The sequence below is a fragment of the Mytilus californianus genome, unplaced genomic scaffold, assembly GCF_021869535.1.
Source record: "Mytilus californianus isolate M0D057914Y unplaced genomic scaffold, xbMytCali1.0.p SCAF_4, whole genome shotgun sequence".
NCBI classification, from domain to species: domain Eukaryota; kingdom Metazoa; phylum Mollusca; class Bivalvia; order Mytilida; family Mytilidae; genus Mytilus; species Mytilus californianus.
In genome coordinates, this window is record NW_026262690.1 from 64345023 (window position 1) to 64417111 (window position 72089).

At 33.6% G+C, this 72089-nt stretch overlaps 1 protein-coding gene and 2 long non-coding RNA genes across 15 annotated transcripts; 1 reads left to right on the forward strand and 2 right to left on the reverse strand.

Annotated features, from left to right (window-relative positions):
- Nucleotides 1-2873: 2873 nt before the first annotated feature.
- Nucleotides 2874-5436, reverse strand: LOC127738325 (rho-related GTP-binding protein RhoJ-like). The gene is made up of 3 exons (XM_052249528.1): nt 5241-5436; nt 4465-4523; nt 2874-3506 (listed from the first exon to the last, which is right to left on the reverse strand). Exons 1-3 carry the CDS (start codon nt 5374-5376, stop codon nt 3135-3137), a joined length of 567 nt encoding a protein of 188 aa, XP_052105488.1. The 5' UTR covers nt 5377-5436; the 3' UTR covers nt 2874-3134.
- Nucleotides 5437-16259: 10823 nt separating this feature from the next.
- Nucleotides 16260-24144, forward strand: LOC127738335 (uncharacterized). Of its 2 annotated transcripts, none has more exons than XR_008000001.1 (3): nt 16260-16351; nt 16631-16871; nt 23725-24144. It is a non-coding gene; the product is annotated as an uncharacterized LOC127738335 (long non-coding RNA). The 2 variants fall into 2 exon arrangements; XR_008000002.1 differs by having other exon boundaries at nt 16266-16367.
- LOC127738333 (uncharacterized) lies at nt 23990-25388 on the reverse strand. 12 transcript variants are annotated; one of them, XR_008000000.1, is made up of 5 exons: nt 25251-25388; nt 24931-25058; nt 24610-24865; nt 24356-24418; nt 23990-24228 (listed from the first exon to the last, which is right to left on the reverse strand). It is a non-coding gene; the product is annotated as an uncharacterized LOC127738333 (long non-coding RNA). The 12 variants fall into 12 exon arrangements; XR_007999997.1 differs by having other exon boundaries at nt 24356-24481; XR_007999998.1 differs by having other exon boundaries at nt 24292-24481.
- Nucleotides 25389-72089: the final 46701 nt, after the last annotated feature.

The window sequence follows — 72089 nt, forward strand, 5'->3', positions numbered from 1 at the left end:
GCGGGTTTTGCTCATTTCAGAAGGCCATAGTGTTACCTGTAATTGTTTACATCCTTGTCATTTGGTCTTTTGGTAGACAGTAAATTGTCTGATTGGCAACCATACCACATCTCATAATTTGTATATACCAATTTTGCATGGTCTTTAGAACACTTTTCTACAATAAATTTTCAAGGAATAATAAACTTATGTCGCTATATTCAAAATTGAAGTCGTCTTTAACATTCCAAAGATCCGAACAAAAGTGTATGCCTTATTCCTTCCAAACTAACAGTTAACGCTTGTGTGTATAAGGTATCTGTGATTGTTCTAACCCCATCGCGCCATCGTTACCTCGAAAACATATTAAAAAGAAAAGCGTTTGCAATGGATTTTAAAGTGTAAGATATTATTACGATTAAACAAATATTCACCAAGTAAGCCTATGAATTGGTTGTTCTTCGGATTTTGTGTCAGATAAATAAGACTGGATGAGCTAGTTTCTTTACTTTCATTCTTTTCCGCATTGCCAATTTTATTCGTTTATACTATTTATTAATGTAGAAAATCAGTAAATTAAAATTGAGAATGGAAATGGGGAATATGTCAAAGAGGCAACAACCCGACCAAAGAGCAGACAACAGCCGAAGGCCATCAATAGGTCTTCAACGCAACGAGAAAATCCCGCACCCAGAGGTGGTCCTCAGCTGGCCCCTAAACGAAATTGTGCACTAGTTCAGTGAAAATGGACGTCACACTAAAATCCAAAACATGTAAATGAACTAAAATTAAAAAAACATACAAGATTAACAAAGGCCAGAGGCTCCTGACTTGGGACAGGCGCAAAAAAGCGGCGGGGTTAAACATGTTTTGTGAAATCTCAACCCTCCCCTTATACCTCTAGCCAATGTAGAATAAACAAACATATAGCAATACGCACAGTAAAAATTCAGTTCAAAAGAAGTCCGAGTCCGATGTCAGAATAGGTAACAAAAGAAACTAAGCAAAATGACAATGATACATAAATGAACAAAGGACTACTAGCAGTTACTGACATGCCAGCTCCAGACCTCAATTAAACTTATTGAAAGATTATGTCTTCATCATATGAAAATCAAGTACAATCCCTCCCGTTAGGGGTTTAGTATCATATATATGCATATATTTAAATATAACAGATTTGATCAAAAGGAGCAATTTATAGAAAGCAAAACCCAATACATTAAAATTTTATATTTGAATTCTTAGGCGAGCATGGCAAATTAATTTGGAGTGTCTTCACTACCATTTTTATCCGTTCTTGTCGTTTTTGTTAAAACAATTTCTGAAAACTACTCTCAAAGATCGAGTGGCGCGCATTTAAAATTTTCATAAACTGCGAACATTTCTTGATGACAAGAATGTTACATGTATGCTGCTGCTCTATTCTTATTCAGCTTTGAGATTAAATAGAATTTCTTCCTCGAATTTCTTTGATGTCGCCAATCCTACGACTAATGGTTGTATGTCACCCCTCTTTTTGGTATCATTCCCACAAATTATGATAAGATCACCGGTTCATTGTGATTATTTTTGTATGCGTTTGTTGTTCGTATCTCTCTTATTGACGTGACATGTGTTTTTGTTGCAGCCTTATACGTTACTATCTAAAGCGAAAGAGCGGCCTTTGGTTCTATAAAGAGAGTACAACACCAAAATTATGTGGCTGAAATTATTCGGATGACACTGTTGAGAGAAGTTATATTGGGTGTCTATTTCGAGAAGATATTGGTTTTAATTAAAGATAAACAAAAATTGTGCACTAGAGGTTTAGGCAAATATTTGTCTGTTCACGTTTTTACTCCAATCAGAAAAGAGGAATTTAGAATTAGATTCCCTGTATAACGTGATAGGCCAAATCATTAGTCGTGATAAGTCTAAAAATCGTAGAATTGGTAAGGGCTATGGAAATCTTACAAGAGAGTATTGATAGTTGCTAGGGAATCCAAATTCTTCCCAAAACACACCTTTTATTAATTATTTGCTGATGCAAGTATCAATGAAATTTGAGTACCTGCTCATAGCAACCGCTACAATTGATGTAATAGTGGCAATTTCATTTCGCAACCTTTAATTGGAGGAAATTAATATGAAAATTACACGCGATGTTATCATATCAGATCAATAGGCACTTGCTATGAATCCTTTCCTACGTCAAACATAGAAATACACTATGGCTAACTTCAAGTTTATTGATATCTTTAATGTATTGCAAGTAAAATAGTATCTCCAATAATTGAACAAACTTGTAAGATGAATACGTGGCTTGGCGAAATCTACTCGAATGACAAAACTCAATTCTCGTTTGGTTTCATTTACAAAAAATGCGTTGCTTTCAACAAAGCGTGCTCCATATTTAGAAATTCAATAAACTCCGGACACGTTAAAGGAAACGTGATGTAGGTCAGATTCTGTCTGAACGTAATTAACAATCATTGCTTGCATCTGCCTTTGTTAAATCTATATTAAAACTAAATTTAGAAACATTTGATATTCCATTTATGGAAAATCAATGGCCTAGATATCATAGATACATGGAAAATACTGCAGTTAATCATCAGCAACATATTCAATGTTGCATTTTTCAAAACTTCATCATTAAAAATTTGTAAACAATGACTTTTTTAAACTAGACAATTCGGATGTACTTAAATCTTATCCTCATTCAATGGCAAAAAAGGAATGAACCTCTATGGAATAAAATGACATTAGCCTGATACAACACAAATGTTCGTCATTCTTTTAATTTCGCTTCGAATTACCTAAAATACAGAAGGAAGTACCGTGGAATTTTCATTAAAGTAGGTACCAAGAGAGGTTATAAAAGGTTATTGATATAAAGAGAAACGATTAAACAGATGTATTAAGTCATTTTTATTGACAATAAATATATAACATATATGCTGACCAGCAGCTTTGTAAAACAATAAAAACAAAACAAATTGGAATGGACTCGTATCACAGTATTTGGCACAAATTATTGCACACTCCCGAAAAAAGGCCTTTTCGAGTTTGTGTAAAACTACTCGGATATGTATTGCATGAGGTACTTTCGTTGGTCTGTTTTTCTATTAATTTATATAAAAATTAACAGAAAGTCAATGATGTCAACCATTTTACTTCTTAAAAAGTCTCTGGAATATTTTGTACTTTTTCTTTTTATGTTTTAACGCTGACATGACTACCCTTTCGAAGGTTTCCGTTGTACCCTCTTTTGTAATGGCTGATGTTTCTATCAAACATTCTGCTCCTATGTCTTTGGCTAATTCAACACCTTCATCAGATGTCACAGAGTCTTCGTAAATATCCCGAGTGTCACTTTGAGTAGCCACTAATATAATAGGCCTTTTCTTCACATTGTACTGTTTAATTTCTGGTATCCAAAAAGATTTAATGTTTTTAAAAGATTCTCTATCAGCTATGTTGTAGCACAGTATGAACACATCGCTGTCTCTGTAGCTAAAGGCTCGAAGATTTGTATAATCTTGCTGAAAAAGAAAACAAGGAGATGCATATAATAATAAAGACATTGTGACAAAAAAAAAAGAATCAATACATACAATTAAATATATTTAATTTTATGTCAATCAATAAAGTGAGAAATACTGATTACGTAATTTAGGCAGTGTGTCCCGTATTGGTTTACCCAGACGATAAGTAAAAGAATTTGACCTTGTATGTGTGTATATATATTATAAAGTGATATCAGTTCGGCTTTCTATTTGTCCTTACTATCAAGTGGACTCCCATACCGGGAAAGCCCAAATTATCTAAACCGGACTGTAGATAATAATCAGTTGACAGTCATAGGGTTAAATTGAACTTTAACCTTTTATTAATTTTTCTGAAAATTACATCACATACTTAACTAGGTTATACTATTGTGTTACGTGGCTCAGGAAATATGAATAAGGAAACACTTGTAAAATTCACATTAATGAGATTGTTTATTCATCCACATTAAAAATACGCATATGGGAAATACATAATGATTTTTTTTTTCGGAGAAATAAGTATTTATAGTATATCTAAAATCTCACTTTGGGTTAAACTATCTGAAACATCTGACAGCCGTTACAATTAATGTTTGTATATTGGTTTGTCTTTGTGATATTGTTTTGTAAAAATAGCTGTTTTGTTTGTCCAACAGTATTTTTACTTACATTTTTTTCTAAATTTATTGCAAAATTTTGTCTTTTCTCTGTGTTTTCTTTGTATTTAACCATATTTTAAGGCACACATACAATTGAATTATAAACGAGATGTTTTCATCTCGGAAATTTCATTCCCATAATTTCATGATGCAGTAGTCTCGAGTTAATTTACGAGTTGTCCCATATTTTTTCTATCTCTATACGTTAAGTTATATAGCATATATCAGATATAGCATATATAAGATAGAAAATTTTGATATTTTGCTTCTTCAGAGTAAATATATATACTTACTTGTCCTGCTGAATCAAAAATACCAATCGTATATTTACTACCGGCAACTGCTATTGTTCCTGAAATATTCAACAAAACATTAAGTATAATAAACAAATAATTAAGTATAAACAAATAACAAATAACAAATCATTTCAAAAGTACGTAAGTTATGACAAGGAAAACTAGTATTATATTTATGTCTTCAATGTAGTTTTCATTGGTTTAAAGATACACAATGTAATTGCTTGTTTTAAGTGTGACTGAATGTTTTTGTGTCTTCGTCGAAAACACATTTTGGTTTTGTTGTAGAATTATGTTGCTTGTAGTGCATTTAAAACAAAAGAAATAGAAGTTTGCTTTTCACTGCATTATAAATATCAATTTATAGCACTGAGTGGATACAGACTGCTAGTCCCCGAAAGTACCATCAGCTAAGTTAGTTCGTGCTTCGGTACTGTCATGATTTATAAGTTAAATTTGCAGTTTAGAAATTCAGAAATTTAGAAACTTTAAAATAAGTAAAGTTCCAACTCCCTCAATCAAAGTTGACCTTAGATGTTTTTTTTTATTTTTTAAGGTCCTTTTTGGTCATAAGCTCTCATAAACTCCCCACGAATTCAATTAGTTATACACCCTTGGCTTTCACTATTTTTGGTTTGAGTGTTAAAGTGTAGTTTTCGTTTTATAGTTCATATTCACGTAACAATGTATTGAACTTACAGCATGCATAGTGGTAAATTCAAGTCATGTTTCCAAATGCTATTCATGCTAAGCAATAATAAAACAATTCCTACCTGCATAATTTTCAAAAACTGTAGCAATATAATCTTCCTGCAAAGATTGTCCCACAAAACATTTTGCTAAGTGTGATTTCCCAACCATTCCATCTCCAACTATTACACATTGTATACAATTTTGTTCCATTTTCATTTTCACAGGTAAAATATACTTCTTCACTTAACATATGTATCAGGTAAAACTAATGGAAATCATATTTTCGATTGCATTTTATATCAAATCTATAATTAGATCAATGGGTGGGTACGTTTATCCAATCAAATCACAGAATAGTTAATGTCATTTACTGATAGAAAGTCTTTCCGTGAATTTATTGTAGTAGGTCGTATCAACTGTTATTTATGGAATTCAATTTATAACGGATGTTCAATGAATTAATTACTTTAAAGGTAAACCGCAGGTAAACAAACAATAAAAATTATACATTCCGGCATTAGATGCATTGATATCGCACGTTTTTACATTCATTGTTGTAATGTAACTATGACTTTTTAAATGTCTGTTTATATTTGTTAAAGTCATTAATTGAATCATTTTTTCGATCACTGGTATTTAACGGCTAGTTTTAGCTATAATTCTTATCATTATGTGTTGGTCTTAAACTTTTCAAGAGTTTCTCCTTAGAAACAAATTGGTCAATTGGAACTACATTTGACCACAATTGTCATACATAGCTGATTCCTTGTACGTTTTGCGTCCTTTTCGGTTATATCAGCTGTTTAAATGTTGAATAAGTTTTTAATTTATAAATACTTTGGCCTTGAGCACCACTGACCAGACATTAATAATCTTTATGTGCATCCGCTGCAGTAATTTATTACCGTTAATGTTATTGACACTGGTTGCTTGTTTAAAAAATTATGTGATGTACCATTCCCTTCCCCCTTTAAGTTCTTAAAAAAGAACATAGTAGTAAAATCTATGAAAATTCCACTCAATAAAATCTTTCCATTCAGACTAGTTTGCTTTTTGTCTCGCCTGTGATACCGGAAAGATGGATTTACATTTTTTTTAACAGTAAGAGTATAGATATAGTCTAAAGGTTAAGTTTTTAGACACCAATAACTTTGTCAAACCTTCATAGAGTATTATTAATCTTGAAAGAGAGCTTTTTTATGATAAAGAAATAATAATCGAAGTAAAGTTTTGATGCATAATCTTCTTTTCAGTTTACTAATAAATTTACTTGTTTTTTAGCGGTTTTTTTGTTGTTCGTTTTTTTTTTTTTTTTGGGGGGGGGGGGGGGTTAAAAAGGGTAACATTTCGGTTTACAGTTTATGGTTGAAGTTTTTTTATACATCAATAATTTTTTCACACATCATAGAATTGTATGAAACTGAAACAGAAGATGCGTCATGATCCAGAGATAACATCTGGAGCAAATTTTTTTTTCATTCTTCCATATTTGACTGATATATTTGTACGCAAGTGTCTCTCCCCCGTGGTCGGACATTGAGAAAATGATATACTGGCGAAGACTGTACGATTTATCGATGGTGAAACATGGAGATTATCTTTTTTAAGCAAATAAAGAAATAAGATAAAAAAATGAAAATGAAAAAAATAATTTGAAAAATACGGTGAAGGCCATGTTACCAAGCTTAACCAGGAAGATGACACATAAATGATAATCTTTCCTAATCATTATTGATGACGCCCACAAATTTGTTTCATCGTTACTACAGATATAAAATTTGAAGAAAAAAAAAATAAACATTTTGGGGTAAACAATACATCTGGTTATCTCTTCATCTCTACTTTCTATCAAAGTTGAACATTGATAGTAAGCATTGACAAATCTGTATACCGTACATATTTGACCATTTTTGAGCCCCTGAGTTAGCCATAGACGCCATATGATCGATGCAGTTCCTTTGCGGTTTCTATTTTTGAATCTTTGCTGAGTATAAGAACACGATTACTCATTTGAAAGACTAGTCTTGTTTTGTTCGTTTAGGTTGTTATAGAAACAGACTGCAGACTTCTCGGAAAACTGTTTTGGATTAGTTATAGGAAGACATAAAATATGCATTGAGTATTATGTTACATTTTCATCGGAAATTTCGCATACAATGTTAAAGTTTTGAATTCTCAAAGGGAACAGAGTAATTCCAACAGCTGTTTCTGTTAGTCTAACCAAAATAAAGAATGCTAGTATTTCTAAATTTTCACACGTATCCTTATTCCAATTGAATTGAAATAAGGTGTTGTTGTTCTGAGAAAGAGAATTTGCTGCTTCAACGAATAGAAAGGCGATTAGTTTCCATAAATATGTTATTGTTTTGAATTAATACTTTAAAGCGCCAATTGTGCATATTGCCTGAACTGGTGAATTGGATGTCATCATGAAACGAAGATGAATAATAATAACAGTAGAAACTTCCAGGTATACGAAAAGGGACAGACTAGTACTCAATGACTAAACGAAAAAAGAGGGACAACAGTCACACAGAAAACATCAGTTTGAGAAATACGAACTCCAACAAAGCGAGATGTGAACTCGAATTGGAACAAATCGACGAAAACAGGAGCAGAATTGGTTTCCAAAGGAATAACAAAAAACTAGAATTCAACTCGCTTATTCCTGACTAAGTACGATCAGATAAAGGAGAAGGAAGCTAGTGTCGACACCACTTGATTGTTAAGGCTTCTGTTCCAAGGTTATTTTTTTTTCATTTTTCTCACCGAAAATTTCAGAAAAAAATTCCAATTGAAATAAAAAGTTAGAATATCAAGATTTAGGTTTTTGGACACAACCATATTAGTTGTGCATTTATATTGTTAGATTAACGATACATCATTACTATACTTTCTTATTCATGTTATTTGTAATTGATAAATAAAAACAAATGTAAATATTCATTAAAGTGATTCTGGAAGTTTCGCAATCCTTACAATAAAATAGTAATGCGTTTGGCGGAATAGAAACACAAGCATTATGAAAACCGATTCGGAATTTAAAACTGACAGCGAAAAATATTAGCAGAAATTTTGTTGTTATGGTTATCTATTTAAATCAATTTTCCTTGAAATGACTAGCAGTGTTATCTGTTACAAGAGTTCATGAAATTCTTAGAACCCTATAATTAAAGGCAGTTTATTGCAGAAAAGAGATGTGATTTAAGTTTTCTTGATATAGAAGTGATATGAATCGTTTCATCTCCGATTTAGACAGAGTTTTATGTTCTCTATCCCATATATAGTTTTCTTTATTTTGTATTTTGAACTAATTAATGTATATTGGTTTTGTTTCTTTTGTCCATGGTGATGTTGATCCTTCAAAAAATGACCTTTACAACTTGGTAAATCTGATTTCTAATAAAAACAATTCCGATCGTTATTCACAATAAGCTAATTTAAAAAAAAATACAAGTAATTTCAAAACATTAATAGATGTATCCAGAACACAGACAATGGTGGGGATACATCTAACATCTGTATACGATATTCCACTGGTTTTATACATTGTTTTCCAACGAAATGGTCACTGGTAGTCTTTTTGTAGAAGATTAAGGATTTTTTTTAGAAATGGGAAGCCCCAGTGAACATTACATATTTTACTCTTCTTTTCCTAAAATGATGAGTTAAGATTAATTTTAAGAATTATGTACATTGCTGATGACTTCTTTTCATTATAGTTTAAGTATTATTTCTACATAATCAAATCGCTTTTCATGGAAAACAATTTGAGATAAGTTACGTAGAAGTTTAATGTTGCATCGGAAATTACTAGCAAAAACATAGATGTAGAGGGAATTTATCGGATGCTAGTTCTTTAAAATGTGTTTTACGCAGATTAGAATATAGATAATTCGGAATATGAGCGTTCTTACTCATGGTAAACAAATGTAATCAATTTGTTTTGATAGCAATAATGAACCAAATGAAATTGTTATTGTTTTGGTTGTGATGTAAGTCATACCCTCCCCCCTTGAAATCAAACCCGAAACTGATTTCCCAAACTGTAACACTCAATATAGCTTTCATCAAAATATGCAGGTCGGACTGATATCTTATTACCCCAGCCTCAAATTATATTTAAAAAAAATATATTATCATGTCTTTGTATGATATATGATATGTGAAATTATACATATTATGTTATGTACCTATTATAAGACAATTTAAAGTAAAAGATTGCAAATATCAAATACGAGTAGCACATGTTTGAGTGATGTAAATACAATAAGTATGCGAACTATTATGGCTAGTTGACAGATAATTTGACGATACTCGGTCGAATTTACAATTCATAAAGTATTTACAACTCATGGTACGTCACAAACATATCCGTATAGGAATGATTGTAAAAGGGGAACAGTAGATTTTAGACAGTTACAATCTGTTTGTAATAAATACATTACAGATTAATAACTTATAGGAATGATAGTAAAAGGGGACCAGTAGATTTTAGACAGTTACAATCTGTTCATAATAAATACATTACAGATTAGTAACGTTTGACGTATTTGTAATGCTACATTGTAGACGTAAATTAAAAGCTTATTTAATAGTTGTCAATCTTTTCTGTGGTATTCTGGAAGCGTGCTCGTCTGGAGTTGCATTTAAAAGGATCAAACCAGACATTAAAACTGGTATTTGCTACTTTCTCCCCATTCAAGCTGCATTTTGAAATAAGAACCAAAACATAAATGGTTCTGTTAGATTAATATCACTGACATAAGTCCTGCTATGTTAATATCACTGACGTATCCGGCTATGTTGATTTCACTAACATGTGTTCTGCTAGGTTGATATCTCCGATATGTGTCCTGCTAGGTTGATATCATTAACATGTGTCCAGCTAGGTTCATATCACTGACAATCGTCCTGCTAGGTTGATATCTCTGACATGTGTCCTGCTGGGTTGATATCACTGACATGTGTCCTGCTAGGTTGATATCACTGGCATGTGGCCTGTTAGGTTGATATAACTGACATGTGTCCTGCTAGGTTGATATCACTGACATGTGGTCTGCTAGGTTGATCTCGCTGACACTGACACGTGGCCTGCTAGGTTGATATAACTGTGGTAAGTGTTGCTAGGTTGATAGCTCTGACATGTGTCCTGATAGGTTGATATCACTGACATGTGTCCTACTAGGTTGATATCACATGCATGTGTCCTGCTAGATTGATATTACTTACATGTGTCCTGCTAGGTTGATATCTCACACATGTATTTTTCTAGGTTGATATCACTGACGTGTTCTGCTATGTTGGTATCACTGGCATGTGTACTGCTAGGTTGATATCTCTGACATGTGTTTTGCTAGGTTGATACCACTGACATGTGGCCTGCTAGGTTGATATAACTGACATGTGTCCTACTAGGTTGATATCACATGCATGTGTCCTGCTAGATTGATATTACTTACATGTGTCCTGCTAGGTTGATATCTCACACATGTATTTTTCTAGGTTGATATCACTGACGTGTTCTGCTATGTTGGTATCACTGGCATGTGTACTGCTAGGTTGATATCTCTGACATGTGTTTTGCTAGGTTGATACCACTGACATGTGGCCTGCTAGGTTGATATAACTGTGGTAAGTGTTGCTAGGTTGATAGCTCTGACATGTGTCCTGATAGGTTGATATCACTGACATGTGTCCTACTAGGTTGACATCACATGCATGTGTCCTGCTAGATTGATATTACTTACATGTGTCCTGCTAGGTTGATATCTCACACATGTATTTTTCTAGGTTGATATCACTGACGTGTTCTGCTATGTTGGTATCACTGGCATGTGTACTGCTAGGTTGATATCTCTGACATGTGTTTTGCTAGGTTGATACCACTGACATGTGGCCTGCTAGGTTGATATAACTGACATGTGTCCTACTAGGTTGATATCACATGCATGTGTCCTGCTAGATTGATATTACTTACATGTGTCCTGCTAGGTTGATATCTCACACATGTATTTTTCTAGGTTGATATCACTGACGTGTTCTGCTATGTTGGTATCACTGGCATGTGTACTGCTAGGTTGATATCTCTGACATGTGTTTTGCTAGGTTGATACCACTGACATGTGTCCTGCTAGGTTCATATTACTGTGGTAAGTGTTGCTAGGTTGATAGCTCTGACATGTGTCCTGATAGGTTGATATCACTGACATGTGTCCTGCTAGGTTGATATCACATGCATGTGTCCTGCTAGATTGATATTACTTACATGTGTCCTGCTAGGTTGATATCTTACACATGTATTTTTCTAGGTTGATATCACTGACGTGTTCTGCTATGTTGGTATCACTGGCATGTGCACTGCTAGGTTGATATCTCTGACATGTGTCCTGCTAGTTTGATTTCATTGACATGTGTCTTGCTAGGTTGATATCCCTGGCTGGGGCCTGCTTGGTTGATATCTCTGACATGTGTTTTGCTAGGTTGATATCATTGACAAGTAGCTTGCTTACATGTGTCCTGCTAGATTGACATTACTGATATGTTTCTTCTAGCTAGGTTGATAGAAATATGGTAAGTGTTGCTAGGTTGATATTACTGACATGTAGCCTGTTTTATCTTGCGACCTAGCATGTTAAAATTCCAACATGGCATACCGGACATTAAACGACTGCAACCCAATAGTAAAAACATCTTGAGGTCAGCATACTAGTATTGCATTCTTCAACAATCGGCACGAGCATATACTTAGCATTACGTCTTAAATCAGCAGGAACTATCTGCGTGATGTGAATAAATTTTATGAAGACTACTAAAAGTCTGATATCGTTAATGGACACAAACGCTAGGACATAAACAGTTTAGATAACGACTGACGAGTTTCCCGATTTGGGTCATGCAGGCACATTTAAATTTGTCGAAGTTAAAAAAAAGTTTTATTGCTTTTTATCTCAATAATATTAACATCAAAACGACCTGTAATTGCATGCAACATATGCTTTTGCACTAGCAGGAGTCATCTATCAAGGAAAGAAACACATAAAAAAAGGTCTGAAGATATGAAAATTGGAGTATAATATTTTTTAGGTGTCCTTATTTGCACCCGAAGTATGTTTTTTACTTGTATAAATTGAATTTGTTACAATTTTGTGTACTTGCATGCAGACATTCCGATAAATGAATTGTAAATAGTTTATGAACTTGTCAACAATCTTTATTCATTTTCAGTTTACTTGTTTTCTGAAAACTGGTTATCTGCATATTATTTTATCATTTCTACATCTATATAATTGTCCTTTAAACTTGCATATAAAGTGCATTTAACTTTTCGTAAATGTATTTCAACAGCTCTTCCTAAAAATGAATTTCTTGCATAGACCATTAACTTTGAGAATATATTTGCTTTAACTTTTTTATTTCTATTCATAGTGTCTTGGGCTGTTTTCGTCGTTTGTCTTACCAACAAAACACAAGCATTACATCCAGTTTGGAAATAAGCTCTTTACACTATGAATTAAAAAGAGATGTGAAGTATAGGACAATGAAACAGCATTTCAATAAAGAAAAAAACACATATGCATGCATACACACACTACCAGAAAAAACTTCGCTGATGCATGATTATTCTTGACTTGCAAGACAAGAATTAGACCTCATTTAAATCCTTATGCATTCAACCTACGATGTGACCTCAGTTAGAGATTGCTGCAGATGTGCTCAGCAATTTCAGTAATTCGAAAGAATGTCAGCCAAAAATTGAAACTAGAAACCTCACCGAAAGTACGATTTCGTTGACTGATTCAAACAGGAGGGGGATGGGGGTACTAGGTTCGACTTGTATTTCTCAGTAAAAGAAAAGTAAAAACATAAGTAATATCATATCAGCAAAAGCTCTAAAAGTCCTAAATATTTTGTGAATTTGTTTATGGTTTTATTGATGTTAAACCACGTTCCTTTCATACATGGTGAATGTTTATTTATTAGTAAAGTACCAATATTTTAACGGACAGTAACCCGTAACAAATAATAAATCCTATAGTTTTTATTCAAGAAACAATTTAGAAAGACTTTAATGGGCAACCAAGAGATAATTTGATTACTTAAATTGCTCGAAGGTTTATCAAATAAATATGTTAAAGATTTATTGAGTTGTTCTATTGTTGACAATGTCTCTTTAACATTTAAGAGTGCATTCTACTCTGAAGCATTACTGTTCATAGGTAATTTTTCAATTCATTTAGTTATTCTTATCTTCTTTCACCTTAGTTTCTTATAAACTATTTTGATATTCGTTGTTATTTACATTCCTGCTTTGGCTTTGTCCTTATCCACAAACAATAAGCTCAATGGTCTCGTGTTAACGTGGTTGCTTCGGGTGAGAGAAATCATGGATTAGGCCCCTGAAAGTAAATATTGAACCCTTTCAAATTATGTAAAGTTCGTAATACGGAAGCGTATTAGCGCCACACAACTTTATTTTTTAATATTTCTTCCAATGTTTGCAAACCTTTGCGAAATAACCTTTGCGTTATAATGCAAACATATGCGAAATAACGCAAACCTTTTGCGTTATAACGCAAACATTTTGCGTTATAACGCAAACATTTGCGATATAACGCAAACCTTTGCGAAATAACGCAAACATTTGCTTTATTATATTTCTTATTTAAGATTCAAAGGAAGCAGCAGTTATAAATGGAGGAGGCTGCATATATTAAAATTTATCCCCCTTTGTACTCATTGCAAAGTAAAATGCTTGAATATTTAGAACATATCATTGACTAATAATGAGTAGGATAATAGATATAAGAAGATGTGGCATGAATGTCAACATTTAAGAGTTCATTTTACTCTGAAGCATTACTGTTCATAGGTAATTTTTTAATTCATTTAGTTATTCTTATCTTCTTTCACCTTAGTTTCTTATAAACTATTTTGATATTCGTTGTTATTTACATTCCTGCTTTGGCTTTGTCCTTATCCACAAACAATAAGCTCAATGGTCTCGTGTTAATGTGCTTGCTTCGGGTGAGAGAAGTCATTGATTAGGCCCCTGAAATTGCAATAATAGTAAAATATTGAACCCTTCCAAATTTATGTAAAGTTCGTAATACGGAAGCGTATTAGCGCCACACAACTTTATTTTTTAATATTTCTTCCAATGTTTGCGTTATAACGCAAACCTTTGCGATATAACGCAAACCTTTGCGAAATAACGCAAACATTTGCTTTATCTTATTTCTTTTTTAAGATTCAAAGGTAGCAGCAGTTATAAATGGAGGAGGCTGCATATATTAAAATTTATCTCCCTTTGTACTCATTGAAAAGTAAAATGCTTGAATATTTAGAAAATATCATTGACTAATAATGAGTAGGATAATAGATATAAGAAGGTGTGGCATGAATGTCAATGAGACAACTCTCCATTCAAGTAACAATTTCTAAAAGTAAACCATTATAGGTCAAAGTACGGTCTTCAACACGGAGCCTTGGCCCATACCTAACAGCAAGCTATAAAGGGTTCCAAAAATTATATACATTATAATACATGTATGTATATTTTACAAAGAAAATTGAGTAAATTGAAGTTATATCGAAGAATATAAAAAATCAACTCTGCTAATACAGCTATAGCCAAATATAAATATACTTCCACAGTAAGCTCTCGTTTGAGGATTGTGTAAGGTTGGTTAGATCCAAACAAGCTATCTTTTTGCAATAAAATGAAGATGTTTCGTTATTAAAATTATGTTCTTTCCATTCAAATTTCTACCCAAGCATCTTAAAAGTCACTTCACTAGATTGAAATGAAAATTCTATGACTTTCTATTTCTATTGAGATTTAGAAAAACGATTTCTTGCATCAAAATTTAAAAAAAAAATATTTCTTTATTAACAATTCATTTTAAAGCAGAAAGATCAGTGTGTGTATTTGACTTGCACAAATGTATGACATTATTTTTGCTCTTTCAATTAAAATATGCCTATACCATATCTATTTTCTTGTTAAATTATATACTTTTCTGATGCACACATCATTCTTAATTTATGTATAATGGCACTTCAAGTATTCCCTTATTCCTATGCATAATTTTTATAATGATTTGGCCTTGTATTTATGGTTCTTTTCTTATCTAAAATCACAACCGAAATTAATGGCAGACGAACATATATACAAAACTTAATGAATAATTGAAATCAAGATGTTTGCGTTATTTCGCAAAGGTTTGCGTTATATCGCAAAGGTTTGCGTTATTTCGCAAATGTTTGCGTTATTTCGCAAATGTTTGCGTTATAACGCAAAGGTTTGCGTTATTTCGCAAAGGTTTGCGTTATAAGGCAAACATAGGAAGAAATATTAAAAAAAAAGTTGTGTGGCGCTAATACGCTTCCGTAAAGTTGAGTGATGCATGAATAAGTTCATATAATCTGGACACTTTAATGCAGAAAGGTCACTTGTGATGTCACTATGATGGCATATACATGTCAAAATTGACAAATTTGACTTAAAATGGCTATTTTACACATATTGTTTTGAATACAATAGATGTGAGCCAAGACTTTACCCAAAAAGGTATTTCCTAAGCAAAAAACTATCTTGTAGCAAAATATAATTTTCGGGTAAAGCCTTGCCTATGTAGGGGAAATTAAGGACAAGATCTCAGAATGAGGCAATCAGTTTTGACAGGTTTTTTTTCTCAGTTTTGACCTAAATTCAATAAGTTTGAATGGCTACTGCAAATATACAAGGACAAAATTCAATATATAAACAATGATGTCTGACAGATGTCTGACTGATGGCTTCTTTTATTTTTTTTTTTTATTCAAGGAGCCAAAAAAGTTGCAACAATATTCCTTCTCCTTTGCAAACTATTAAAGCCAGAGTTAAATGAACAAAATCCGATTACTCTAAATAATGGTAAATATAGATATCGGATTAGAAATCACCAATAAAACACAGACTAATCTTAAACCTTTCGGAATTTTGGGTCCTTCTTGTTCTTCAACTTCGTACTTTACACTGAGAAAGCCACGGATCAGTTCTGCGCCTCCTTCCATATGACGTAATGGACATGAATTCAAGGGCGACAATCGCGAATTTTACATAGACGGCGACAGTATCGCGCCATCTCGGTCGTAACTGACACGTTACCAAATTTCTGTTTTATTATCACAGAAACATTATTTACAGGTATAGTTGATTAATAGTGAGTCGATTTGATTACACTTTTGCACAGAATGATCTACATTAGGAATGAAGAAAATGTCAACTTATCATTCAGCTTTTTGTTAAATTAAAAGTTTGCCGACGTGGACTACTTGGCTGCGGTTTTCGTTATTTTCACCCGGGTATTTTTTTTCTGTATAATGCATTACGAAAGCGTTTTTTTGTGGATAGTATTAAATTAGTTGTAAGATCAAGCAGTGATTGCAGAATTGATTTAAATATTGCTGTATATTTTTGTTACAGAGAGAGACGTGGTAAACTTGGTAAAAAGTATCCCATCTAGAAATTTTCAGGATGGATCCTCATGTTATCATTATAGGTATTGTTGCCTTTGTTGTCTCTGCTATGATGATATATCTAATATCTGCATTTGGATTCAAAGAGAAGTCGTATGAGGAGGCTGTAGCTGAACAGAAGGAGAGACTAGAAGCTGAGCAAGATAAGGTTAAAAAAGAGAAGAAAGCCAAGAAAGAAAAGTTGGCAGGTATGTTTTAGTCCCGGTGCGTCATGCTTCGGAGGATATGATAATGTTCTCTGTCTGTCCATAACACATCAATACTTAGAGACCATTCGCCATAAAGCTTTCATACTTGGTAGGAATATTTGTCGTCATATTATCTTGAACATGCATCAGTTGCTTTTACCATTTTTATACGACCGCAAAAAATTTTGCGGTCGTATATTGGTATCACTTCGTCGTCGTCGGCGGCGGCGGCGGCGTCAGCGTTGTCCGAAGACATTTGGTTTCCGGACAATAACTTTAGTATAAAGCCACACCAAATTAATTTCTAGTTCTTCGGACTCTTTCCTTTCAAAAAGGGTAGCGAGAGAGCGAAATTTTTTTATTTGTTCTTTTTTTTTTTTTTACCAAAATTTTATTTTTGGCAGGCGAAACAATTTTCTACTAGCGAGGGATATTATTTTTTAAATAATTTAAAAAAAAAAATTCTGAAAAGAATTTTAAGCGAGCGAGCGATTAGAAATTTACATCGTTTCGATGCTTGATATTTTATATATCTCATATCCTAGTTCTTATATTACCCTACTTTGCTTCTCAATTTGTTCTCTGACACCCAGTTTAATCTTGTCTCAACATTTCCAAGTATAAAATGGTAAACTTTTAGCAAAACCTACAACTTCTTGTAGTCCGATCAAATAAATATGATCCTACTAAACAAAGTCAAAGTCAAAGAGTCAAAGATTTTATTGATATAAAATCCAAAATATGGATTGTCATCAACACACAAAGAACAAACATTAATCATTACAATCAATTATATAACAATACAGAACATAAAAAGAAAAGTGCAACAGCTTTGAACAGCATTGTATGCGCTTTCAAATAACAATAATCAAAGCATTAATGCATGTATAAAGCTTGTATATGCAACCATAAATATTTCATATACAACAAGCTGAAAATAAGTAAAGGGCTGTCATTCAAAAACCGCTCGAATGTATGCCATTCAAATGATCCCGTCAGATGCAATATGCTAACTTAACAAATGGAACATTTCAATAAATTCCACTTAGTCATTACATTCTCTTTTAATAGTTTTATTCTTATGCATGTTATATTGCATAATTTAAATCTTTCAATTCGGTGGCGTCGTCGCTTTGTTTGAACTTGATCTTGATTTTGAAAATTACACGGTGAAACATTCAAGGATATTACTACACCACGCGTGAGTCAAGTAATTTACTTAAGTGGAACCCCTTACAATATCACTGAAATTTTTAGCTGGTTTTTCTGCTGTTTGAATCTTGATGAAAATGTTCGGTAGTAGTAGGTCCCAATCTTTAATTGTGTTTAGTATGAAGCTGAATTTTAATGTGTCCGCTTTTGTTTGCAGTCTCTGGAAATGTTGCCCGTAACGCATGTCAATTGTCATGCATGTTCTTGCCAATCTTCGTTGTCACCTAGATGTTTTTTTTTTTCAGTTGTAAGATGGCTTGACCGTGTATACCTTTGCAGAACAGAATAAGTCTGCTTTGGGTTCGACGATCTTTTAGGGATGGTAGTTGAACTTGCAGCTGGTCTAAAAATTGCTGTCATACTTCCTGGGTCGTAATTGTAGATTAATCATAACGTTTGTGGTCTTCCTTGCACGGAGCACAGCTGAACTACCAACAACAGAAAAATTTTACCGTTTTATTTAATTTTTAGATGTCAATGTCTTTGTCTGTATGAAGTAACTTTCAAACGCACAACTGATTAAAATTTTTGTTTCATAGATTTAGAGACGGACGCGCGCGGTTTTTTTAAAAAAAAGTACTTTTTTCTGTTCGACCTTTCATAACACGCGGGGAATCCGACGTACGAGGTATTAATTCGGCGTGGCCTGTGTAAATAGAAATCTATAGATTTTAACACAAGGTTTGAAACCACAAAAGGGAGGTTGGGATTGATTTTGGGGGTTATGGTCCCAACCGTTTAGGAATTAGGGGCAAAAAAGGGGCCAAAATAAGCATTTTTCTAGTTTCCAGACAATAACTTGTGGAACAGTGTACGGATCTCTGTTCAGGGTTGGACCTCTGCGGTCGTATCCAGCTGCGCTTGGCAAAGCAATTTATTACGGGAGTTTTGGGACTTTGACATTTTTTTTAGTATTGTAAGGACACCTTGTGAAAACATATCCTCTGAGTCAATTCTAGAGAAAGCTCTCATATGTGGTTGGGTCCTGAAATTGGTTTTCGTTCTCTAACTTTGTTTGCCTCAACCAAATGTTATGAAACTTATACACAATGCTTATCACCAAAAAACGCAGATCAAGTTTGAATTTGGTTGGCATCACTTTTACCTTTCAAGAGTTATGCTCCTTTACAAATGGAAAAATTGCTGAATTTTTCGTTTCCTCTCTCTAACTTAAGTTTGCCTCAACCAAATGTTATGAATCTTATACACAATGCTTATTACCACAAAAAAACTGTTCAAGTTTGAATTTTGGTGGCGTCACTTTTATGGTTCTAGAGTTATGCCCCTTTAAAAATGGAAAAATTGCTGAATTTTTCGTTTCCGTTCTCTAACTTAAGTTTGCCTCTTTCAAATGTTATGAAACTTATTCACATGCTTATTACTAGCAAACTCCGATCAAGTACGAATTTGGGTAGCCTCACTGCTACTGTTCTTGAGTTATATCCCTTTATAACGTTGTATGCAAGCGGGGTATCATTTGTGTCCCATGGACACATTCCCCATTTATTTAAATTTTGTTACAATAACACCTTGTGAATGCAACTTGTTTGCTATCATGTGTATTTGACCACATTATACTGTCATTTTGATTTGACAATTTTTATAGGAGTTATGGGGTTTTTACCATATTTTCACTGTCGCAACCACAATGACACACAATTATACATCTTGCTATGGTGTTGCAATCTTATTTTATACATTTTCAGGATAAAGTCTTCAAGATCCAAAAGTATTTGCACCTACAATAATCTACTGTTTTGCAAAAAAAAAATCTTTAATGAAAAAAGATTTCAAATATCTCCTACATGTACATGAACATTGTAATTCCGTACTGTAAGATACAATGAATCATAAACTATACACTTACATTAAACTTTAAATCTATCTTTAGTTTCTGTACATACTTTCATATTTTCAGCTTTCAGGTCATATATATATCTGTGTCCACATGTGGACACAATCCACATTTTTTTCTCTCAGATCGTTGGGACAAGTTGTGCTAGAGACTGCGTCCAAATCCAAATATATTTTTGCACAAATGTATTACACAACATATTACTATGTCCTTTAAGCACCTGCCCTTGGTGACTCTTGCATTTATATAACTACATACTAATCTTATTTATGTGCATTAGCCACGAGGAGGACTATAATATAGTAAAAAAAATTTAGTATTAGTTTATTCTTGTGTTGTAAAGTGTTTAAGTATTCATATTTTTGTGTATTGGCTTGAGTGTCCTTTAAGCACCTGCCCTTGGTGACTCCTGCATATTAACAACAATACTATTTGTTCATATGCATCAGCCACGAGGAAGGACTTAACTCAAAAAGCAATTTTTTTTTTTTTTTAATTTTTTTTTTATAATGGATGTGATGCAGCTTCTGGTATATGGTCAATAAACACTAAGCATACTGTTTTAACTGACTATATATATTATTAACTCAAATTATATTTCATGTTTTTCAATTGTTTTTTCTTATTATTAATCTATTACCAAACAGAAAACAATAAACTTGTGGGAAAGATGGTATATCGCAAACATGAGGTGCAAAAATTTGTACACCATATCCGGATTTCGACAATTAATATCTCTTCAGTGATGTTAGAAATCGAAACAGTATTTGGAAGGCCATACAATTTACCTCAATTTAGGATAGACTCTTGAATTTTGAAAGAGTCAAAATAGGATGAACGGATCGTAAAAACCCGAAGGCAAATATAATACAAGCCCAAACAAAAAAATATAAACAAGTCTAAATTAAAAACAACGTTCAAACCTATGATTGCGTTGGATAAAAACTGCAATTTTTATACGTGTGCATGCAAAACAAATTTCTTTTAGAGGGGTCTAAATACAGCACAAACAACATTTTTCAAAAGACCAAATAAGTGAAAAGGTATATTTTAACAAGAAATGATTGTAACAGGATTCTGTTACGAAGTCTCCCAAACGAAACTCCCATAATTCGTAATTCCCCGGGTCGCCTGACATTGAACAAAGTCCAGTGAAAATTGGTTTGGTCCAGTAAAGTTATATGCATTAGTGATGCCTGGGGACTAACCCTGTATATCATTCAAATCATCTTGGCATGACAAACCAGAATATATATGGTTTAGGGGTGGGGATCTCGACCATTTACAAGATACTAGAACATTGGGGATTGGGGAACCCCTGGGACTGACCGTATACGTCATTCAAATGTTCGAGACATGATGAACAGGAATATATATGGTTTAGGGGTGGGGATCTCGACCATTTACAAGATATTAGAACTTTCTCAAATGGCAGGGGGTCGGGATGACCCCTGGGGACTAACCCTGTATATCATTCAAACCATCTTGGTATGACAAACCAGAATATATATGGTTTAGGGGATGGGATCTTGACCACTTACAAAGATATTAGAACTTTCTTAAATAGCAGAGGTGGGGGGTGACCCCTGGGGACTAACCCTGTATATCATTCAAACCATCTTCGCATGACAAACCAGAATATATATGGTTTAGGGGTGGGGATCTTGACCACTTACAAGATATTAGAACTTTCTTAAATGGCAGGGGGTGGGGGTGACCCCTGGGGACTAACCCTGTTTTTCATTTGATGTGCTTTATCATGAGAAACCAGAATATATATGGTTTAGGGGTGGAGATCTCCACCATTTACAAGATATTAGAACTTTCTCAAATGGCAGGGGGTCGGGATGACCCCTGGGGACTAACCCTGTATATCATTCAAACCATCTAAGCATGACAAACCATAATATATATGGTTTAGGGGTGGGGATCTTGACCACTTACAAGATATCAGAACTTTCTTAAATGGCAGGAGGTGGGGGTGACCCTGGGGACTAACCCTGTATTTCATTTGATGTGCTTTATCATGACAAACCAGAATATATATGGTTTAGGGGTGGGGATCTCGACCATTTACAAGATATTAGAACTTTCTCAAATGGCAGGGGGTCGGGATGACCCCTGGGGACTAACTCTGTATATCATTCAAACCATATTAGCATGACAAACCAGAATATATATGGTTTAGGGGTGGGGATCTCGACCATTTACAAGATATTAGAACTTTCTTAAATGGCAGGGGGTGGGGGTGACCCCTGGGGACAAACCCTGTATTTCATTTAATATGCTTTATCATTTAGAACATTTTCAAATAAAAAGATTGTGTCTATCACAAACGGTTTTCAATTTATACTCATTTGAAAATTAAAAAAAATAAAATCCCATAGGGTTCTATAGAAAAACCCTCCTTTCTTTTTGCCCATCAAAGTACCCCTTTATAAACCCCATTGCACAAACAAAACCCTATCTGATGAGTTAAGCCTTTTTCAACTGATTTTTATGGTTTGTTCTTATGTTGTACTGTTACACTACTGTCCCAGGTTAGGGGAGGGTTGGCGCCTTCAAGCGAGTTTAACCCCGCCACATTCTGCATGTGCCTGTCCCAAGTCAGGAGCCTGTTATTCACTGGTTGACAATGTGGATTGGGCTATGTTCATTGTTGAAGGCTGTGCGGTGACCTAAATTTGTTAATTTCTGTGTCATTTGGTCGTCTCATTTGCAATCATACCACATCATCTTATTTTTATATTCAAACAATAAAAACAAGGTAACAGAATGATTAACTTACGCCAGTCTAGTATGGAGATGATGCTTCTCTTCTCCTGCACATTGATTAAAACTTTGTATTCTCTTGTTTGTTTAATTTAGTGCAATGATTTACTGTGTTAGTGCTCTGTTTTAATGTCAATTTAGTGTACTTTTTGGTGCTTTGTTTCAATGAATATGTAGTGTAATTGAAAATTTAGTGCTTTGTTTCAAAGAATAATTACTTCAATTGTAATATATCTATATTACAATTGATATTATTTACTTGTATATATTAATGTTTTTACCTAAATAATTTCAATTACTTGTGAATAACATTGTGCCTATAAATTTATTTTGTGCTTTTAAAAAATATTATTTTACAAAATGTGCTATGAAATTATTAAATAAAATATTGTAAAAGGAACTTTTTTTTTAATTTTCCACAAGATTTACCTGGATTTACCTTGGTTCATTAGTTTAGTGTTGTTACAACATAATCCTACATAATCCCATTGTTAACATAAAAATTCTGGGAACTCCAACATAAAATTTTACTATTTTACCTATAAAATTTTACTATTTTACCTATAAAATTCAAATGTAGGAATAGCCAGAATAAACCATTAATAAATACATAGAATAATGTCTTTGAGCATATATTTGTAGTTGTATCATGATTATGCCCCTTTTCTCCTTAAGACATATCATATAAAGTCATTAACATAGATGATTTATTTACATCCTTAGTCTTAAGTCTTTTTGTTTATTCTATTAAAGCTTATTTACTTTTGTTTATTTACTATTACAATAACATTTATTTCAGTTTAATACAAATGATGATAACAAATATATTTTAAAAAGTCTAAGTGAAATTAGAAATATTCAAATTGAAATGTGAAACTTGTCGTTATTGTTGGAATGCATTATAAAAAATCAGTAGACAATTAAAATATGACTATAATTTCATACAGGGTTACTAATACTGGCTTAATTAGATGTTGAAAATAATTCTTAATTATGTATCTCTTATATTTACAGATAACAATAGGAACGAAGAAGAGCTTGGAACATTTCAGTTTGGGAATTAATGAAACAGAGGACTTTTTAATATTAATGCCTCTTATATTTTAAGATATATTATTATTGCAGTTTTTATTTACATCCAAAGTCTTAAGTATTTTTGTTTATTTTCTAGAAGCTTATTTATTTTTACTTATTTAAATTTTTATTTACATATGTTTCATTTTTACATTAATTTTATATTTTTCATCCTTTAATTAACCTTTTTTTCCCTTAACATATATTTGTTTTTAAATATACACTCAGCTACATTTATCATTTTCAGCAGATCCTATTTGATGAAACAAGACCAAAAGGTACTCCTTCAAGGATATAAATTCTTGACTAACTTTTTCTTGTTGACAATCAGTTGAAAAAAAAATTTGACAAATGAGGATGTGCACGTCAACGATAAAAATGTAAAATATTCTGAATGTCACTGTTGGCGATTTTTTTCCTGCAAGGAAAGACTACTGTTTAATTCTGTAATTGTAAATGCTAGTCATTTGGTGTTGTTGGGGAAAGACGGTATTGCACCCTAAGTACCTATAATTGTGAATGCTAGTCATTCTGTGTTGTTGGGGGAAAGACGGTATTGCACCCTAAGTACCTATAATTGTGAATGCTAGTCGTTCTGTGTTGTTGGGGAAAGACGGTATTGCACCCTAAGTACCTATAATTGTGAATGCTAGTCGTTCTGTGTTGTTGGGGAAAGACGGTATTGCACCCTAAGTACCTATAATTGTGAATGCTAGTCGTTCTGTTTTGTTTGGGGAAAGACGGTATTGCATCCTAAGTACCTATAATTGTGAATGCTAGTCGTTCTGTTTTGTTTGGGGAAAGACGGTATTGCATCCTAAGTACCTATAATTGTGAATGCTAGTCGTTCTGTTTTGTTTGGGGAAAGACGGTATTGCACCCTAAGTACCTATAATTGTGAATGCTAGTCGTTCTGTTTTGTTTGGGGAAAGACGGTATTGCACACTAAGTACCTATAATTGTGAATGCTAGTCGTTCTGTTTTGTTTGGGGAAAGACGGTATTGCACCCTAAGTACCTATAATTGTGAATGCTAGTCGTTCTGTTTTGTTTGGGGAAAGACGGTATTGCACACTAAGTACCTATAATCGTGAATGCTAGTCGTTCTGTTTTGTTTGGGGGAAAGACGGTATTGCATCCTAAGTACCTATAATTGTGAATGCTAGTCGTTCTGTTTTGTTTGGGGAAAGACGGTATTGCACCCTAAGTACCTATAATTGTGAATGCTAGTCGTTCTGTTTTGTTTGGGGAAAGACGGTATTGCATCCTAAGTACCTATAATTGTGAATGCTAGTCGTTCTGTTTTGTTTGGGGAAAGACGGTATTGCACACTAAGTACCTATAATTGTGAATGCTAGTCGTTCTGTTTTGTTTGGGGAAAGACGGTATTGCATCCTAAGTACCTATAATTGTGAATGCTAGTCATTCTGTGTTGTTTGGGGAAAGACGGTATTGCACCCTAAGTACCTATAATTGTGAATGCTAGTCATTCTGTGTTGTTTGGGGAAAGACGGTATTGCACCCTAAGTACCTAGAATTGTGAATGCTGGTCATTCCATATCTGTATGATACAAAAGGACATTGTCTCATCGGCAATCATACCACATTCTTTATTTTTATATAGAATATTGAAAAGGACTTTTGTTACTTTCTTATTTTAAATAATAAATATGTTAAAGGTTGATAATGTAGCTGGTGTCTTTTTTTCTTTCATTTTTTTTTTCAATTTGTTTTCCTCTTTTGTTTATTAGTTTAATAAAAATTGAATCTTATGTATGCTTTAGTGTTCTATTTGGATAAACTAAGTATTAACAAGTAATTTCAATCGTCAATATCCAAACCATCCACCGAGACCATTGTATAAATGGTGAAATAATCAGTGCAAAATAGTTGTATCCAATGTTCAGCCTGATTGATTTTCCAATTTGTTTTTCATTGATAATCTATCAAAATTAATGGTCATTTCATTACCTTAATACATCCTGTTGGAAAGATGCGTGGTTCCGTCTTCAGGTGAGTCCTCCTTCCACGGCTGTTTCGGCGCTGTCCACTACAACCTCCAGAGGTGCGCCGACTGGGGTGATCAAGTCCCAGCCCGAAACCACATGGCTATCCATCCCTGCCTCTACACTTTACTGCTTCCACTGCTCAGACCTTTTCCTCCACAGCCACATTGATGATGTCTCTGCCTCTTTGCACAAGTTAACAATCAGCTTACTTCTTTCCCCTCCAACAATTCAAAGTGCTCTTAATGCCCTCCACATAGACTGTCCAACAAACCCTCTGCTTCCCACTTCCACTGGAAATAACCAAACCCTCCATCCATTATCTCTACATTCTGCAAGTAGGTCTTGATACTTCAATCTCTTTCTTTCGTTGGCATCATCTATTCTTTCTTCCCATGGCACGGTTAGTTCCGCAGGATTGCCTGTTTTGTTGAGGCTGACCAAATGACGATGTCAGGTCTCTGGTTTGTTACTGCAATCTGTGGCGGGAATTGTAACTTCTGCTTCAGATCCACCAACATTTGCCAATCAGTTGCTGTTCCCAGTAAGCCACTTCCTTCCACACTCATCTTCTGTCCTTTCTCTCCTTCCTTAACAAAATTGACAAAAGTCAGGCCTTCCTTGTTTTTTCTTGGCTTCCTGATGTTTCTCTCTAGGGTGTCTGCTAGTGTCCCTAATACCTTGTCATGTCGCCATGTATACCTCCCGTCTTTCAAAGCACTCGAGCATGAAGATAACATATGCTCAAAGTTTGCTGGCTTACTGCAAAGAACACACTTTGGGTCATCTATCAATCCCCATATTGCTAGATTTGTTGGGCTTGGCAATACATCATATACTGACTTCAGCTTGAATTGCAACCTATGTTGCTCCATCTCCAGATCTCATTCCATCCTAACTTCTGCTGCCTTGCTCCTTCCCAGTTTAACCAGCTTCCTTGTTTCTTCATACTCACTGCCTTTACCATTCTACTTTCTTCTTCCATTGATCGTACCTCTTTCTGTACCAGGTGTCTTTTTTCCTCCACTGTTGCTGTTCTCCATTTTGCTGTAGGTGTAACATCCAGCCCCTGTCTTCTAACTGCAACTCTGCCAACTATCTCACTGTGTTTCAATCGAAAATTCAGCATCTTCTTTTGTCTTCTTTGTCGACCACTTCCTTCCAGTTCTTATTTCTACTTTTGTTGACCGTACTTTCTCATCCCTGCTGTTTTTTAACATCAGATGTTGTCTAACCTTGGTCACCTTGAATTCCTCAGTGATTGACTTGAGTGGTAGCTGTAACTTGCTTCCTAAACTGTATAGGCCCACACTGCTAAAACTGCGTGGTACTCCAAGCCACCTACGTAAGTAACTGTTTGATATTCTTTCCATTCCCTCTACCGTTGTCATTGGTACATCATACACAAGAAGTGGCCACAGCAGCCTAGGCAATATCCCATGCTGGTAAATCATGCCTTGTATTTTCCTGGTAATCCGCTCTTATCTACTGCCTTTAACCAGTCGTCCAACTGCTTATATGTATTTTCCACATTCAACTTATCTGACAAGGTGTTGTTGAACCATTTTCCGAGGCACTTAACTGGCTTCTCTGAGACTTGGTATTATCTCGTCTCCTATTTTAAACCTTTCCTCCTTAACTTTACCATTCTTCACCACCAAACTTCTGGATTTGCTCGGCTTCACTTTCATTCTTGCCCAGGTGATCATCTTATCAAGCTCTTGTAATGTCCATCTGGCTTCAATCACTGTCTTTTTGCTTATTGTCATATCATCCATGAATGCCCTTCCTGGTGGTTGCCGTACTCCTGACTTCATCCATGGCCCTCTGCTCTTCTTCTCTACTAACTTCACAATCATATTCATTGCTGCTGAGAAAAGGATGACAGATATCGTGCATCATGTCACTATTCCCACTTCTAAACGTTGCCATGATGTTGTATAATCTCCAACGGTAAATCTCAGCTGTAGATGGTTGAAGTACTCTTTTATCAGCTGTCTTCTTCCGTCAGGTACATGGTATATTTCCAGCAACTCAACTAACTTGTGTGGTACTGTCCCATATGCATTCGCTAAATCCAACCAGACGACTGCGAGCTCTCCCTTTGAATCTTTCGCTTCTCGGATTATCTGTGATAATACGCTCGTGTGTTCAATACAGCCTGATACACCTGGTACCCCTCCTTTCTGTACTGCAATGTCAATGTAGTCGTTGCTCAGCATGTAGTTTGTCATCCTTTTGGCAAGAATAGCAAGAAATATCTTTCCTTCCACATTTAACAGTGAGATTGTTCTAAAATGTTTCAATGTCTCTGACTTCTCTTCCTTTGGTATAAAGCACCCTTCTGCCTTGTGCCAACTCTCTGCAAGTCGACCTCTTCTCCAAATGACCCTTATTAGTTTCCATAAACGTCTTGTAATTCTCTGACAGTTCTTGTATACTTTATATGGTACTCCATTTGGACCTGGTGCTGATGCTGCTCTTCCTTTCTTGATAACATCTACTACCTCTTTCAACTTTGGTGGTGATTCATCAAAAGCCTGCTCTGGATCGTCCGGGCGTATTAGTTGTTCTATCTCCGGTAGGTATTCTTCCCTTTTTGGATCACTGTGCATTTCTCTTAGATATTCTTCTACTTCCTCTTTACTGGCTTTCAGTTGTCCTGACCCTTTCTTCCCCAACAATCTTGATGTAAATTGGAAAGGATCTGATGTAAATTGAGCTCTTGCTTTCTCTCTCTTCTTTCTCCTTTTCCTAGTTCTCTCTGCTCTCCTTGCGATCTTGAGGTTCTTCCTGATGGTGTCCCTGAGTTCAGATAATGCTCGTTTTTCATCCTCTGATGCCTGATTATATCTTTTTTTAAGTTGCCTTAGGTCTTTCCTCATCTTTGCTATCTTGGATTCTCGTCTGTTCTTTTGACCCTCTCGCCTCACCACCTCTTTCTCATCTGCACCAAATCTGTCCATACCAATGTTGTAAATAAATGATGTCATCGATTCTATCTTCCTGTCTATGTTACCTGCTAATGTTGTGGTTAAAATTGCATCCACATCCTCATCAAACTGTTGCCATTCACTTTTACTTTTATTGTTGGGCCATTTTACTCTCTTTCTCCTTATGTTGTTCTTGCTTGTGTCTGATGTTCTTTTGGGCTCTTGTGGCTGTCTGTTGTTGTCTAAACCCTCCTGTTCCTGTTGATTCCTCTCTACCATGCTGTGCTCCTCATTGTTTAACACATGGAGGCTGTGGTCACTGTGGTTTGTATCCTGAACCACCTCCTCCTCCGTCTCACCAGGCTGCCCTGTGCGTTGTGTTATGCTCTGATTTGGCTTGCATTTCATCTTTCCCATATGTATCTTCAGACCACGTTGGTTCTTGCAAACTTTCCCACAGATGCATACATTTCCGTTGTTAAAATTCGTAGTCCTTGTTTGGTCCTGTGTCTTTTCCGGTGTTACCAATCCTGTAGGTTGCTCATCCTCCCCCGCTCTCGCACAACATTGGGGGTGTCTTATTATATATCGTTCCATAGCTAGATGAAAATGGGTTCTTCCTCACAGAAGATGTGCTTTGGCCTGCCAAGCCTCTGCACCCCTTGATCCCAGTCTCTCCTGAAAGTCTCCTGTCTCTCCAGGTTGTCACTGTTCTGTTCTCAGTTGTCATCCAGACTTTCCTGGCTGTCACTGGTTTCCCAGGTTAAATTACCTTAATACATCCTGTTGGAAAGATGCGTGGTTCCGTTTTCAGGTAAATCCTCCTTCCTCTGCTGTTTCGGCTGTCCACTACAACCTCCAGAGGTGCGCCGACTGGGGTGATCAAGTCCCAGCCCGAAACCACATGGCTATCCATCCCTGCCTCTACACTTTACTGCTTCCACTGCTCAGACCTTTTCCTCTACAACCACATTGATGATGTCTCTGCCTCTTTGCACAAGTTACCAATCAGCTTACTTCTTTCCCCTCCAACAATTCAAAGTGCTCTTAATGCCCTCCACATAGACTGTCCAACAAACCCTCTGCTTCCCACTTCCACTGGAAATAACCAAACCCTCCATCCATTATCTCTACATTCTGCAAGTAGGTCTTGATACTTCAATCTCTTTCTTTCGTTTGCATCATCTATTCTTTCTTCCCATGGCACGGTTAGTTCCAGGAGGATTGCCTGTTTTGTTTAGGCTGACCAAATGACGATGTCAGGTCTCTGGTTTGTTACTGCAATCTGTGGCGGGAATTGTAACTTCTGCTTCAGATCCTCCAACATTTGCCAATCAGTTGCTGTTCCCAGTAAGCCACTTCCTTCCACATTCTTCTTCTGTCCTTTCTCTCCTTCCTTAACAAAATTGACAAAAGTCAGGCCTTCCTTGTTTTTTCTTGGCTTCCTGATGTTTCTCTCTAGGGTGTCTGCTAGTGTCCCTAATACCTTGTCATGTCGCCATGTATACCTCCCGTCTTTCAAAGCACTCGAGCATGAAGATAACATATGCTCCAAGTTTGCTGGCTTACTGCAAAGAACACACTTTGGGTCATCTATCAATCCCCATGTTGCTAGATTTGTTGGGCTTGGCAATACATCATATACTGACTTCAGCTTGAATTGCAACCTATGTTGCTCCATCTTCCAGATCGCATTCCATCCTAACTTCTGCTGCCTTGCTCCTTCCCAGTTTAACCAGCTTCCTTGTTTCTTCATACTCACTGCCTTTACCATTCTACTTTCTTCTTCCATTGATCGTACCTCTTTCTGTACCAGGTGTCTTTTTTCCTCCACTGTTGCTGTTCTCCATTTTGCTGTAGGTGTAACATCCAGCCCCTGTCTTCTAACTGCAACTCTGCCAACTATCTCACTGTGTTTCAATCGTAACTCAGCATCTTCTATTGTCTTCTTTGTCGACCACTTCCTTCCAGTTCTTATTTCTACTTTTGCTGACCGTACTTTCTCATCCCTGCTGTTTTTTAACATCAGATGTTGTCTAACCTTGGTCACCTTGAATTCCTCAGTGATTGACTTGAGTGGTAGCTGTAACTTGCTTCCTAAACTGTATAGGCCCACACTGCTAAAACTGCGTGGTACTCCAAGCCATCTACGTAAGTAACTGTTTGATATTCTTTCCATTCCCTCTACCGTTGTCATTGGTACATCATACACAAGAAGTGGCCACAGCAGCCTAGGCAATATCCCATGCTGGTAAATCATGCCTTGTATTTTCCTGGTAATCCGCTCTTATCTACTGCCTTTAACCAGTCGTCCAACTGCTTATATGTATCTTCCACATTCACCTTATCTGACAAGGTGTTGTTGAACCATTTTCCGAGGCACTTAACTGGCTTCTCTGAGACTGTTGGTATTATCTCGTCTCCTATTTTAAACCTTTCCTCCTTAACTTTACCATTCTTCACCACCAAACTTCTGGATTTGCTCGGCTTCACTTTCATTCTTGCCCACTTTTAATATGGCATGTTTAATCACAAGTCAAGGATATGCATGCAATATATTGCATGGTCAAGTTTCAATGTATTACTGATATAGAGGCGGAAGATACAAAGGGACAATCAAACTTGCAAGTTGAAAACAACGGATAAAGCCATCACAAAAAAATAAAGATGACAAGACAAACATGTGTCTACTTTACAACATGGATCACTAAAGACTCTGAGCAAGATGAATCCCACAAAAATACAGGTGATCTCAGGTGCTCTGGATGAGAAAGCTGATCCTGCTCAACATTTAGTATTAAGAATGATGTGCCCAAGTGGTCTTTTCCTACATGTGATCGCATGATTTTGTAAAACCTTGGTTTTTTAATACTGTAAATTTACAAATTATTGTGTGTATTTATTATTGCTATATTTGAAGACTGAACTAAAATGCAAGTTTTAATATTGTTTCAGGAAAATCTGCACACAGATATATGAATATGATTAAGATATAGATCCTGTGTCCAAGCCTTGCTTTCTTGTAAGGAAAGCGTGGACATAGGATTTTTATTTTAATCAGATTGATAAGCTATCAGAATATAAGTTCTTTTTGATTGGATATTCACCCAGTCACATTATTGCATTAATAAAAAACTTCACAATCATTTCTGAATTTACAGTACCTAAAATGTCTACCATGAGAGACATGTAGAAATAATAGTGTGAAATAAGAGATGTGGGTTTAACACCAATTTCAATAATATAAAACAGGATCACCAAAATCAGCAAGACATATACAAGGTATCTTCAAGTTTGATCTTATAAGCAATTTGGCCTTTGTTTTATTCCCCTATTATTCATATACAGCTTTAACATGAATTGAGAGTTGTGTGTTCTTGGCTTTGAGTATTCCTGCTGATTGATTAAAACATTTTTTTTTCAATAGTAACACATGCTTTATACACCCCTAAAAATGAATGGTTTAGTGTCCAACAGGTTCCTTGATAAGGATAGGCACACATAAACAAATGTGGGAGTGTAACCTTCCCACTAGTCTGATACAGATTTGTTTAAACAACAAGAACAGACAATAAAAAATCAAATGGCAAAATCAAAAGCTCAAAGACATCAAACGAATGGATAACAACTGTCATATTCCTGACTTGGTACAGGCATTTTCTTATGTAGAAAATGGTGGATTAAACCTGGTTTTCGTTTTCTTGAAAGTAGGGAGAGGGGGGACCACCAGACAACTGAAATAATTATGAAATCCATTCATTCACAAAAAGGAAAATGGCGGGCTAGACAGAAGTGGGTAATGAACGCTCTTACATGAATGTCTTATATTGTGTACTTAATGCAAATTCATAAGGAATGGAGTACTGGGAGTTGAACTATATTGATATAGATAGAATATTTCGCCTGTAAATAGCAAGTATATACAAAAACGTGATAAATATTGATGAACTGACACTCTCTATTTTGTCACAAAATGGCGGAGACACCAAATCATGATGTAAACAATAGACTTGCCACATGTCATACACCTGTTGGGAATAGTATTCAACAGGCCCGACAAGTATTATATGGTCACAATATAACGTCCCATGTAACACACCAGCAGTCGTGGCTTCAAATGTACAACAAAAACTGTCTTTCTCTGACCAACCCTCCCCCCTAGACCCGAGACAGATGACCAACCTCGAGGCAGTATTAAATGATATATACTCAAAATTGCAAAACATAGACACTCTCCCAAACTTATTACAATCATTACCATCGATTGACGCAAGACTTGGTGGCATAGAAAATAGATTTTCTAGAATGGAGAATGAAATAGTGCAGATGAGAAATGATGTTAACAGACTTGAAAATAGGGTTAAGGGAACCGAATGTAATAATTCAGAATTAAATGAAAGATTAAACTATATCGAAATGGAACGAGATCACATTAAACAAGAAAATTTTGATTTAAGAGAAAGAGTTGTGGAGATGCAAGCAAGATCTATGAGGGAAAATCTTTTATTCGGGGGTATAGCGGAAGATACATGTGAAAAAGCGGACCCTGACAATATCCAAACTGAGTAAGTTCTCCAAAAATATATAAAGGAAAAGCTAAATATCCCTGACAATATCAACTTTCAGGTGGTTCATCGGCTACGTCCACGACAAGATGGTAAACCACGCACCATTGTTGCAAAGTTTGAGTGTAGGAAGGATCGTGATAGGGTATTGAAGGCTGCACACGACAATATAAGAGACACTCATTATAGCATCTATGGGCAATTTCCGAATGAAATTATGGAGCGTAGAAATATATTGTGGCCTATATTTAAGAGGGAACAACGAGCAGGTAGACGAGTCCGATTCAAGGAGGAAAAGCTTTATGTCGACGGACGAAGGATATTTCCACAAGATGTAGCATATCAAAACAACCGTCAAAATCATTCGGCCCCTAAAAAACAGATGCACAGAAATGATCAGCAAGACCCCCCTTTTCTGCTAAAACACGTTGGACCTCCTACTGGTGTAAATCAGCAACCAATTGTAAAGAATGGATAGGACAAGCATACAAGAGGACAGTCATCTCAGATTAAGTTATCTTGTCTAAATGTATGTGGACTTAAAAACAAGCTTAATTACCCTGAATTTCAGGAACTCATTAAATCTTATGATATTTTTGTATTCTGTGAATCAAAAACTGATGATTTAGATATTTTAAATGTTCCGAAAGGGTATGATTATTTTTCCAAAAACCGAAAAAAAATGATAGAAAATCTGGGGGGATAGTTGTTGTGTTTAAAAATTTATTAAAATCACTTTAGTTTCCTGTCTAGTGATTCGGAGTATGTTCTTTGGCTGAAATTTAACCTAGGACATGAACCAAATTTTCTACTTAGTTGTGTCTATATACCTCCTGAAAACTCGAGGTATTCCTCTGTAGAGGCATTTGATGAAGTAGAAAATGAGCTCATTTTTTTTCAAGAGGAAAATATTCATACTACCCTTATTGGTGACTTTAATGCCAGATGCGGCACAGGTATAGACTTTATATTTCCTAATGATGATTTAGCACAAATTTTGAGCCTTGATGGTGCAGATGTAATAGATAATTATTTTCATAGCTTCCAAAAACTGGTATTGATATCCCATTAGACAGAGCTAATGAGGATACAGGTAGATGTAATACATTTGGATCAAAACTATTAAGTTTTTGCAAAAATAATAACATGTTTATTTGCAATGGACGAGTGGGTTCAGATAAGGGGGTTGGTCGTGTTACGAGTAGTCAGACGAGTCTTATTGATTATTGTATTGTATCGCCAGATCTATTTCCACTTTTGTCGGAATTCGAGGTCATTGACTTTGACCCATTATACCCAGATGTTCATTGCAGGTTACATGTTATATTCTCAACAGGTGTTACAAATGATTTGCATAACAATGATTCTACTCCGAACACGGTAAATATACCTGTTCGATGACAATGAGATGAAAGATCAGTTTGTTAACATGGTTGAGGACAAACTCTCCACTGAAGATTTGTTCAAGAAACTTGTAACATTAAATGTTGAAAGTGACACGTTTCAATCAGATATTGACAATTTTGTAGATTTTTTTAACAGCATATTTATTGATTCAGCGCATAATTGTTTTGGTGATAAGGTAGTTCGATATAACCAGCCGAATAGGCAAAACAAGGTGTTTCAACCCTGGTTTGATAAAAATTGTCATCAAAAGAGATCTGAATTTCACAAGGCTAAGCGAAAACATTATCTTTCTAAAACAGATGAATCCCGAGCTGATTTGAAGTATCGCGCTCAGGCTTATAAGATTGCAATGGGCAAGGCTTTTAATGACTTTCAGTTTAGGGCAGAGAAAGACTTGCGCAGTGCATCTGAAGGCGAACCACGAGAGCTCTGGAATATTTTAAATAATTTGAATAAATCTACGTCAAAAAGAGATGAAATTGATCTCGATAACTTGTATGAGTATTTTAAGAATTTGAACATTGATAATCATCCAGATGATGATGATGATGACGAATTTATCTTGCCAAACTGTGATGATGATTTTGTAAATAATATACTCAATGGTGAAGTATCAAACGAAGAAATTTTGAATGCTGTGAAAAATTTAAAAAACAGCAAGGCCCCTGGGTTTGATAAGGTCATTAATGAGTATATTAAATCAACCATTAATGCTACTTTGCCTATGTAAAGAGAGATTTTTAATATGATTTTGAATACTGGTGTAGTTCCTCAAATCTGGACGGTTGGAATAATTATTGCCATATATAAAAACAAGGGCGATCCGAACAACCCCAATTCGTATAGAGGTATTACACTTGTGTCCTCACTTGGTAAACTTTTTACAGCAATACTAAATAGTAGGTTGACAAAGTATGCTGAACTGAAAGAAACTATACCAAAGGCACAAGCCGGATTTAGAAAAGGATATAGTACAAATGACAATATATTTATACTACATGTTTTGATAGAATTATATTTTTATAACAATAAGAAACTATTTTGTACTTTTGTAGATTTCAGGAAAGCTTTTGATACTGTTTGGAGGGTGGGACTTTGGAAAAAACTTATAAATTGTAATATCACGGGAAAGATATTTAAGGTTATTTATAATATGTATGGCAATATCAAGTCTTGTATCAAAAATGGGGGTGAGTTATCAGGGTTTTTTCCATGTGAAGTCGGAGTTCGTCAAGGGGAAAAATTATCTCCTTTCTTATTTTCTGTATTTCTTTCGGACCTTGATACTTTTTTCCGTGAAAATGGTATATCAAGACTCCAAACCGTATCACAAAAAACTTTAGAACACCTAAATATGTTTTTGTTGTTATTTATTCTATTGTATGCTGATGATACAATAATAGTAGCTGAATCAGCAGCAGCATTGCAAAAGTGTTTAGATGTATTTGAACAATATTGTAATATTTGGAAACTTTCAGTAAATGTTGAAAAAACTAAAGTGATGGTTTTCTCTAAAAGAAAGTACGTTATGATGGATAATTTTAAACTATATGGTTCAATTATTGAAAGAGTGGAGTCGTACCCCTATCTTGGTTTGCTTTTAAACCAAAATGGGAAATTTGAAATAACAAAAAAGAAGTTAGCAGAACAAGGACAGAAAGCACTTTATGCTCTATATAGAAAGATTAGGAATATATCTATTCCAGTAGATCTACAGCTTAAGCTATTTGATTCTTTAATTGATCCTATACTTTTATACGGGAGCGAAATTTGGGGATATGAAAAATTAGACATATTGGAAACGGTGCACTTGCAATTTTTAAAGAAGGTGCTCTCTGTCCGAAGATCAACGCCAAACTACATGGTGTACGGCGAAACAGGTAGATATCCACTAGACATACATGTAAAACTACGTATACTTAATATTTGGGTAAAACTACTTTCGAATGATTCTAAACTGTCAAGTATTATGTATAAGTTACTGTATGAAATGAATTGTTCAGGAAATATGCAATCAAAATGGTTATTACATGTGAAATCTATACTGAATGATGTTGGCTTATCGTTTGTATGGGAAAGCCAAGAAATTGTTAGTAAAAATAATATAAAATATTATGTTAAACAAATCTTACAAGACCAATTTGTACAAAAATAGCACAGTATGGCTGAAAGTGCCTCAAGAGGGGAACTTTATTTATCATTTAAAAGGGATTTCTGTCTTGAAGGCTACTTGATGAAACTAAATAAACAACGCAGAGTACACTTGAGTAAACTGCGATGTTCAAATCTTAAATTCCCTAAAAAAGCCGGTAGATGGTTAAATATTCCTCGTGAGGACAGAATATGCACATTATGTGACATGGGGGTGATTGGAAATGAATTTCATTATCTGCTAGTATGTTGTAACCCTAATATTGAAAGAATTAGAAAAATACATATACCACGATATTATTTTTGAACCCAACAGAGGACAAGCTATTTGGTTTGATATACTAGTGTAATATAAAAAGTGCTCAATAATGTCGCATTGTTTTTGCAAAAGATCATGAAGTATTTTTGATAAAAGAAACTGTTTAGTACTTACCTAATTTAAGTTGTGTGTTATAATCCAATTAATCATATGATATATATATATATATGTCACGAATTGTGTATTTGTTTGGATCGTTTAAACCACGTGTCAAACAACCGTATGTGACGGTGTGTTTGATGCCTTATATTAAATTGACTTGTATATATGTTTATTTCAATTTTGTTCTGTTATTATACCACTTCTGTCAAGCTGTATATTATGTATATCTGCCTCTTGTAACAGTGTAAACTGTCAGAGTGTACAATAAAATCTTGAATCTTGAATCAAAACTAGTCTCAGTGTAGTACCTTAATATGTTACATACTGCATAATGATTAAACATCAATAGACAATAATTGATACTAAGAGTCTGAGCAACAAGGAACAGATTAAGAAAAGACGGAACAAAGCATTCAATCTTTCACCATTTTTAAATAAAATATATTTGAATTCGAGAAAACATCATCATATTTCATTGTCCTTATCATTTTCGTGGTTAAAAACGGGTAACTTATAGATCTAGTGCTCCATTTTGCGATGAAATAAATCCAAAATCGCCTGAAAAATGTCGATTTTTGACCTCCTGTTCAAGCGTTAATTATGTAAACAAGACAAAGAGTGACGGAAAGTTCTTGGTATAGTCATGTGCCTTTAGGCTGTCAGTTATTTCCAGACTGGGGTATTACCCGCGGGTTTTTGGAAGTCAACGGAGGTCGAACTTTATTTATCATATATCAATAACGAACCAATTATTTTAATTTTTATTTTGCAGTCGTTTAACAAAATCTATTCTGATGAAAATTAAACCGCAAATACTGTTGAATGATAAGTCGTTTTGATAAATTTATTGTCTGAATCACATGACGTTTTTGTTTACACTCTGATAACAGCGTCACCTCGAAATTTTAAGGTTACTAGAACACACCCGCGAAATCGCGGGTATTTAGAGCTTGGTTGAAAGTATGTAAACTGTTGTAGGATGAATTTTTGTAAACGATTTTATGTCTGGAGAATTTCAGAAAAGGTATCAAACTGAGTCATAGGCACTTGGAGACGGGACAATTATTTTAAGCCCTCTTCCTTTTTTCAAAAGTCCGTTATTTTTTTGCTCTCTGCTAAATTCCGTGATTTTCGAGTTTCTGTATACTATGAACATACATGTAATATAAATAAAGTGTGTTTGCTATTAACTATCATTTCCAAGTTTCTTCTCCACGGCGATCACTGCTATATTATATAGAGATTCTCTATATATTTTAGGATTATAAACATAGTATACATGCAGAATAACGCGAAAATAATTGTCCTGTCCCCGCGTAATTATGAAAATTGTGTTTAAAGAGGGGAGTAAAGGGGGCCGTATCTGCACCGAAGAACGCGAAAGAAAATTGCCATTTCACGATGAGCGAACAATTAAAAATTTCTTGCACATTGATCTTTTTATCGATTTCAAGAAACACGATGAAACACGAACCTTTTTCACGGCTGCACGTGAAATAAAAACTGGCAAAACACGTTGCACGATAATAACCCTTTACCTTAAAATCGGAAGTCTTGGGTATGACTTAAAAGTCGGTCTGATGACGGAAACAATATCCGGACGCCTTTTTCTTCGTTTTTCTCCCAAAATAACCCAAACTAAATAATCATAAGAATGGATGACAAATGCGACTATGCATGGTACCTATAGGACACAGAGGCATGATGATTAATTTATTGGGGAAGGAAGAGAAGCGACACACAAAATGAGGTCTTCTCGTTTAATATTATAGATGTCTCCTTTTCCGCGTGACCACCGGAAGGAACTCTTCAATGTCACTTGCTTTCCCACTGTTAATTGGCCTTTTTTTTAACTTTTTTGATTCAAACGTCACTGATGAGTCTTTTGCAGCCGTAACGCGCGTCTGGCGTATAAGAATTTAAATTCTGGTATCTATGAGTTTTTTTTCATAGGGATTTAGTGCACTTGAGTTTTTACCAATAAAACGTAAAACATAACATAAACACTATCTGGACATGTCTAAAAATAAAAAAAAATAAAAAAGACACAACTTCGCTTGTCGGGAAATCGGTAAAAACAAAACAGGTGGAAAAATGCTAAAAAGAACAAAAATTCATCAGTTTACTATCAAAGAAAATATGAAAATAAAAAGTTTCTCTGTTATACAATTTGGTCTCCCAATATAAATGAAAAATTAACATTGTACTCCTTTATTATATGATTTTAACAGACTTACTCTTGAGCACCGGATATCATCCCCGGTTTTTTAGTGCCATAGATTCATCATCAATTTCAATTTGATATGATTTTTTTTAACATTGGTCGGATAATTATGCTTTATTGTGCATACATATAACTATAGTATATACAAACAGACAATATTTTATCAATAAATCACACAACATATTATGATTAATTTAATTAATTATAAACTCAGTAGTGCTATTATCAATAGTATATATAGATGTAACAGATCTATAACGTATTACCCTTTTCTCTGAGGTTCAATGCAAAATACATGTCGTATACTTACAAGTTTTTTTTATTAAAGAGATATGCATTTTTCAAAACTTAAAACAGAATAGTTGAAATCAGCTATTTAGTTATTATAAAAGTGGGTTTTTTCACTCATTTTGTCTTCAAATTGATTAAGTTTAAGGTTTAAACTAGTTGAAATCATAATGGCATAAGTGATGATAAATTTTCCGAACATCAACGCTGCAAATAATTCGGTGAAATGGTTTCCCAGTAAGATATAAGTTTATGAACGTGATTACGTTTCAGAAGCCCTTTTCTTGTTGTAACAAAAGATTGTAACGTAATGATTATATAGGCTCAGTTTAACATTCTTTATTCGAGCGTCACTGGTTAGTCTTTTGTAGGCGTATCGCGCGTGTGGTGTACAAAATTAAAAGCCTGGTATCTGCTGAGGTTTTTAAAAGTCGTACCAAGAAATAAGATAAAAATAACACCATATATTCTTCCTCAAATTGTATGTTCGATGGAAAACCTCTAGAAATGCACAATTTATTGTTTGATGCTTTACAGCCAGGATCAAATAGTGCCTGCATTAATTGGAAGGAGCTGTAATTAAAATTTAATTGCAACGGGAAAACATGAGTTTTACAGTTAGGTAAAATAATATAACAGATGGAGAGGTCGATTCCTGAAGAGGAAAATTACCTGACAATGTTAATGAACTAGTAATGTAACAATATGTCCTGGCAGCTATAATGATATTGCTAACAAGTTAATGAAACCCCACTTGGTTTTTTTCTAAATAAAAACTTTAACGTTAAAAAAAGACTGTTCAACATCGGATTGGTTTATTTAAATATCTATAATTTTTATCCTTTTTTCAAATGAATTGAAATAAGTAATCGTTTGAATTGATTCACATTTGGTCATGTCGGGGCCTTTTATACTATACGGTATTGGTTTTACTCATTGTTGAATGCCGTACGGAAGTAGTTGCTTACATCCACGTCTTTTGGAGTCGTGCGGATAGTTGCCTCATTGGCAATCATATACATATACATCATATATATATGTATACACTATAATAGGCAGATAATCTATAAATATAATTCAAAATTGTATTGGTAACTATATATAAATTATATATAGATCCAGATGCCTGCAGCGGATTGAAATCATAGTAATTAAGGCCCCTGACCTTATCAAACACTGTGTATGTAACAGACAAGTGCTAATTACAAAGCTTTCTTTTGAGGATTGTATCTGGTGTAGTGGTTAAAACCTCTGTCTTTACATGCTAGGCGCATGGTCGTCGAAGGATGTAAAAAATGATTGAAGTTCGTCACTCGAGAGATGACTCAAAAATCAAATCTGTGTGTACAGGCGATTTTGAGGGTGGAAATTACTATGACCTTATTTGGACTATATATATGGTGTTAAGTCTAAAATGAATTCCTGTTTAATGGTCTAAATAAAACTCGTCAAGAAAATAGAATAAACACATACTAGGTTCAGGTTAAGGGGGAAGGGGTTGGTGCCATCAAATTAGTTCAACCACCACATTCTGTATCTGCCTGTCCCAAGGAGCCTGTATCTCCGTGGTTGTCGTTTGTTGCTGTATATCATATTTGTTTTTCGTTCTTTGTTTTGTACATGAATCAGGCCGTTAGTTTTCTCGTTTGAATTGTTTTACATTTGTCATTCGGGGCCTATTCGGTATGGGTTTTTATGGAAAGCCCCAGCTGTCATATATTAGAGATTTACAAAACGTTATGCTGAAGCTTAAAATGTAAAGTTAAGACAGCGTGATGTAGAGTTAGCATTTTGATGACTCAATTCAACATCACGCTGTCTTAACTTTACATTTTAAGCTTCAGCATAACGTTTTGTAAATCTCTAATATATGACAGCTGAGGCTTTCCATAGGTTTTGCTCATTTTTAAAGGCCGTACGGTGACCTATAGTTGTTAACTTCTATGTCATTTGGTCTCTGGTAGAGAGTTGTCTCATCGTCAATCATACCACATCTGCAACACTGAACAAAACCCATACCGCATAGCAAGCTATAAAGGCCCGGACACAACCAACGAGAAAAGCAACTGCCTGATGAACGTACAAAACAAACGAAAAACAAATGGGATATACATGTAGCAACACACAATAACCACTGAGCTACAGGCTCCTGACTTGGGACAGCACATACAGAATGTGGCAGGGTTAAACGTGTTTGTGTCCCCTAACATGGGACAGTTGGGTAAGCACAACATAAGAACAAACTTGAAAATGACTTGACTTACGTTCTCTTATGTGAAGGATATAAGATACGCATATTGTTCATCTTTTGCGTAGTGAAATGCTGCTTCTATATGTATGGCATTTTATAATCTGCTGGAGAAGAATATATGTTAACTGTTATTTGTAATTACATGTACGTTGCCAATTTTCTTGCATACAATATGTTATCACGTTACTTTTTGTACATCATTGTACCTAGCAGGCGTGCTCAAATTTTCTTTTTAAATTAAGATAAAAGAAAAAGAATGACAAGAAAACTGTTTCATGTTTAACCTATGGCGCGTATTCATTTGTAAGGACAGAATTTTCTATTCTCTACTTTAATACCATTTGTTGTTAGGATTGTATAAAAAATTATATCAATGTTATATTGATATTAAAAAAAATCATTTGAAATTATTCCGTTAAAATTGGTTGCAGTAAAATTACTTTTATTGCAACATATATATCACGACACAATTTAAAATGAAGTATTACCATGAACTGTTATATTTTATCTGCTGCTGATATGAGAGAATTTGTACTTTTCGAAGAAAAATGAAAGTTTCAAGCATTTTGATTGGGAATGTAAACTGTATAATGGCTTTATTTTTACATTTTTTAAGTAACTTTTTATCCTAACTGTAAAGCATAGTCTAAAGTGCACAAGGACAGACTTTTATGTCAATCGGGTAATGTTGCAACCATGTTCATGACGACTCAGAACTTAGTATACCATGTAATCAAATACCTGGATGTAAAGTTACTGATATCAGGTGCTTCGGTCTTAAGGTATTAATGTAGTACCCGTGATTTTACGTTACAACTGAACAACTCCGTATAAAACTTAAAATATCATAGGCCATCAGGTACTGCGTACTCCATTACTTTCGAAATATTTCTTTTATGAAATTCTTCGAGACATAATGACAATAACACTTGATAAATTTGGTGCATCTGAATGGCTTCTCTAGATTTACCTTCATCAGGAACGCTCAAACTCCAAAATTTGAAAGTGCAGGATATATAACTACTTAAATACATGATGGGCTTTATGAGAAAAAGGGACCTAACAAGAATAGCCAAATCTACTTGAGGTCATTTTTGTTTGAGGGAAGTTGAACCTTAGTTTCTTAATAATTTCTAAATTTCAACGGACATTTTAACAAAGGTATGTTATAAATCATGTGAGTACCGAAGCACTGAATAACAAAATAAGAAGAACTTAGGCTGAATATAGTTTTATCCGCCGATGAATAAAATTTGAAGATTTGAACCACCAGAGAATTAACAGCAATATATATACACTTTCGCAATTGATGCTTAATAAAAATTAGATTCAATGCAGGAAATCAAAGTCTTTGAGAGACGATAAATTCAGTATTATAATCATACTTCTTGTAGAACCAAAATTATCATTTTATTTAATGCATTATGATAATTTGAAAAGCGTAAAAATATGTAATATGTGATATGAATATGAAATTGAAATATATTTCATTAAAAAAAAATTTAACCTGAGACAATTATCCACCAGAGATCAAATGATGTGGATGTATATTATAGGCATTTATAGGCAAGAGTACGGCCTTCAACAATGAAAAAAACCTATACCGTATAGTCGACTATGAAACAAATTTTACCTAGATAAAGATACATACAAAGAAAAAAAAAAGAAAACGAAGTTGCATTATGATACACTGTTTACTCATTTACATATAAGTGTTACCATTTATCAGCAAAAAGTTCAGATTTTGGCAATTAAACCAGAAAAGACAAGATAGTACAGGGATTCATATTGCCATACAAAAGCAGTCACTGTGATAAGGTATCAATTTGATGACAGAAAAATAGACGTAATTAAGATTTCATTCCAAATTCATAACTATAAAACATCTTGAGAAAGTGTTACTTTTCCTGTTTTATCAACACTCTTTTTAGAACAAGAGAAAAGATAAAAAAAAATATTAATTACTTCTATGTAAATCAGATGTAATCATCTCATTTCTTCGAGGCTAACGTCCCTCAGATATGAGAAGCTTACATCTAATACATAAAGAACCTTTAATATAAATATATAGATTTAAATAAGAAGACAATAACAAATGCACTTTAACTCAAAGGTAACTAGTAATACAAGTCTTTAACTACAATATTGAGGAAATACAAGTCTTATCATCAGATGTTTGTTAGTTTTTACTATATATTAGGGAAAACATATCATTTTAATCTTCTCGGTGACTCTCATTTTTATAACATATTAAAACTGTAATTAAACAAAACTATGTTATTAAAAAAAAAAATCCCAAGTTGTCATACTTCTTATAGCTTACTATTCGGTATGGGGTTTTCTCATTGTAGAAGGCCGTAAAGTAAACTGCCATTGTTAACATCTTTGTCCTTTTGGTGTTTATGGAAAGTTGTCTATTGTCATACCACATCTCCTTATTCTTATATAATAAGAATTTAAATAATGTCACTTAATAAGAGTGGGACTGCTCTTACAAGTTCAAATGAATCATGTCTAGGTATGCTTAAGACTTTTTCTGAACCTGGTAATAAATACAAAAAGATGGATTAAATTTGAGAATAACTGTCAAATTCCTATGTACAGATACTTTCAATTGAAAATATTTGATTAAATCAAAATACGTGTGTTACAGCTTTTCATGGTTTTCTCATGTATTCGTGGTTGTAACCTGATACAATAAAGAAGAAGTCCGATTATATAAGCCGCTTTCTCCATTGTTGCACACGTACACTTTCGCGATTAATAGACAATAAGCACTTTGGTAGTATTATTGTACGTTAGTCTTACAAAAACATATTTTTCAATGTCAGGTTTCATAACTTGTAATGTATTAGTGTCTTATTACCCATAATATTTCGATACCTTTGTTTTGCTTTGAATAAAATGTTATATCAGAATAAGATAGGCAAACTATAATTACTTATTAAATAACACCTGATGGTTGGCTTTCATTACGACAGATACAAAAGGTTATGTGTTCCCGATTGCAATACAAAACAATTGTTTTACTATTGTGTACAGCAGATTTTTGTCTGATGATAGCCAGTAATATTGTATGTTATTTAGACATTTCCAAAAAAATTAAGAAAGACTTGCACTACACATTATTTTCATAATAAAAATCATTGAAACAATAGTAGGGGACGACCATTTGATATTCCCGGGGTTGGAGGTGGCATGACGATTATTTCCTCGGATTGATCATTTTAGGCATGCTTATATTTTATCCTGCACTTACTGTTGCAGAATATTCATTTTCATCCTGTCTTGTGCAAAGTCATTTATTTTCAGTTCTTACCAGGCTTAGTTATTCATTTTCAAAATCCTCATGCACTGGAATTCTTTACACGCAAAAAATACCCAAGAAAACAATGTAAATCGAAAACTAAAAAATATTACAAATATGTTGAGGCTTTCTTGGTCTTAAATCCAATTCAACAGGCAGTTTGATAGTAATAAAACTGAAAATATTTTTCTTCAAACGAAACCATTTTCTCTAACAGACTTCTTAAGGTATGCTCAAGGCCAATACTAATGCTAATAAAATTAGAAAATAGAAGGGGGGAATGTTTTTAAAACAGAGAGGAACTTAGAAATATACTGATCCACTAAGGCTTATCTATATGTATATTCGAGAGAGACACTTTCTGAATCAATGTTAGTAAACTTGCCCTGAATCTTTTTCAGCGTGTATCTTTTAAATAAAGTCGCTGCTGAAGTACTGACGGTAATTTTGGTCACTTTTCTTTTGCAGTCTAATTTGAAAAGTATCGTTTCATTATTTTATATCAAGGTTAAATTCGCTACATGACCAACCCCAAAAACAAATTTATCATTTCACTAAAACACTGACCCGGCACTGGAGAAAGTATTCTTTTTCATGATAGGGCTTAAAAAGATACGACAAGAAGAGATTTTGCAAATTTAATCTTTAACGATGTTCAAGTATTTTACCATAACAACCTTTGATTTTTAGTCTGAGTTAACATGTCTTTGCATGCAAATTTGTAGGAACTTTTTTTGTTATTCACAGAATTGCCAGCACTAATGTATCGTGTCAAAGTTTCATAACAGTTTCAAGTAGCAATACATCATCAGGATAAGGTATTTATAAAGGTGTGAATTATAAATATTTGTATTACATGAAGTTCAATAGATAGGCAAACAGAAAATTGAGAGTTGTCCAAGTGCTATCAAACTGTGACGTCATTATGCAGGTAAGTACGGATATATTCATATTTACATTCGTCGCTAATATCAGAAGAATTTTAAAAATGTTCCTTATCAATATGAAAAAATCATTCTATTATTAGCATAACAATTTCATACTCACGCCAATGACAAATAATTATAGAATACCGTTCTCCGTCCGTCCGTCACAACACATAAGTATGTTGGTTTTTTATCTTTACGCATTTTTTGGTTTAAACAATATTTTATTCGATAAGTCAAACCATGCTATATAATATAATACAGTATAAACAATGGGATTCAGAAACAAGCAACATTGCTTATTTTAATCTGTCTCCAAAAGAATGTTGACATACAATATAATGAATACTTGGAGCATGCTCTGTCAATTGAAATATATTAAGAATAGTAAATACAAAAAAAGATTGACTATATAGTTTGAGAAAAAAGGGAGAAAAAAAAACAAAAACAAAAAACAAAAAACAAGTGATTGAAATGAGCTAAATGAAATGCAAGGAAAACATATAAATGATGCTTTCATATTATGGTGTGAATCTTTTACTTTTCAATATGTATTTTTGTACCAATACAAAAAGAGTACAATTTTCTTCATCAGTTAAACAATCTGACCCAAAAAGCAAAATATTTACATCAATACGCTGCGAAAAATCAGCATTTTTTATGATCAACATTCTCCTTGATTCAAAAAGGACGAACTCAGTTTTCTTGTCCTTTGTTAAATTTCAAAGTAATATGACTTCAATTATTAAACTTTCAACAATTCATTGCATGTCATGTGATAAAGAAAATTCATTTTATCGGGGAATTTTACTGTGTCGGGTTTCATACAGACAAGCTCTCTTTAGATTTTGACGATTTCCAGGTCTTTCGTTCCAGAGTAAAGATAATTTCAATTACGTAAAAAAGTGAAGAATTTGGATTATGTGTAATGATATTTCTAGTTTGCTGTAGTTGATCGTTTATACGACACTTTACTGAATTGTTCAATACATAAATATAAGCACCCTTTTTGGCAATCTATGAATATTAAATTCCAGTATATAGGACTTAATAATTAAACTTTGACAACTTGATCATGTCTTATGATAATAAACTAAGCTTTCTTTAATAGATTTAAATGAATTATTTTTAAAGTATAAGCAAAGTACATGAAAATAAAATCTCTTACAGTTTTGATGATTTTTATCCCATAGTTATTCGTCAAATGTAGACATTTTTGTTTCACATTTGTTGTTCTGTCTTGCGCAAAATAAAAGAAGCGTGGTCAGTTTTTCAGGTATTTGTATAAAAATAATTTCAAAAATGTTATTGCTGTTTAAGATAGTTTTGATAGAATTTGAAAATTAACATGTTTTTGTGGACTTTTACATCGAAGGACATCCTTATCCAACACGAATTTAATTTGTATTGCAAGAACAAGAAAATATATTAGCTTTACTTCCAATCATATTTTCTTTCGGCAGAGAATGTCCTAGCCTGCTTCTAATTCAAGCTGTTGGAAATTCAACTACAACCTCGCATACATGCACTGTTTGCAGCATCCTGAATATTGTCAGCTAGGGTTTAGAGATAATACCACCATTGTTTTCTCCTACTAGTCTTTGTTAAATTGGCATTTTTCAAAAAATTGTGCAGAACTTAACTTTGTTAGAAATAATGAAATACCTGACATGAATGAAGTTTCATCCTGTCCAGTAAAAAAATTCACACAACCTTTCATTGCATACAAGAAAATAACCATCACCGGAAGTACACAATCTAATTAAAATATAGAACTCGGATTTCGTTTTATACGTATGTAGTATAACGAAATCCGAGTTCTATATTTTAATTAGATTGCGGAAGTACACCAAGCAACATTTCACCCTTGTTTACAAGCTGTAATTACCATGACACCTCAAGTTTCTGAAATATTTTATTGGTGATTTGAAACATCCAAGATATATGTTTATGACTCAGAAATTTTTTTTTCTGCAATGAATGCAGGGTCAAATTCACAGGAATATTTTTTTCGACCCTTTTTGGGGGGGATGAAAGAGGGAGGTCGGAGGGGGTCCAATCCCGAAATCCCGAGTTTATTTTTGCTTAATCCCGATTTCTCGGGCCTTATTTGACAATATCCCGAAATCCTGATAAAATAACAAATGGCGATGTATGATTAATTAATGTATACTGTTCAACGCAATTAGTTAGTCTATTATTCAGATTCCCTGTATCTTATTAATATAATCTAGTGAGTTTAGTTTAAAACATATTATATATATACATGGGGACTGCGACATTCCAAAACATAAAAGACCCATAAAATAAGTTGCTAGTTTGAGCTCAATAAAAGACGGTAAGAAATTTTCGTCAGTTACTAGGAGTATGATAGTACATTGTATACACGATTCTTTACTCTGCAACTTTTGTGTGTGCCAGTCCGAAGCCAGTATACAGTGTCAAGTATTTTGTGAATACAGTAAATTCAACGTTGTTTTTTTTCGGGTAATTCTTTATTTGTGTCTTGCCATTTAATTTTGCCCGACATTTTTTTTGTTAAGAAAAGTTCAAAATGGGCCCTATTTAGCTCTGTGGTATGGGTGATCACTGCCGCAGTGACTGACATCATTCTATAAATAACTTTATAGAGTGCTTCGAAACTTAAGATTGTGTAACATGAAACTCCAACATTTTTTGTTTGGGGGGTGGGGGTGGGGGGGGGGGGGGTGAAAGGGTTGCTTTGTCTTTGAATACTAATTTTGTGCTGACGCACCTCGTTTAAATCCTGTTCTGTTTCTGTGTGTAATCGTGTCCTCTGGTTTACTAATTTTTGATACTCTAACATTCATAATTTTGACCAAGATGAACAAATATATCCTCGGAGAAATCCAAAGACTTAAAGCCATAGAACAAACAATGTGCAAATATATCCAAGTAGTACTAAAATAAACTATAAACCGTTGATGAAATAAACGCGGGTAAAAAAGGAACAATCACAAACAGAGCACCAAATACTAAAAATCATGGGCCACACGAACTCCTACAAAAACCAGGAGTTAACCCAGGTGCTCTGGAAGGGTAAGCTAATGATATTTTTTTTTCCAAACACGAGTCCCGATAGATGAAAATCCCGAATTCCCGGATGTAAATACACGTAAATCCCGTGTCTCAAGTAAACTAAATCCCGAAATCCCGAACTTAAAAAATGGACAATCCCGGAGTCCCGATAAAGGTCCGACCCCCCCTCATGAAACCGGATTTGACGTACTGCATGTATGTTGTGGTGGTATAACGCCTTTATACAGTGTAGTCTTCCTTCTTCGGATGATACAAACTTAATTTATAAAGCTACTAAAGTGACTACAAAATGTACCATTAATAAGTTGAATATCCCTTTGGTATCTCCCGCCTCTCTTTTAACGCCCTATTCATTGGCAAACTTCAGAATATAAATTCATTCACCGCTTCTTTTTTTTTCATTTCATGACTGTCAAATTCTATAGTAGAACGAGTAATGAAACTAATTTTGTCTAAAAATAACCGTATAAGATGTCGTAATTATCTAAAGCCACTAACCGACTGAAGGTTCAAACATTTTTGCACTTAAGTGTCCAGATTATATTAACCGTTCATTTATCGATTAAATTTACATACATTTTAAAGGCTTGAATAATTTTACTATTTTTTACAATTTCAGGGACTAACTAATGGCTTTTATTATACCCCCTCCTTTAGGTTTTTTTCAAGTAAGATGTTGCTGATTTAAAACTTATTTACTCACAAGAGCAACGGAAAGACGTCCGTGCAAAAAATACATGTGTTAGATAAACTAGAATAATAAGTGTGTGGTTAAATAGTTGATAGAGGGTCTGGATGAGGGTCTGGATGGATGCTCCGTCTTGTGCAAAATAAATGAATTTTCCCGCGTTTCGGCTAGTAATAGCGGGAAAATATCTGTATTAACGGTTTGTAAAGAAGGTATTGTCCAATCTGGGTTATTTTGTGTTCAAAATTGATTACAGGTAAAGGCATACATGTACATGTATTTCATTTTCTAGTCGTCCTTTGGAGCGTACACATCAAAATTGACGCCGAACTTCAAGAACAAATCAGAATCCAGGTTTCAAATATTTTGACGGTAAACCAAAATGACATGATGAACCACATGAGGTCAAATATTTCCAGCGAAACGGGGAAAGATGCATGTGCAACAGCAACATATTGCAGAAACACAGAAAAGTAGTTCAAGCAAAACATGAAGGTGCTGAGCTGAATTAAAGAAGCAGATATTCTTTTAAACGGGAACAATTCAACACCAGACACCGTATACAAAGCGGAAAAGTTAGCAAAAGGTATTGCATTAATGAACTATAGACAAAAGTTGATAGGGATTTCTGATTCATCCGAGCTCGGCTATCGAGTCGTGCATCAATATGAAACCAACCCAATTGCTGAATAATCGGATGATAAAGGGAAATTGTACAAGGCTGAGAACAGAGCAGAAGAAAGGTAAAGACCGAGAAGACGAAGAAGGCTAGACGAATGCACCCGTACGTCCAACCCATACAAAAAGGAACTACAGAGTTTCAACAGCGAAAAACTGTATTTAATTAGTATATTGATTTTGGAAAGCGTACATGGTGTTCATGTACAAAGGGTGTAGATCTGTCAGTCGTTAGTAGAGTAAATACGAGTAATTGTAATTTGTTCATGTATTTGAAATAAAAATGTTATTCGGTGCTATATATTGCTGTTGAACATACTTTTGAAAAATCTTAAATTTATATGTTTTTGTGGAATTTTACACCGAAGGACACTCTTAACCAGCATGGATTTAATTTGTGTTTCAAAAAAAAATAGCTTTACTTCCAATCATATTTGCTTTCGGCAAAGAATGTCCTAGGTGGAATTTCAACTCTAGTTTTTGGGACTTTAACGACAACATTGCATGCATTCACTGTTTCCAACATCATGAATCACTGCCAACTAGAGTCTATACAATGAAATCTACGTTCTTCTGATGATACATTTCTTCGTTGGAAACTCAATATATGAAGCTACTAAAGTGACTACAAAATGTACCAATTATAAGTTGAGTATCCCTTTGGTATCTTTCGCCTCTCTTTTAAAGCTCTATACATTGTCAAATTTCAGAACATAACATTATCCACCACTACATTTTGCATACTGAAGATTTGATATTTTTTTTTCACTGGTATAACGACTGTCATATTCTGAAGAAGGACGAGTAATTTACTAATTTTCACATGTACAATTAATTGTTGAGGCAAAATAAGCAAGGCCTACTTCATTTAAAAAGTATGCCTACATATATAACTGTATCCTCGTCTTCTGATGCCCTTGAAAATTATGTATATCACACCTCCTTATTAACATAGAAACATGCATGACGGATTATAGAGAAAAGTATTTCATTATGACGTGCTTATACTAGATAATGACACTGTTGCCTTGGCAAGAATAAACTCATGATAGATACCAGGCGTAAAATGTTAATTGTACGACAGGCGCGTGTTTCATCTACAAGATACTCATCAGTGACGCTCGAATAAAAAAAAGTTTAAATTGCCAAATAAGTACTAAGTTGAAGTTAAGAGATTAACAACTAGAAAACCATAAATGAATATAAAATAATAATCAACTCTATATATCTGTCATAGATAGCAAACAATAAAAAAAAATTGAAAATAACTGTCTCAGAATTAAACTCGAATGAAACGATACAAAAACTCTAGAACAATTTTAGAACCTCTAAAACAATAAAGCCTCAGAACAGAAGCATATACATGATATATGGTTCCAGGAATAATTCTTTCATGCCATGCTCTATGCTTATTTTAACACGGATAAGCAGTATATTTGTAAATATTTTTATATCGAGCGATAGCGAAGTGTAAAATGTTGACAAATACAATGTCTACGCATGTAAAAAGGACATAGAGCATGACATGAAAGAATTATTTTGTTTCTAATAGGATTTACATTCGAAGCGGATCTTCAAGACACTTTCGAAATGTAGCCATTTTGATTAAATTTTAATGCAGCTAACAAGTTATAGAAAAACAACCATTTTAAGTTTTACAAGTGTACACTACAAATATTCTCACTAAATTTCATGACTATGTTCTATTTAATCTCCAGTGTCGTTCAAAATACAACTGACGGTTGGAAATTTAATTGTGACGCCAAACACATGTACCCCAATATGTTTTATTAGAATATTAGAACACGATTTTGTAGTTGCTTACAGGGCGAAAAAAGAGTTTCATATTAGAATATTTGAATCGTGAAGTACTGAAATGTGCTTGTAATCTTGAAAAGCGCATTCAAGAGATTATTCTTTTTAAAAAATCATGTTAAAGTTATACTTTGATATCTAATTATAGATTACAACATGTCCTTTTTCATATCGGCCCTGGTATCATCCCGAGACTCCCATATCAGCCCAAAAATTAAGCTGCAACAACTCACTTATAGTATTTCAATAGTTCAAATATTCTGAATTCAAATGTATACATTGCAAATGGCTTAATGAAATCGCTATGGACAAAGAACACAATTATCTTAAAATCGCCATTTGCAGCATTTAGACCGTATGATTTTTGTGTTTCATTTTATAATAGATCACACACAACAGACAATCATATTTTGGTATGCCGAAGAAAGATCTTTAATACTTGATACTACATTTCAAATTGCTATTAATTACTTTTTAGCTCAGAGGATTGCATTTTTGGCAATATTCTGTCTTGAAATAAATGAAACTGATCTTGAACATTCATATCAAAATAACATAATTTAAATTTAATTTCTTTACTTTCCATACTTGTCTACTTACGGCAAATTACATATTATTTATGCATATTTAATACCATATAAACATCGCTCGAAAATAAGAAACCCTCGTCATGTGTTTCACTTCGACTTTCGTCATATCTAAATAATTCGACGTCACTGTTATATAATAAAAATTAAAGTACACGAACCTTTACTTCCATTAAATGTAGGTATTTATCACAGATCAATAATGACAATTGCGTTTGCATTTATAATTCATTTGTTATAATGCAACCATGCTATTTACAGTCTTTATGAATTAAAATGAAACAAAATCACTAATATTTAGTAATGATGATGGTATCAATTTATAAAGAAAAGAAATTTACCATATACAAATATAGAACCGACATATCTATTTATAAGTGAGGAAGAATACAATATCCACATAGCAATTGATATTATACCATTGTTATTTGTGACATATATTGATATTGACAAACGCATTTGTGGTCATGCATTTAATACAAATATTTGAATCATGCTTAGTTATTTGCTACCCACATACATATATATATATATATATATATTGTTTGTGCGAGGTAGTGGTTTATCTTTCTTTCTAAAGATAAATCTCATGTGTCTGACACAAAAATAAATGTTGAAACTCGAATCCATTCAAATCAATGTTCGGAATGAAACTTGAGTCCATTCAAATCAATGTTCGCTATCAAACTTTTTTAGGGCTCCAATAAAACATATTTAAAGAATTCTACGGTTTTCGATCATAGTTCTAATTAACCTTGAACCTCAAACATCAAATAGTTTGTAAACTAAGAGGACAAGAACAATCATACAAGTCTTGATACAAATGTTAGCTTGGCACTTTGGTTAAAAAAAACCCCTAATTGTACCTATGTTATATGATACATTCCTTTGTGTAAACGAGAAAAGCGTTCCAATGTCAACCGACGATGCACATATCTTATCTGTCGAAGGGCAATAACTCTAATATTTTTTTTATCTTTTAAATTTTTATAAATATCATACAAGAAATGTAGTGTGAGATCGCTTACAATGCAACATTACATATAGTTTCTTTTTCAAGGGGCTTAACTCCTGTAAAAAAAAGTTGGTCGGTGCTGATTATCGAACAGCTGTAGATGTAAAGTCAAGCGCTGTGAATATAAAGTCCACTTTACATCTCCAGCGCTGGACTTTATATCTACAGCGCTGGACTTAACACTTACAGCGTTTGTCTTGAAAAAACCACAACTCTTAATATGTATGTACGAAAGCTGATAAGGGCCATTCAAAAAAAAAAATTATGTCGTAATTACGACATAGCATGTCGTAATTTCGACATAACATGTCGTTATAACGACATCGCTATATCGTAATTTCGACATAACATGTCGTTATAACGACATCGCTATGTCGTAATTTCGACATAACATGTCGTTATTACGACATCGCTATGTCGTAATTTCGACATAACATGTCGTTATTACGACATCACTATGTCGTAATAACGACATAGCTATGTCGTAATAACGACATCGCTATATATATATAAAAGAATATGTATTATGATTGCCAAGAGACTTAATGACACAGAAATTAACAACTATAGGTCATCATAATGGCCTCAATAATGAGAAAAGCCCCCGCATAGTCAGCTATAAAAGAGGGACGAAAGATACCAGAGGGAGAGTCCCCGACATGACAGCTGTTTAATAATTTAATTCAAACGAATGAAAATAACGGTTTTAATAATGTACAAACAAAGACCGAAAAACGAATATGTAACACAGCAAACAAATGACAACCACTGAATTACAGACACCTGACCGCTATGTGATAATAACGGCAACCTTATAGTTTAACTTTTCACTTTTTGATGCGATAGGCATTTCAAAATGATTGTCAGTAAAGGCAAAGTTTGTAGCGGAAACAAATTCATCTTTTTTTTTTTAGAATAATGAACACTATATGCAATCAAGCTTAATTAAAGTTATTCACTTGCACCTCAGACTTGCACATACTAGAACTTTATTTATAATCAAGTCAAATGAGACCCAGTTGAATAGGGGAGCAATTCAAGCTCCTTGGAGCCTCTAATTATGTTTGGCATGTACAGATTTGTGTAAATTATGAAGTCCTGCATTTCCATTGCAGGTTCTGAATAAGATGAATTTTAAGCTTTTCCCAATAAAGACTATGTTAAACTTTGGACTCATAGTGCTCAGACCCACGGATCTCTGTACCTTCATTTGTACACACTTGAATCTTAATGTACAGTAACTACTGAGGCTTGATGCAAATTATTACTGCATTGCTATTGTTGGTTCTTAATGAGATTCTTCAAGCGTCCTCCCCATTGAAGCCCTATTAAAACTTTGTACCCCAAGTTCTTTTAACCACTGTTCCCCAGGGCAACTATTCCTACAAACTTAAGGGGAGGGTTAGGATTCCGCTAACATGTTTAACCCCGCCACATTCTTTATGTATGTGTATGTCCCAAGTCTTTAATTTACATATTTGTTTTTCGTTTATTTTTGTACATAAAATAGGCCGCTAGTTTTTCTCGTTTGAATTGTATTACATTTGTCATTTCGGGGCCTTTTATGGCTGACTATGCGGTATGGGCTGTGATCATTGTTGAAGGCCGTACGGTGACTTTAATTGTAAATTTCTGTGTCATTTGGTTTCTTGTTGAGAGTTGCGTTTTTGAACAAACCAGCGTATCCCAAGGCCTTGATAACCTCTGTAGGCCCCAAATAAGACGAAAAAAAAACATCAAAATTGGAGAGAAAACTGAAAAAAATTGTTTCTAACCTCAGGGATATTAACCCTTGGCTATCTTAGATTTAATGCAATCAGTTTGATTATAAATAAAGTTCTAGTATGTGCAAGTCTGAGGTGCTAGTGAATAACTTTAATTAAGCTTGATTGCATAAAGTGTTCAATATTCTAAAAAAAAAAAAAAATGAATTTGTTTACGATACAAACTTTGCTTTTACTGGCGACCATTTTGAAATTCCTATCGCTTCAAAAAGTGAAAAGTTAAACTATAAGGTTGTCGTTATTATCAGATAGCGGTCAGGAGTCTGTAATTCAGTGGTTGTCATTTGTTGCTGTGTTACATATTCGTGTTTCGGTCTTTGTTTGTACATTATTAAAACCGTTATTTTCACTCGTTTGAATTAAATTGTTAAACAGCTGTCATTTCGGGGACTCTCCCTCTGGTATCTTTCGTCCCTCTTTCATAGCTGACTATGCGGGGGCTTTTCTCATTATTGAGGGCATTATGATGACCTATAGTTGCTTATTTCTGTGTCATTTAGTCTCTTGGCAATCATAATACATATTCTTTTATATATATAGCGATGTCGTTTTTACGACATAGCTATAGTGATGTCGTAATTACGACTTGTTATGTCGAAATTACGACATATCGATGTCGTTATAACGACATGTTATGTCGAAATTACGACATAGCGATGTCGTTATAACGACATGTTATGTCGAAATTACGACATAGCGATGTCGTTTAAACGACATGTTATGTCGTTTTAACGACATGTTATGTCGAAATTACGACATAGTGATGTCGTTATTACGACATGTTATGTCGTAATTACGACATAAATTTTTTTTTTTGAATGGCCCTTATCGGCTTCCGTATGTATGAGACCAACACTCTCCGTAGTCAATTTAACATTTACAGCGAAAGTTGTTTATTTAAAACAGATTGAAATATCACTGATCATTGATGATAAATTCTTTAAATGTTTGAAATTCTACATATATACGTCATTTTAAAGTTAAAATTTCCCTCCTTATACGTGTATTTGTTTGTAAATAAGTACATATCGCGTATTAACATAATTTTTAATTTAATGACATGTTGATAGATTGTGTTCAACATTGTTAATATTTAGGTATAAAATTTAGTGCATCAGGATCTTTTTCCTTTGCTCAGAAGGAATTGTACAATAAGGCACTGAAAGCATACTACAAGCTACGAAAGGACTTCTTGTCACTGAATCCAAATATTAAAAACAGCCTCCACGTATTTGATCATACAATTAAACCCATTCTTTTGTATAGTTCGGAAATTTGGGGCTTTTTTAATCCCTTCAAAAAAAAAAATTCTCAGACTTCTACAGTTGATCAAGCCTATCCTAAACTTCTTTCTGAAAGATTACATATGAAATTTTGTAAACTATTAATAGGTGTGGGGAAAAGAGCAACAAACTTTGCCACTCTTTTAGAACTTGGGAGATTTCCTTTACATTTTGATATCACCAAATCTATGATCAGATACTGGCACCGGCTTGAAAATTTGGGTTCATCCTTTCCATTACTAAAAGATGCATATTTAGAGTCAAAGCTATTATTTGAATCAAAAATTCCCTCTTGGTATGGATCTTTAAACTATTTGCCAAAAAAAATTAATGGGGTTGACAGTCTAGCCTTTGCAAACAACTTTAGATTCAAAATTTTAATTAAAAAAGTAAAAAGTTTTTTTATCAGCACTATGTGGAGAAAACAAATGCACAATTGTGCTGATGGGAAGCTTTGTAGCTATAGCACTTTTAAGACTCATTTTGGTCTTGAAAGATATCTTACTTTATTACAATCACCTGAGCAGAGGAGAAATTTCACTCGACTGCGTATTTCTTCTCACAGACTAAGAAATGAACAAGGTTGCTATCAGGGTACTCTCCGACAAGACAGAATATGTATCAGGTGCACCTCAAATGAAATTGATGATGAAAAACATTTTTTATTTTCGTGTTCATCATCTCAAGATAAGAGAAATTGTTTAAATTCCACTATTATCTCACTATGCCCAAACTTTACGCATTTGATTCCTAGCCAAAAACTGATATGGCTTCTTAATGTAGAGAATCTTGATATCTTGATATCTGTCTGTGAGTTAGTTGATGACGACAAAATATAACTTGAAAGATAAATATTTAAATCAGGCTTTCTGTACTAGGCACGAGGTTGACATGGTGGGGTACAGGACACATAGTATAAGTTCTATTACCTTTCTGTTTGTGATATTTTTTTATTAAACTGGTAATATTTTATCTTTTCGTAATATGTGCACTTTGGCATATCAATTATCATTGTCCCTTGGTGCCTCTTGCAGTTGTGTCACCTTAAATAGTACTGACTCCTCTTCACCAGGCACGAGGATGACATACCAGTTATGTGCAACTTCTTACAATATCTTACCATATCATTAATCATGTTAATGTCCCGATACACATTTTAATATGCACCCACCATGCCATATAGCACCGTCCCTTGGTGCCTCCTGCAGTTATGCTAGATATATTTAGCCTACTCACAGAATTATTTTTTGTTACTTTCTAGAGGTGTGCCTGAGACGAAGGTTTTATATATACTCCTATATATATACGAATATGTGAAAACTGTTGTTTCTTATTTGTGTTTGTAACTATGTATACTGTATTGGTTATTATATTTGTAAAAATAATATTATGCTCCTTGTGAGCCCATTTGATGGAAATAAAGCATCTTCTTCTTCTTCTTCTGTATATGTATCAAATAATATATACAAAAGATTTACAACTATAGTTTTGAATACTTTCTTAACTATGGTCAGTAAATAATTCAGTCTGATTGTTTCGGAATGTTCACAAGAATTTCAACTTAAATCAATTTACTACAAATATCAGTCAACTTCTCATACAGTATGGTTTAACTGGAAGCCGTCTTAAAAGAGTTTGACCATATCTGAATGTTGGTGATATATTAAGATCTATGTTGTATATGTAGACTGTTGGTTGTCTTTACGTTGTTTTTTTTGGGGTTTTTTTTTCCCATGGCTTTGTCAGCTTGTCTTCGACTTATGGGTGTGGATATCTCTTTGGTGTCTTCTGCCTTTCCTGATTACTATAACTGGAATACCAAGCAATCTGAATAATATATTTAAGGATTTTTCAACATTTTTGCAAATATTCATAAAACGGAAATGTTATTTAGTCCTACATATTGCTTTTGATAAGAGATATACAAATTTTGCTTGTTTTATTCTAAAATTTTACAGTTGTTGGCATGAAAAACCTAGACGACTATTTTGTTTATCTGAAGGATAAACGATATTTGCAAATGAATATTTTGTACATAAAACTCACACTACGAACTAGATAAAATAGTTCATAAACAAATATATAAAAATAACATTTCGATGATTTAAAAAAAAAACACCATTCATTTTGATCACAATATTAGCCTTCTTCGCTCTTTCTCTGAATTATTTTAATAAAGGGAATAGTTTTGTTAATGAACTTCGATGTGGTTCCGGAGTCTTGAAACATATTTATAGAACTGGTAAGAAACGAAACATTCAATTTCTTTCTACAATTGCAATAGTATTCACTCAGCAAATAAAAGAATTGTAAATAGGTCCGATTCATTTTTAAAATAAAAGTAACAAAAAAATACCGATACGGGCAAATTGGCTGTCAGTAAAAGGTTTCAACAACGCGGAATTCGGCGAAAAAGACCTTATGTTTGACCGGCTTTGACGAGGTATACAGACGTGTTTGTTGCGGTCATAAATTGAGGGTTTTGAATTTGAGGAATCGGTGCCAAATTTTGTTCAGAAATGAGTCATGTTCTTCTCTCCAAAGATGTGGTGGACAAACCCACGTCTACAGACGTTCAAATGAGCGTTTCGCCGATGCGTGCTTAATCAAGGGTTTTACTGCTGCACGGGAAAAGCCCAGGAACTACCATATCATTATTACTCATAGGGTCTCGAACTGTCGAAGATTGAATTTTTTTTTTTTTTAATTCTTGGAAAAGTGGGGAATTTTCCCTAACCAATGAACCATAAGAAAAGGCTGTTTATAAAAGTTCAATGATGTAAGGAGATTCATCTTTTTTTTAAATCTTCGTCATAGTCTATGAAATAATTAAGTTATCACTAAATTCCAATGTTCAATACATGTTTCACATTCAAATATTGCATGGTCATCCTAACTTTCAAAGTCGTTATTCACTATTACGAATTTTTGAATAATTTATATGACTGTAAATAATTTAAATTCCTCGAATCGTATATTATTTTAGATTCGAACTTTTACAACCTGACTTTTGACGTCATATTTCAATCCGTTTCGGATAGTTCAATAAATATATAGAATATTTAAAGAGCGTTTCGTCTTGTTTCATTTACGAAAAAAATCGATTCTTTAAAGATACACGATTCAATTGTTGAATACTTCCACCTTTATGGCCTGTATTGTTTTCAGTCTTATCGTTATAAGACGTCTACAGGAATTAATCAAACAAAATCAGCGTTACTTATTGATAAAGGATTGGCAAATTGGAAAACACAGTCAATGCCCTCTGTATTATTTAGGCGACTGTTAAGGTATGAATTTATTTGAATCCATGTAGCATATCTTAAAATAACTGAAAAAGATCAAAATAATACGAATAAAAAGAACATATGGGGCGTGTAGAAATGAGACAGCAACAAAATAATATATCAAGCTCAATAGACCCCGTCTAGGCAAAATGTAAATAAATTTAACTGGGTATATAAGACAGACTGTTAACAAACACACCAAAAGCCTTAACTAGAATAGGGGATACACATAATTATGATGCTGATTTTTCATTATTTGTATTTTCTATTGCTGATTTTCAATGCAATATAGTTGCTTCGATACTTTAATGGAATTTTACTTCATTATTGATGTCGTTCTTTAAAGAAAGCAACATGTATTACTGCTACTAGAAATGATTTAGGGAAAAAAAATTTCAAGCAATTCTATATTTTCAAATGCCACCACTTCGGCAAAAACCGTCCTACCTGAACAAGACTCATACTCAAAGGTAACTTCTTTTGATAACAAAAGGAAAACTTACAAGACGGACTTACTGACTGAACGGAGTACAAAATTATAAACGTTGTCCCCTTCATCTTTGTCGATAGGGACTAAACTTTGAATTGCTATTCATAAAAGTTCTCACAAAAAGTCAATTTCTTTAAATGAATTTTAACTTTGATATTTTGGTTGCTTGGGATTTTAACTAATTCGATGCATTTTTTTCTTAATTTTGCCACATTGTTTTTCTGATCAACGTTTACCACTAACACATATTTCCCCTGATTTTGTTTACTCACGGGATCAAAAACCGAAGGTTGATAAACCTTAGCCAGTGAAATTTTAATATAAAAATACTAAATATGACTCTTAAAAAGTTTAGCAATTTTAAAGGTATATTCAGCCAGCGGTGTCAATCAGAGTGTGGGTTTTAAAAAAATTCGAAAGATCTAATCTAAAATTTATAATCAGAATCTTCACAATTCTGCAGATTTATCAAAACTTTTAATTTTCTACGCTTTACATTATTCTCCATGTTCAATTGAAAGAACGATTACATACTCTTATTTAAAAAAAAAGTTTTTCTCTACAAAAATGGGAATCGTAGATACAAATTTCTTTTCAGTGGTTTTTAGTTTATCTTAGAGGACAGATCTAGATATGTTGTATATTGTTCATAAAACAAATGAAAAAACTCTTTTGAAGGGAAAACAAATGTCTTGCTTTAGGTCCAGAAAAATTTTACTCTAAAAAAAAACTACACTGATTCCAAAAACAAAAACACCGAAGATGATATCATCAAAATGCTGGACTTCCTGATCGACAACATATTTGTTGAGTTTGATGGATTGATATATCAACAGACAGTCGTTTTTCCAATGGATACTCATAATGCATCCATACTGGCCGAATTGATTTTATACTCATATGAAGCTGAACTCATACAGATTTTTCTAAACCAAAAAATAGAGAAAAAAAAGCATCTTTCAGCTTCTATAACTTCACTGTCAGATATATTAATATGATCCTGTCACTCAATAACCCACACTATAATGAGTGATTGTACCAAGGTCTGCTTTACATCTTGATCTTAAATAAAATTTCCTAGATATTGACACAGATTAACGACTTCAGACTTGTATATATGACAAACGTGATGATTTTAACTTTCCTATGGTCTACTTCCCATTTTGTCAGCAGTAACCTACCCTCTGCATCGTATCGCGTTAACAGATCTCAATTAATACGTTACGCTCATGCACTTCACAATATACGGATTTCGATAGGAGAGAAGTACTGCTTTCACAAAAACTGATCCAATGGACTGAAATAGACACTACATAAGTTTTCAGTCACAATCACAAATTGGTTGACCGATAAAACGTGTCCGTGTCTCAATTCACTAGCGACTTGTTTTCAGTGTTATATACATTGCTGTTGAAGATCATTTTAATACAATATTGCTTATGCTTATGTTCTCCCGTCCGGCAGTAAACCCCTCACTTATGTAAGGCGTCTGTTTGATTGAGTTGGCTAAATAAATACGCAGCCACATTCGGAATGAGGACTTTAATAACGTGAAGGGTGAGTGCCGCTCTCTCTGTGAGGTAAAGAATACGTGTAACTCTCTAAAGGGTCCGTAGTTGGCCTATTTCAAGACAAAAATTCCGCTTTTTTCAACATACACTCATTTTCCCTTTAGCGTCAGATGATCTTCTTGGTAAATAGAGCTTACCACTTATTTTGCTTCGATATTTGTGCGATTTAACTTAAAATGTTATCATTTTGTTCATTATTGAATTTGTACTTTTAAAACTACTGTCGCAGGCCCTGCTGGTGGGCTACTTGTCTGAAATGTGCCTTCTGTTCTGTTGTCCTTCGTCACTGGCATATTATAATGGATAAATTCTGATTTTAGAATTAGCATAATGTTATTGTACGAAACCTCAATTTGCATCTACTTCTGAATCGCTAAATTTGACCTGAAATGGTTTTAATGTTCTATTTCGGTCTTCGTCGGGATAATTTTACGTCATTAACACGAAAGATTTATACATACTACATAGATAAATGTCACAGACAATTTTTAATGTCCAAATATAGTTAATTGTTTCTAAATACGAACATGCTGTGTAGATATCATAAAAATGTGATAATGCAGTTTCCGTATTGATATTCAATTAGAATACAATCAACGAAGCACAATATAGATTTACAATAATTAATGCATCTACAATGTATCACTTTCAACACGAGAGAGGAAACCACTTGATGTTTGCATTGACAAATAGAATTAAAACATTATCATGCTCTTTAACGTATTATCTTCTTTGCGTGGGTTATTGCCTCCAGGACTTTTTTGGGGAGGGAGGGGGTACTTTTATGTTGTTCTTCAATATCAACATTATTTATTTCGGGAACACTACTCTATCTTTAGTTTTCTTGGAAATTATCCCAAAGCATTCGTTGCGTTTTGGGATAATTTAGATAAAAAGAGGAGGTACAGGAATTATCAATGGCCCCAACACCTGAAGTAGTATAGAAAATAGCTGGCAAAAAAAACGAAGTCAATACATGATACTCTTCGAAGCAGGATATGTTAACCTTGTAGGTATATATCATGTACTTAAAACATCCTTCAGTAACTGTACAAATTATCATAAACAAAGGACCTAACTAAAAACTGGCATTATCATACCTTCTCCTTTGTTCTTACTTCTACTTATAAAGAAAACTTATAAGCTATACAGTTCTATGATTCGAGAAAGGTTTTTCATTTCTTTAAAAAAGGAACTGGGTAGTATTCTTCTATACGTAATCGGTTAGCTTGCGATTTTTTTTTTAAATTTGACAATACATGCATGTTTATAACATATTACACTTTGTGATGTACTTGACTAGTACAATTATGTTTAAAGAGTAGAGGCGGAAGATACCAAATGGATAATCAAACTTACAACGCCATGCCAACAACAAAAAACAACCAAAAACGACCAAAAGAAAAAAACAACAGTATACAGAACTGTTAGTTGGTCACCCGGATGTTGGAAATTATTTAATATTATTATCTGTAAGTACTTTTACAGTATGTTAAATTCTTTAAATTTTCAGAATGTCTTAAACGATTTATCGTATTCGTATTTGACGTCATCTTTAAATCCAATTCAGACGATTTCGGCATATACAGTTGCTGGTTATCACATTTAAAGTACACAGGAATAATGACATGCCCCTTTCTTCTGTTGCTTTATACTAATTATCATATCTTAAAAGATAAACAGTATTTACATTTATATTATTGAGTACTTCCAGAACTATGGCCAGTAAATAATAACTGTCTCGTTGTTTTGAAAGCGTCGACTTGAACTTCACCTCATCAAGTACATGTTGTTTAAATGACCAGTAAATAATTTATGTGAAATTTGATCTATTAAAATTAAAAGCAGTTATTTATCATTAATGTAGTTATTAGCATTTTAATCACCACAATTGTATAAATTACTTTGGTACAAGCTTACAAGGTAAGTTTTGGCGCAAAAAACTAGTAAACTCCGCCACATGTACTTGTCCCAATTCTAGAAACTCTGAAGTGAAAGTCTTTAGCGAATCCTACAGTGTTTATCCTATAGAAAATACGGTTTTGATTTCATATGTTCATAGGTACAGTTTTTTATTCAGAAAGATGTGAGCCAACTTTGAAATGCTCCTACTACATTGTGTTTTTATTGAAAAGAAAGAAAAAAAACATTTTAGAAAAACAAATCAAGCCGGTTCTTAAAATTAGCCATTCAATAGCAACAAAAAGATTTTTACAAAATAATAGAATGTGTGTACGTGTTTTTAAAAATTAGATATTTCTACTTAAACTTCAGTTGCAACTTATACGGACCTGTATAGTATAAAAATATAAGAACAAGGAGATGTGGAACGATTGCCAATGAGACAACTATCCACTAAAGTTCAAATCAAGTGGATGTAAGCTTGGGTCATAAAGAATGTGGCGGGGTTAAACATGTTTGATGGCGCCAAACACTCCACCTAACCTCGGATAGTGGTGCAACTGCACAACACAAGAACACACTATACAAAACAATAAACGAAAAACAAATATGATAAACAGCATCAAACAACAACCACTCAATTACATTTTGATTCTTTAAAGTGCTTTATATGTTTGGCTGTCCACAGATTTGGTGTCAAGCGTACCGAATGGTACTTATTCCGGGAACACGTGTCGTATGCACATATATTGGTATAAACATAACTTTAACTGATAAATTTGGCTAGAAATAATGCTCATATGACGTCAAATCAGTTTTTCTACTGGTGGTATGTTAGATTAGATTAGACAACTTTTCAGCGCAGTGTCTTAATCAATATAGTTGCAAGTTGGTTAGGAGCGGCAACAACTGATAGTTTTAATTTAATTTTGTTTTATTCTTTAAAATATAGATAACCATACTCATAAGCGGATACTTAATTCGTAATTCTTTATATAATTTAACGTGCGGAGGAATAAATTATCCCAACTTTAGGAAGTGATCATATAGAATCAGAGTTATTCCTCTTTGGTTGTATATAAAATACCAGTGGAATAATGATGAAACGCTGATGTAAGTGTCCAATATTACAGGCATATAAATCATACATTAAAAATACGCCATTACAAATTATTCATTGTCTGATTATGGATAGCTGAGTATGATATAAAAACACGATTGAACTTTTTGCCACGAAACAAATGTTCTATCAAACATGGAAATTATATATGAAACAAAAATACAATTGAACTTTTTGCCACGAAACAAATGTTCTATCAAACATGGAAATTATGGTATTGCAGAGGTCACCGTTTACCATGCAGAACATGAAAAATGAAACAAAATCACAATTGTCGAGTCTTTTTGCCACAATGCAAATGTTCTATCAAACATACTTTTGCATTATTTTTTTTGTGTCCGAAGCACTTTTCTGGATTTACCTTGATCAGAGACACTCAAAACCAAAAATAAAGAACGACAAGGCTGTACAAGTTCCGAAACACGTGTAGAGCTATATGGCCAAAAAGGGACCTAAAAATTATAGTCAATAAAAATAATAGTCAAACCAATATAAGGTAAACTCTGACCGAGGGAGTTGTAACCTTAGTTTCATAATAGTTTCTTGTAATCTTACGTTTCATAATAGTTTCTTGTAATCTTACGTTTCATAATAGTTTCTTGTAATCTTACGTTTCATAATAGTTTCTTGTAACCTTACGTTTCATAATAGTTTCTTGTAACGTTTCATAATAGTTTCTTGTAACGTTTCATAATAGTTTCTTGTAACCTTACGTTTCATAATAGTTTCTTGTAACGTTTCATAATAGTTTCTTGTAACCTTACGTTTCATAATAGTTTCTTGTAACCTTACGTTTCATAATAGTTTCTTGTAACCTTACGTTTCATAATAGTTTCTTAGTTTCTTGTCCTTACGTTTCATAATAGTTTCTTGTAACCTTACGTTTCATAATAGTTTCTTGTAACCTTAGTCTCATAATAGTTTCTTGTAACCTTACGTTTCATAATAATTTCATAATAATAGAAACGTAATTACACAGTAGTTCAATAATTCGTTGGTCCAACTACGATAAATATTTTGTTAATTTCATTAAATTTTGCAGCGAATAGTAGCTACTGGTAACATAGAAAACATTTAATTTCAATTAAACATATAATGGTTATTTAAATCAGGCTATAGATTTTTACAAGTTTTCAACTTCAACCGTTAATGAACATTTTACACTTATCCGCATTGAAATAGTCCATGAACCAATAATTCGCTCCATTGAATTAAATTAAACTGCACTTTAAATTTTTTAATCGGTGGCTTTTGACATGTTTAAAATGAAACTACTGAAGTGTTCAAACTGTTCCTTCTACCTTATTTTGTAAATATCAACCATAACCAATGAAATTAATGTTCTTATTTAGCCATCTACAGTTAGACAAAGACACAAGAAAGAATTTGAATGGATATTCATGCCTTACTGAGAAAACAATTCTATATTTTTTTTATTTATACCACAAATGCATGAATGGGGAACAACTCATTTTTTCATTATCATTTTTTTTTAAACAAAGAGGAACAACTCAATCTCTAAAACTGATCACCACGATATAATTTCACAATTCACTAAAACTGGTCCCCACAATATAACTTCCAAATTTACGAAAACCTTATTCAATCAATTAATCTTTTATAAGATTTTGATCACCTGTTTACACCAAACATGTGTACAATTGAATGAATTAATATGTATACACATCCATATAAAAGAGGGACGAAAGATACCAGAGGGACAGTCAAACTCATAGATCGAAAACAAACTGACAACGCCATGGCCAAAAATAAAAAGACAAACAGACAAATAATAGTACAGATGACCTGAGTGCACTTAAATATACATGAAAAAACTACATGCAACCCTTAAATTGTGAGCATCAATAAACCATTTATAACACCCAGTAATTGTTAATAATATCAGCATGCAGGTCTGATACAATTAGTTAAACTTGGTTTCACATTAATAATTTAGATAAATACGAATTTTAATTTTGGAAATAAAGTATGGCAGACCTTTTAATGTGTCTCTGGGGATTTGAATGTGTGATATGTGTGATATTGGTTTAAGAACAGAATTATTAACTGTCTTTATAACCTCCAATACGCCTCCATCATAAGAATGAATTCTTCCGGCCTTTCATTGTTCGTCTTGTCTTTTGTCTGTCCATATATTAGTGAAACATTTTCCCACAGAAGTTCTGGTTTCGTAAATATATCTTCTTTCGTGATGTTTGTGGATGGTGTATGAATTTGCTGATTTTTTATGAATTCAATTAAATTTGAACTTAATTTTGATACGTCAAATTGTTTCCCATGACTGCTAAAAATCTGAACTAAAAATGCGTTTAAGAGCTGGAATGGCAGTAAATAGCTTTTTTAACATAGAAAAGTGGCTTTTAACATGTTTAAGCGCTAAAATTTTGTCCTTTTTTATCGAATTTTGCAAGTTCTTTATGTATTTTAGATTCAGTGTTCTAAGTTCCATTAGTATTAAAGACATCTAGTGCTGTTTGCATGATCTCAACATTAAGTTGGCCTGTCTGTTACGTTTATTAATTTGTCTCTGTCTTATTGTTTTAAGATTCTGATTAAATAAATCTTTTTTTCTACATTTTATATCGGAAACAAATTTGTTATTTTGCTTTCGTGCATTGGCAATTATTTCAGTTGTTTCAACATTAGTTTTATTATGCAGCCATTCTTCTGTGTTATCATTATTATCATTTTTAAACATAATAATACTTTCCATGGAATTGTCGTTGTAAGTTGGAGCGTTTACAATGCAGTTGTCTAGCTTAGCCATTAAACGCTTAACAGAAATGTTATTAGATGGACAGGACTAAAACTTCCTCATTCGGTCTATAATATTTTCCAGTAGGCATAAAATCTTTTAAAAAGTTGCATACATTTTACTTTAATATCAGTGCAAAATTTAACTATAATATGCTTGGTAAAATAATCTAAATTACATGGTTTTAATAAACAGGAAAAAATGTCATCATCTGGAAAATCTGGTCCATAAACAATTTAATACCTTTTTCAGTTATAATAAGCTCTGATTTTCAATACAAATCTCTAAAAAAAATCCCCAAGTCGGTTGTGAATATTACCCATTCCTAATGCTGTTACAACTTCTCTACCTGCTTTTTCCAATATGGTTCGATAAAAAATTAAACCTAATGCTTCCTGCAACGATCAGATAAATCTTTTTTTTTCTGTATCATAACGGTTTTCAGTGATGTATAATTCCTTTGGTGTTTTACAGACATGTACAAATATAATTAAGTATAATTATTTTGAAATCTTCTACATCTTCCTTTTTTTAATTAACTTAGCAATGGATTAAACTTAAAATAAGTAATCCTTTAAATCAAAAAGAAAATATCTTGGTTAAATACATTCCTTTATCTGCCTTTAGGCACAAGTAATATAGTGTAACGGGGCTTTATTACTTTGTAACTGCCCGGGTCCTCCACCAAATGTAACGGGGCTTTATTTTGTTTATTTTGTAACTTGTCATTTTTTATATCTATGTATCGAGGATCGATAAATCCAGATTTCACCCGTTAGCTCAAGTGTCAATAACTAAGTCTATTTCATGTTCACATGTTTAATGTTTATAGATCTTCCTTTAACAGTTCATGTATAATATTTATAAAGTGTTCACAATTATACTTTCAAATTAATATTCGTGCATACAACTTGTTACTTCAAACTCATCTATAATACAACTGACCAATATAAAGTTTCTCACAAGACCGTGCTAAACATCTGTTCTTAATTTAGACTAAACATTGCTTTATGGTCTGAGAATATTTTGATAAACTTATGAATGTTATTGCAGCTCTATTGTGCATCCCATGTACCGTATAAACTGTCACATTAATCAAGATGAAATGTCATTAAACTGATAAAGTATTGACCATCAACTCTTTGATGTAATTGACCATTATCACATCAGCTTTCATTTTGTTCTGAATAGTTTTAGCTAGCATTAGGATATAATTAGTTGTAAAAAGAGCACAAGGAGATATCATCAAGAAAGTGTTACATAATGAGCAGAATTTGTCCAAGCAATATTGTTTATCAGTTGACAAGTACCCTTCAATGCTGAAGTGTTTGGATTCAGGTCAAGGTGTTAGAACAGATCGATATTCCAAATTCACTAGTAGTAGATATTACATTTTCATCTAAACTTAGAAAATTCACACTATATACTTCGATTAGAAAATACTGAATTTCAAGTTTAGTGGAGGGATTCTGGACCCAACTGAATTCTTATTTATACTGTTAAAACACATGTATGTTATACTTACCAAAATTTTTAGGATTATCCAATGCAACTTTAATGTGACAACCAAAGGCTGATATTAGTATCCAACAACCAGAAACACCAAAATAGAAAATAGAAAATAGAAAATATAAATAATAGATATCAATTAACTCTTTGAGATCAGTAATGATCAGTCATAAACTTCAATTTGAAAGATGCAGATTTAGAAATACAATCTGATAAACATGTTCCCCATTATTGGTTAGCTTTTCTGTTAGTATAGTGATAAGTGCATGGGATGATGAATACATAATATTTACCTGAAAGCAAAGTATTAAGCTAAGAACATCACATTAAAAAAAGTTAGCATAACTCATTTGATTTAACAAGAAGGTTTATAAATCTATATTTTGTTATTGAGCAGTCACAACATTAATATGGGGCCTAAAGTGACCGATTGGTCTGAGTGGTCCAAATACTATATCGCTTGCCTGCATGTCAACACCGATGTTGCGTGTTCAAATTACCGCACATGGCAGGTGGATTTTATGTAACAGTAAATTCAGTCCGGTAGTAAAATTTGTCCACCAGACTTGTATTCCTAGGTAATCAAGTCCGTGACCATAATTTTACTAGGAATGTAAGTCCATGGATAAATTTTCCTAGGAGAATAAGTCCATAGCTAGTAAAATATGTCTGGCAGTTATTTTCCTCGGAAAAGTTTTATATATCCGTATTCTCATTTTTTTTCTATGAATAAGGTCCCTTTAAAATTTTATTTCTCAAGAAATTCTTTAAAATTCATCAATATTAGAATTAAGAAAGGAACATTTGTAGTTAAGTATAAAAAAAATAGTGAAATATTAATGCGCAACTGTTAAACAATTCAAAAACATATAAGAATTAAAAATTCCATTGTTTACATGTATAAATTATTTCTTTCATTACAAAATGTCCTATAAAAATAAAGGAGATGGACGTTTGTACTTAGGAACATTAATGCCCTGGACATGAATTCCTCGGAAAATTAGTCTGGGCACATACATTTTATTAAAAGATTAATGCACAACTGTAAAACAACATTACAACAATAGAATTAAAAATTCGATTGTTTACTGTATTGTAAATGATTTCTGTTATTAAACATTTTCCTGTTCAAATAAAGGACATGGACATTTTTACCTAGAGATATTGATGACATGGACATAAATTCCTAGGAAAATTAGTCTGGGGACATAAATTACCGACATCGGACTAAATATACTAGTAAATTCTGTAACCATGGACTTTTAATAATAGTAATATTTTTCACTTTTTACCAGGACTAATTTATCCCTTACATTGACTCCAATCTTTATTGACTAGGATTGTCAGTTCACCTACGGAAGGTCTGTTGCTTTCCGGCTCCGGGCACTCCGGCTTCCTCCACCAATTACAACTGATAGCCACGAAATAGCGCACTAGTGCTCATAGTGGCGTTTAACAGCAATGAATAAATCAATCAATTAACATTAATATGGCAAAATTTGACTTAAACCCATACGTTCTCTCACTCTCTCTGTGCATGAAATTGGGAAATATTGAAAATGTTAACATATTTTCACAATTTTTGTCTAATATAAATAGATGCTCTGACCTTAAACATAACCTTTGGATACCCAATTTGAACGGGTCTTCTTTACCCTTGTGTATTTAAACAAACAAGCTTTGGTAAAAGGTTGTCATATTGTTAAAAATATACCAAAATGGAAAACAAAATCTTGCCTTCATTCAAGTCTACCAATAACTGCATGCTTTGACCTACATGTATTGACCCCAAAAATCAAAAAAAAGGGGGGGGGGGGGTAGGGATATCTCATCCTATAGACTATCAATTTATGAATTTAAATTCCATGATTACATATCTTTGGTGGTTTCTGTTAGATATAACTTTAATATAATCAGGTCAAATTAGAGCTTGACATATTCAAAAGACATCTATCTGTTTGTTGAAGAATGTATGATGACCAGTACATGTATATATGTCTTTTTTTATGTTACTTAATTTGTTGGGTTGATGTCTCATTGAGACATTCCCAACATCTTCATTTACCCATGCAAAATCAGTTTTTGACACTTAACTTTACAATAAAAACTATAAACCTTTATGACTATTTATTTCTAAAATTGCTTGGTCTCTTTCCACTTAAAAGACTAACGGAATGAGAATCGGAATTATCACTGATATGACTTTTTCTAGTTTTCTCACATTCGCCATTTCCTGCAGCACAAAAATCTGAGAACAGATCA

What these genes read in the sequence shown, in the direction of transcription:
- LOC127738325 (XM_052249528.1), bottom strand. Translation starts at nt 5,376, where the DNA reads ATGAAAATGGAACAAAATTGTATACAATGTGTAATAGTTGGAGATGGA. An exon ending in AGTTTTTGAAAATTATGCAG is followed by an intron (nt 4,524 to 5,240) that starts GTAGGAATTGTT and finishes TGAATATTTCAG; the next exon opens with GAACAATAGCAGTTGCCGGT. An exon ending in TTTTTGATTCAGCAGGACAA is followed by an intron (nt 3,507 to 4,464) that starts GTAAGTATATAT and finishes TTTCTTTTTCAG; the next exon opens with CAAGATTATACAAATCTTCG.